We start from the raw sequence: 72,089 nt of genomic DNA, 5'->3' as shown, positions 1-72,089 counted from the left end.
GGCTCTGCTGCCAGACATACAATTAAGCCTAATAACAACACAACCATAGGCATGATGAATGGTGTGCCACTAGATGTCTCTGATGTCATTCTACAAGCTACTGAGTCAGCATACACTGGATCCAAAACTACTCGGCTCTCTAAAGATGGCCAAAAACTACGTACAATCAAAATAATATTTACAGACCAAGATAAGTTAGCTGCAGCCGTAAAAGATGGCATCACTATTGACTCCTGTAACATGATCTTCAGAGTCGAGCCTCCGTATACTACCAATACTGTTAACAATGTCTGAAAAAGCTATTGGAATGCCTATTGCGCATCTAAATATCAGAGGCCTGGTTAGAAAAGTTGATAAACTTAAACACCATGTAGTCAAACATAGTTTGAAAATTATACATATTTCCGAAACATTTTTTAAACCTAACTTGAGCTCAAACTTGCTATATATTCCAAACTTTAGTACTATTCATAGAGACAGAGCTGTAAAATATGGTGGCGGTGTTTTGACCTATATTCATTCAACTCTTAATCATACAGTCTTAACTAATCTTGACGATATTCTTCCTGAATCATTAACCATACAAATATCCCAACTTTCAGCCAAACCTTTTATCATCTCAGTTATCTACAGACCTAATTCCCCAGCCAGTTGGTTAGACCAATTCGCCTTATACTTTACAAAATGTAAAGAAATCTGTGACAAAATTATTGTTCTACGAGACTTCAACATTGATCTAAACACATCAAATAAAAAATGGACAAACATAATTAATCAAATTGGTCTTCTACAACTTATCCAATCCCCTACTAGAATTCAAGTCCACTCAAAGTCACTAATTGATCACAGTTATGTGACCAATCCAAGTAACATCCACCAACATGGTATCATCGATATTGGTTTAAGTGATCATAACATGGTGTACCCAGGACGCAAATTAGGGGTCGCGTCACAAACCACAAAACGCCGCACCAAAATCACATACTATGGCTGGAAAAACTTCTCAACCCAATCATTCCAAAGAGACATTAATATTGCTTCCTGGAGGGAAGTGTATGAAGCCAACTCTTCAGAGCTTATGCTAGATAAATCCAATACGAAATTACGGTCAATAGTTGACAGTCATCTTAAACTAAAGACAAGATACGTTAAATCAAAAGTACTGCCAGTTTGGTTGGATAATGAATTCCAACAAAGCATCCAACGTCGGGACTTTCTAAAAAAAGCTCAACGCTGGGCTAAATATAAACATCAGAGAAATTTCACCACCAACCTTAAACAGAAACAAAAAAAACAATATGCTGCCAATCTTGTATCTCAATCTGACACCAAACAAACCAAACATCTATGGAATGTTCTCCGCAACACTCAGCTATCCTCAAGTATTCCGAACATACCACAGCCTCTGACCAATCCTTGCACCTCGTCACTCACAAAAGTAGCGAACTCGTTTAATCATCACTTGGTTAATATAGCTCAATCAACAAAAATAGACTCCTCAAAAAACGTGACAATACCATTGACATCAGTTGTACCATCACCTCCCCTAATACACACAATACCTAACATTTACGCTTCAGAAGTAATTCTATTCTTCAAAGCAATTGGCCATAGAAAAGCCACCAGTTTTGACAAGTTGTCAGTTCGCATCCTCCAGTTAGCATTTCCCTGCATTTTTCACTTAATCACCGACATCCTCAACAAATGCATTACAGAAGGCATCTATCCTTCTCAATGGAAAGTAGCTATTGTAACACCACTGCACAAGGGTGGAGATCCTAATGCTTTGTCAAACTATCAACCTATTTCAGTGCTACCCGTCCTCTCTAAAATATATGAAAAGCACATTTTGTCTGCCCTTCAATCTCATCTGAGTGCTAACAAAATCATTAACGTAGCCCAATCAGGATTCAGAAGATTGCATTCCTGCACCACAGCTATGCACCATCTCTACTTCACTTGGCTTGATGAGGTCAAATGTGACAAACTTCTCTTACTTTTGTTTTTAGACTTCCGCAAAGCTTTTGACGTAGTCAATCATCAGATATCACTGAGCAAACTGGAACACGTAGGAATAGCTGGTAACTTTCTGAAAACCCTTCAATCTTTGTTATCTAATCGTCGCCAATGCGTGAAAATCAGAGACGTTCTATCAAACATGCTGCCAACCACATCTGGTGTCCCTCAGGGATCAATTTTAGCGCCTACCCTCTTTCAAATATACATCAATGACTTATTATCCTTGCCCCACTATTGCAAAGTCCACGCCTATGCAGATGACACCACTTTCTTTATTTCTTCCCACAACTCTTTCTGCAGCAACTAAACCAAGACATGCTACTCATTCAGCAATGGTGTGTCATGAACAAAATGGAACTAAATTTCTCCCAGTCTCACTACCTACTTATCAATGCCCCCAAAACCAACCTTATCAACATTAGTAGCGGTGGCCATCTCTTGGAGAAAAAAAGCCAATCTAAGTTGTTAGGCTTCGTAATCAACGATTCTCTCAAGTGGCAAAGCCACATATCACACATCTCCAGCAAGGTTTCTTCCAATCTTTAATTGTTTTATAATCTAAGGCACCTCTTAGACGTCACCACCTCAAAGCAGTATTACTTCAATTTCATCCACCCTTACTTCATATATGGAATCCACCTATATTACTCACAAAGCCCAACTCTCTACACTAACCAACTACATCTACTCCAAAAGGGAGCTCTCCGACTCATCTGTCTCAAACCCAACCGGCAAGTGAAATCTAAAACTCTATCAACACGTTTAATGATAAACAAGACAGCCATACTACCTCTGCCAGCCCTCTCAATCTACTTTACCTGCCTCTCTGGTTTTCTAATAAAGAACAACCTTTGCCCCACTTACCTTTCTGGTGCTTTTGAACACTTAATAAATCCACATACAACCAGAAATCGGCATAAGCTTCCCAGTTTCTCACATCACAACCAATTAAACCTAAACATTTTGAGAAATTTCAACTCTCTTCCCAGAAAACTACGAACCCTGACCCTTAACTCTTTTAAAACTAACCTTAAACTTCACCTTCTTTGTCAATTTGCATAACCCTAACTCTTTGTATGCCATCCAACAACAACCCCAATACCATGTCCTTTTGGACAAATCATATGATATTACTACAATACTTGCTAATACTGTAACTGATTGTAAATGCACATCAAATATTGTATTTGTTTTATGTTCGTTTTTTTGTTACTAGTCACGGAAACTGACCAATATATTTTTCACATTCAATTGCTAATTTTCTATCCTTCATATTATATTTTAGCTTCATATCTAGATTAGTGTGTGGTACGTCTTGAAAAACATGCTTTTTTGTCATGATTGTTAACAATCACAATCAATAATGTAATAAAAAAATAAAAAAGCACTATAGTAGAAGTAAGCTAAAGCCATGGTGGTATAAAGTTTGGAAAATATCAGGTTTTTCTGCTTATATTTATGATTTTGAAGTGAACCAAGGAGCAAATGGGGGACATCGAGAAGCAGCACTCGGCCTATGTACTGATGTGGTAACAAGGCTGTCCACAACTTGATTGAAAGTATCACGATGTTTTCTTGACCAATCTTTTCACCACAATAGATCTGCTAAAGTCTCTTAGAGATAAACAGCTTCTATCTATTGGCACCGTGGAAAAAACATGCTGCTTGGTGCTGGTAAAGTCCTGGCAGCTGATGAGGAGTAGAAGTGCTAGTTATGTAACCATCGACTGTGGTATAACTGTGACCAAATAAAATAACAACAGCTTTATCCATACAGCTAGCACGTTTGTAAGATTGGATCCAATTAGAATTGTTGCTCACTAGGATAAGAAACACAAATCGAAAGTAGATGTTTCAAAATGTAGAGGTAGGTTGAGTAGATATCGCAGACTTTTTAGTCTTTTGCTACTGCCATACCATACTATACTTGAAACAGAAAAAGTGGTGCAAGAAAATATTCTTTCGCTTTACACACCTTGCCAATAACGAACAATTGGATCATTCCAAAATGGCTAAATCTCACCACCAAAACTGACTTGCTAGCATTTAGAACGAGTATTCCCACAACACTGATAACTTGTCGATTGCAGATGAGTGCATAGCGAAACTGTGGACGGGCCATGCCTTTCTACTCCGGAGTTGAGAGGAGCTAAAGTACCCAGGATTAAGCCTGCTGTTTGTACAAACTCGACCTTGACCCTAAGCAACTTTAATGAAAAAGGGAATAAAACAACGCTTCACACCAGAAGCCTGCAGCTTACAATAAGGGAACAGGATACCCATGTCTTGTCTGCAAAGTTTACTTATGCCCAGAATGCTTCAAACAGGATCACATCTAAAGATGTTTAAAACAACTGAAAAAAGAACGACTCGTGGTTTTGTTTTATACCAATAAGCTCTGTTTTTCAAGCTTTATTTTACAATGATGATCGGCAATGCATGCTTCTTCAAGTTTTCTTTACCTGGTTTTATCTGTCAAATATATCAAAGTAAAAAATAATATATAGCAAACTTTTATTGCCAAACTTCAAACACAAGTAAACATATTTTTGCAAAAACATTTTTTTTGCTAAAAGTGGATTATTACACTTTATATGCACAGTAGTGACAATTTGTCTACATGTGTGTACACTGCAAACGTTTTGAATATTGCTTAGCATACAAAAATGTGTACGTCATCAAAAAGGTAGATTCAATGTCGACTAGAAAAATTTAAAAACACATTTTGGCACTTATTTACCAAACTTTCGTAAAACAATATTGAAAAGAATCAGAAAATTTAAAAATAATTTGTGCATGAAAGGGTTAAGGCATGAGGATCTGAGGTCGTCATTAGACCAGAAAGTGGCACTATTCCACAAGCCTGCAGAAGGTGAGTTTAAAAGCACTCCCTAAAAGCCTGACAAGGTTAGCTCGGCTGAAAATACATAAAACAAAGGGAAAACAAAATACACAAACAAAATGCCAAATTCAGTTACGTCATGTAATATTCCAATACTGACTCTGGGCGTAGTCTGAGCTCAGTTGCTGACACAGTGATGCAGGTAAATTTGTCTGGTTCGAGCCCACAACGGTTGCAGTGTCTCCAGTTGACACAAGTCCAAATAAGAGCAACACAAAAATCATAAGCATATAATTGACACTGTGTTAACTTTAGTTGTTGCATCTAAACTTAGTTAAATATCTTCAACCATTATGACTAAACAATATTATTAACCGATATAAGACTCTCATTTTGTGTGATAATAAAATTAATAGCACCGTAAAGAACAAAAAAAAATGTTCACAAGCAAGTTGAAGATCTACTAAATCTACTGATTAACACACACTTACTTACAAGAGTAGCAGTAAAAGTTGATGAAAAGTGCAATAGATGTAACATTAACTAGGCCGATAAAGCAACCTTTCTGTCACCTATCATCGTTTCTCTCACCGTATTTGAAAATGAAACAAGAAAAAAACTGTACCCGATCACTTCTACAACCATCAGTTGAACTGATTATCAGCTGTTGAAATGAGGCTAGTATCTCTGTCATAGTAGTTACTGTGTGAATCAACATTCATAGTTTAAACTAACATTAGTAAATGATCTCTTGACCCTAACATGAGGAGTAGTTCATTTCTGTACATCAGAAGAAAAATATTTTGATATTGAAAATTATGATAATTGATTACATGATGCCCAACTGTCTTCTCATGTAGCCAACATGTTCTCATTACCGGTATACCCAAAAGGCAATTTAGGCAACTACGAGTAGTGAACGCATAGACGAACGTAGTAAAGTAACTACATAATGCTATGAAAGTAAGTAAAGAAATGAATATCTGAATTTGAGGTAGTCATATCTGAGAGGAGACTAAAATAGTAACAGAACTAGTATGGTGCCAGGCACCAAAGTACAGAGCTCTAACAACCTTTATAATGCACTGTTTCCAAACTGCTAAAAAATTTGCTGAGCTGAGAACCTGAGGAAAACAGCAGACTCAGAACCGCTAAAGTATGAATATTTCTGGTTATCAAGGTTAAAAATAAAAACTTAAGGGGGAGTAAATTGTTACAAGCCAGTGCGAAGGAAGAAAGGCATGAACTCAGCTCTTCACACAGACTTACAATCCGCCATACAAAACTTGCCGAATACTAAGATGCCTCAGAGAAGTCATTACAAGAACTTCTAAATCAATTAAACACTCTTGCGGAAAGTTTTCCCTATCAACCGAGTGGTCAGAAAAAGGAACATCAGAGCAAGCTGAGGTTGCCTTAAAAGTGGCAGTTGCACCGGCTTACTATCAATCAGCTAAAATCGTGGAATTTAAAGGATGAACATTCGGAAAATGAACTAGCCAAATAAACTAGCATTTTTGAAGAAACAACTCCATGTGAGTCACACGATAATCGATTAGCTTGAGGAAGAGCAAGCCCAGCTGCCTGCCTTGAAAGTGGCAGACGCTTTAGCCGAGGCATACCACACAAAACTACTGCAGACTGTGCCAGTCAAGAAAAGAGCAGAACCACTATCACCGGGGTGAGCTCCACTGGTAAAGGCACCCAAACTACACACAGCCAGACTACCTAACCCTCTAGATAATCAGAAGAAACCAAAAGTAGGAACAGTCAAATGCTTGTCCTCCGAAACACTAGAAGGCATAACGTAGGCCCTGCAAGAGCAAAAAGGTCATTGCGGAATCTGTCAGTTTACTACTAGTCACAACTAACTAGTTGCAACGTTTTGCGACCTCTGTGTGTCTATGCTCCTGTAAAAATGCTTCAAGAGGCCAAGTACTGTGACATTAGGACGCCCACTCCCCATTCGCCAGAGTGGAGTCAGTTCTTGGCCGATAGAGAATGAGATCCCCAGACTAAAATGACTCCATGCTGCCCAAGAAGCAAACCCAATCAGCAAGTCGTACAGCCCACCCCAAAGTCAAACAACCTGCAGAAAGCAGATCGCCCTCTCAAAGTCCCACCAGCCGTGCCATCCCCAGAAACCAGCCAGTGTCCAGGATGCTAGTCGAATTGATGGAATGTAGGCCAGCAAAAAAAGGCAGGCCACCTGGTCGAAAAGAGAAGCAGACAAGCTAGGCAGCTGACCAAGGATGCCGAGTACTGGGAAAATTCTGGCAGAGTTACCCAGAAGATAAGGGCTCCTCAATGTATTGAGCGACCACTGCTGAGAGAAATGATCTGGAGGCCAAAATGTGGAGCCCGGCAACGTATGGCCTGGGCTCTCCCATCGGAGTTTAATTCGGAGAATAACCCTTCTAATGTGAGAGTACATGGTGGAAGCCAGCCAATCCTATAACCGCGCCACCAACTCATAAGAGGTACTTACGGACATTTCTTTAAGGCCAGCCAAGACAAGCAGAACAAAAGGGCTCATTTGTGCCTACTTCTGTTTACATGTGCCTACATATAGTAAGTAAAGCAAATATACATTTCTGATACTCTGATATTTACTGATCCTAAGTTTAGGCGTGATGCTAGTAAAGACATTCTTTACGAAACTTTAAAATTTTCAGAATCAATTACTTTGGTAGTTAACATGCCCATGTTAAAATGCTGTTTGACTTTTGACTGTTGACTTATGACTGTTATGAAATTTTTTGATGAATGTACGTTTTGGAATGCGTTACTTGTTTTGTTTGCCTTTGTGTTGTGCGCACCCGCCATATTTTACGAAAAAACTTGAAAAATTAATGAAGTTATAGTAGCTGGGATAGTAAACAAAATATGGTTTGCACAATTACGCTATGTACAAGCGATTACACCGGAGAAGTCACTATTGAAACAGACTACCAGGATTTAGCAGTAATTTTTAATAAAGGTATTCAAACATTTAGCTGATGCTCTGAAGAAGCTCGGGTGATTTAATTTTGTGGAGAAGAGCAGTTGATGACTGACATGTAGGACCAAAATTCCTTAAGAGTAAATTTCTAGGAAAACAACAAAATTTCGCTATCTTAGATATTCGGAAAAAATTTTCAAAACCTACATGTCATTATCGCCTGTGGAGGGCTATCAAAATAGAAATTTGTCAATACCTCTAATCACCTGTGGAGGTGAAAAAACCTATCAAAATGAAAAAGTTTTAACATCTGATAGCATCAATTAAACATGAAGAAAATGCTGATTTTTTTTCCTGTTAAAATCATATAGGTGAATTGTTCATGAATGAATAAATGAGCACAGAATGATCGTTGCTCCCACATAGGCATAATCTGAGATGCTAAATAAATTGCATGTTGCGAATCTTAAGGCGAAAGCAACTCTAAGAATAGCAGAACTCACATCTTGCTAGCTATCACTTTCAGATGATGCAGACAAGTTGATACAAGCTTATGTAATATAGATCAAAGATCAGAAAAAATGACTCTGTGACATGACAGGCCGTTATTACACATGACACTGACACGTATCACAATATTGCAATCATGAGCAATGCAGCATGAGAACTGTTACAGCTGTAGCTATGCCACCTCAAATTACCTTTTATCCCTTTTTAAGAAGTAATGTCATACCACTGTACATTGAATAGTATTCATCGGTGTGAATTCATTGTCTTTATATCAGTGGAATAGAGCAAAAATAAAGCATTTTCGTAACTACAATGTACCGATTATATTATATATTAATTAAAAATAATGTATCGATGAAAGCTTCGACAAAAGTTGAGATAAACTGTTTGAGCAAGCAGACAAACAGACAAACTTGATGCAACGGCGACAAACTACTCATTTGGCTTTATTTTGTTTTCAGGTACAAGGGCTTGAAATGACAAAAAACGGTTAATGCAATCACTGTTTCGAAGGAGATATATGTATGGTTTTAACAGACTCTAATATATTTCAAAAGGGCTTGCTGAGTTCACTAAGCTCTAGAAACTCCGAGAGTGGTCCGTGCTACCAACAGTCCGATAAAATAAATGGAACCACAGCCAAGACCACCAAGTGACTGCACTTTTAAAATATCGAAACAACATAACAAAATGAATGTCTACATCCTTATCGATAGATTAAACAGTGAGAGCTGGCCATGCCCAAAACCTAACATAATCGTTGATATGGATTATCTGTGAATTGTTATGTCAAAAATTTTCCCACGGAAGCCACAGATACCGCTAATAAGATGACCTCCTAAATGTCACAATTTGATTGCTCAAAAGCAATTAGCTGATTAGGATTAGCTGATTAGTAATATTACTATTATATTAGTATTACGCTGATTAAAATCTGGTTTACAGCGAAAAAATTGAGAAGAGGCACAGTTTCTAGTTCGCTGAATGATAAAAGCTGACATGAAAATCGCTAAGGGAACATATAGAGAAAATGTAAGCAATGTGCATATGACATACGTCGAAATAGGTCCGACAAGGTCTAAAAGCACGACTTAAGAAATCTACTCAGCTTGAGCAAGTACAATAGGCTAAAAAAGGCAAGTGAAGCAGTAAAAACAAGTAAAAAAAACCAAAAAAAGGTGGTGAAGACAAGAAAAACCAGCGAGAGGCTGTAACAAACTGGTTGTGAAATTTTCTACTCTCATTTGACTTTTGTTGGTGCAGTCCGGCCTTGGTGTCAACAACAGTCAACAGTGATGAATCAAGTCATTATATTCAAACTTTACACCAGAATGGCAATACTGGTGTAAATGGCAATACTGCAACCCTTTATGGCTTGCAGTATGATTTCACTGTCACAATATTACCATAGCTTTGCACAACATATTGTTTTTGAGACATGAAATTATTAGGATATAAACCAGAATTTTCTTTGTCCTCCAACAGTTTTCTACATGCTACTTACAGAAAACCATATAGAGAGTTCTTGACTACGCTGTCAGTTTCATTCTGACTACTTAACATGTGTATATCTATTTCATATATTATTCCGCTTACTGACATTGTTATATGGTCGGCAGCCATTTCTGATTTCTTTAAGTTAAAATTATTTTAAGTTAAAAAAGTTAATATTCTAAGTTAAAAAAGCAGCTTTTTCCAAAAACTATTTCAAAGGACTTTAACTTCAACCCTGAAGGTCAAACAAGGTATGAATTTACATTTTCTACATTTAATTGTAATTTTTACTTTATACTAGAAATTCCACTGTCATACAGCCCACGACCAAAGAGATGGCTAGAGATATTGGCAAAAAAATAAAGGGTACTGATGGTTGAGAAATGCAATATTAGCAGTCAAATGACCCTGCAGTGCAATAGGATAACTGCAATGGTAGCTGTAATGTACTGGGTGTGGGTGTTATTATATACAACAAACAGTAATAATGAATGGAAAAGATGTTTATATTTTCCCCCTGCAATAGGAGAAATGCAATATTGGCCAATATTATAAGTAAAATGCACTGATATTCTTAGAATAGTCAATGTTATTAATTTAGTAATAATAGAAAACCAATACACAATTTTGTTTACATTTCAAAACGTCATAAGTAGCAATATCGAGAAGTTGTGGTATTTATACAGATTTTTAGAAAATATATTTAAAAAGTGTTTGGTCATGACAAACAACAACAATGAAAGGAAAATATTACACGTTTATATCTCTCCCTTGCAATAGGAGAAATGCAATGTTGGCCAATATTATAAGTAAAATGCACTGATATTATTAAAATAACTAATGTTTTTAATATAGTAATACAGCAATAATAGAAAACCTATGAGCGTTCACGCGTCTCGAAGATTTCTGCAAACTGCAGCAAAATAAAAGCTGTTATAAAAGTGTTATAAAGCCGTAGGCCTAATTTACTGTAATGTATGTAATTCAACAACAATAAAGAAATACGTTTATTATAACTCTGAAATGCAAAATTAGAAGTAAAATGGCAAGCTACTGTGTACTATACACAGTTTGAAAGTTGGTTGCGTTGAATGTAGAATGGTTTTGATAAGAGATCTTTAACGGAAAGCCAGTAGGAGCATTCACGCGTCTAAAACTGTAGCAAAATAAAAAATGTTCTCATCATGAAGGGGCGTTGAAGTTCGGCCCTAGCTTGTACATAAGTTGTAAAGAATTTCGGCTAACGTTTCAAATAATGAAACCTTCGGTGATTGGACAAAAAACACAGGCTGATAAACTGTGTACCACAATTTCGTACCTGTAAATCAGTCTATGCCTCAAACGGTCTACGTTTATTACAGAAACCTTCGAATAAATTCGATTACAAGTAAAAAATGCCATAGACATGAAATGAGCACGGTTTTCTCGTGAAATACGCACTACTAAATAGTTCTACAATCGGTCGCACGGCTTTATTGGCGTTTCAATTGTCGGTCTTAACTTTTATTAAACCGAGCTTTTCAAGCTTTTTGTGGCAATTTTCGTTCAAATTAATCTGTCTATTTGTGTATAATCCGATCAGATGGGTAAGTTTTAAGATATTATCGTAGGTTTACAAAGACTTGGTAACATATTTAAATAGGTTTAAATGTGTTTCGTATCGTTATTATACTTTAACGACTTTAAATTCCGATGCTTAAAATTGTTGATGAAATTTCTTGATGAGGGTTCGTCTCGTTGTTGATGAATAATTTTCGTAAGTTGTGTGCACATGCATTTATCATAAAAACTCCCACACTTCCGCTCCGCTCGTGTGGTCGTGGGATGACTACCAATGCTTTATTACTATTGGCAACTAAAAAATGTTTGTTATTGCACTGCTTTTTATGCTATGACAAGTTATACGCATATCAATTTAGTATATTATGCTTTTAGTTAAGTTGCATCATACTATTCATATTCATTTGTAGTTTTCACAACTGCTATACAAATAAAGAAGGTTCGTTTGTAAACTAAGACCTAATTCGTCAGTCATTCAATCAGGGTTGAGAAGTTAGCATGGGCGTCAAAGAGAACCAGCCAAAGACTGAGAACTAAAAAGATAGGGAAGAGCTAGATGAAGACAGACCATCACCATTAGTCATTCCTGTTTTTTCTCAAAAAAAAAGCTACAGTTCGACAATCACAATGTTTCCATGACGCGCATTTGAAGCTGTGTGTAAGTAGAATTACTTTTATCATTCTACTTACATTTATCATCAGCGCTTGACTCCAAGCGCTGATTAAGCTCTTGGATTAAGCTCCAAGGTCAAGTATTACCTAATTAATGGCCTTATAAATAGCTACGCAGTCTTGTCATGTTTAGCTTAGCAGCATTCGTTCAGAACATTGGCGCAGTGAGACTGCTGAATTCGAAATGACTAAAGCGTGAAAATGTTTAGAATGGAATAGCCTGCGCGATATCTTAATGCACATGATTCGCATATGTCGTTTCCATCATTCACAAGCATGATGGAGTCGATAAAAATTTACGAATTGCAAAACTCGCTTATCTTGCGGATTAGGGCCATTTCCATGATGCGGTCAACTTGCAGATTGGCTCAAAATTGCGCATCATGTTTGTCATGGAAACATAGTAATAGTGTAATGTTAGATGACTTTCAACGAGAAAGGCAGCAGTTTAACCTTTAGACTGACTTTATTAGGTTGATAGAGGCTTGTCATTGATTTCTTCCAGGTTATCAGTATGAGGAACACTCGTCTGTATATAAACCACATGTAATACAAGAAATATATGTTTATATAGATATGGCTGCCATGCAGTGAAGGTTGGATCAATTTACCATATACCTACAGGCTCTGGGAGATACAAATTTGACAGAAAACCAATATCATGATCCAGACAATTAACATCAACCTCTTCCTTTCAACTGGATATGATTTTGTGTTTAAATATTTTGCTATTATAACACTCTACAACACTTGAACCATTAGAACACTCTAAAACAAAAACGACTTTTGCATTCAGCTGGTGACAAAGTAGCCACTTTGTCTTGTGCCCATAAGACAAAAGCAACAGGAGTATGCCATGCTACAAGCTGACTGTCGTAGATATAGAGCATCACTTTAATCTTCTGTACAAGTTTAATGTCCAAGTAGATAACCACATAACATTGTTGCTTACCATAGCCGAAACGCAGAGACATTCTTGTACTCCAGAGAATGAACGTAAAAGAAACAGAGAAGTGTCTACAAGGTTCAACCTGTTGAGGAAAGATGGAAATAGAAAAGTACCTGTATGCAAAAATGATTTTATTTCTGTACTAGGTATGTTCAAATCCTGAAATAATAACCCTTCTTTCTATAATCTACAATTTCCTTATCTTGCTTTTGTATGCATAGAGGTTGATTGTTGATTGTAACATTGTTGATGCATAGACTACATACAACGAAACCCAGCATGTAGCGATTGTATTGTACTTTTAGCTGTGAAGAAAGATAGAGTGACTAACCTTGCAAAGTATTACTCCGAACATGGACACAGCAGACCAAAGTTAAGAGGAGGTGCTTGTCAAGAGCATAAATATGCAGAGCAGAAGCAATGGTGTGTAGACTAGGGATGGACAAGACAATGATAAAAGATAACGATATTCGGTAGTTGTCTTCTCGATCATATAAGTCAAAGTGAAACTGCCCTATCGTGTTATCAGTCTTACCGGTAGTTTCTTTTTCTCATCTCATCGATAGTTCACACATCAATATATTGTTTGTCAATTCTTTTTTGCTGCAGATTGTTTTTTTTTTGCACTTCTTCCTTTTTATTCATGGATCACGATACCACGATTGTTATGGCTGTGATTTTGTTGCTGAATCAAAGGTATTTTCTTTATCCTAATAAATACTGTCTGAAGCCTAAGCACCCAACTGAATCTTTTGAAAACTATTTTTGCACACACACAACCTTATCATTTCAGTAGATCTTAGGCCATGACAATCCTTGTTCCCTTGATAATTATTGAGATTTTTTAAATTCTTTTCTGTCAACTCAATGTTTTATTTGACCGATACGTCGATAGTAATTTTATTTCGGTAGGTAGTTGATTACATCACCAATATCCGGGAGTTATCGGTAGATCGATATATCAAGAAGACAACTCCCAAAGATACGATATTAGCATATCAGTATTCACCATTTATCCTTAGTGTAGACTTCTTATCTAAGCTGACAGGTCACCCAGTATGGAAGAAAAGGTTAGTAAAATTAAAATAGGTTATAATTTTGCCTTCTATGTTTCAAAATTTTTTGCTTTGTAAAAAACCTCTGGTATAGAATTTACTGGAAGTGGATTATACATTTCGCTGTTCTACTTTTAGGTGCACCTGAACGAACGTACCTCGGTTCTTATTACAACATTCGCCAGCTCTACAGCATCTTTGTGGCAGAGAATCCTGACCGGAACAGCCTAGTAAAGTATACTTACTTTTGGGGAGTGTTTTCCTATAGCTTCAACCTTGCTTTTGGCTCTCCATCTACTGATGTATGTGCAACTTGCACTCAGCAAAAATTAAAAATCAAAAACTGCTTGTCATCAGAGGATAAAGCTGTTAATCTTGCTTCCTTGATTGTTCACAGGCGTAAGGCGAAAGTATTTTATGACAAGCTGAATGCCACCACTGATGATAGCATCACTATTGTCTTTGATGAAATGAAAAACCTTGTTTTACTAAAGACACCTGTTGGTCAAGCCTACTATAGCAGGCAGCTCTACCAGTATGTTTTTGCTGTTGTGCTACATCTGGGAAAACAAGCTCGACAGTCTCTGGAGAATGTGCAGCTTTTTACCTAAAGAGAAGATCAAGCTTCAAAAGATTCTAACATAATGTCCTCAGCTGTGAAGCACACCCTTACAGAACCATTCAAAAATCACTTGAACAGTCCAAACCAACTACGAACTTTTAGTGATTCATGCTTTGGTCAAAACAAAAACATGTGCATGATGTTTATGTTGCTGGCACTGGCCAAGTCCGGATCAACCTCTTCACCTCTCACAATAGACTACACCTTATCTGTGAGAGGCCACAACTATCTTCCAGCTGACCGTGTTTTTAGAAGGATTGAACAAAGAATAAAAGAAAAAATGATGCAATAAATGTTGCCATCTGAGTATGATAAAATCTTGGAAAACCATGGCACTGTTTTAAAGTTTCAAGACGATTGGATATCTTATGACTTCAAAAAGGAAGTCAAAAGCTTTGTAAAGTTCAATAGAAGCTTCAGAATATCAGATGCCAAAGTTATTCAGCTGAAAGACGGCAAGCTGGCTATGAAAGAAGCTTATAGTAGTATGATGGCAGAGGATACTGTTCTCAAGCAAAGAAAACAGTGGATTCACTTTTGGCCGTCAGTTCTAGCTACTAGATCCTGTGTTAAGGCAGCAAAAGCTGATGATGTATGAAAGCTGCTAATTGAAATGGGTGCTCCAGTAGATGTGTGTGAGTTTTATAGTAGAATCCTCTGCCAAACTGCAGGAGATGAGGACGCCGATAGTGATGACTGTTAGAGACTTTATGTTGAGCATTATGTCATAGACATCTAAACTTTCTCTTACTTTATTAATTTGCTATCAAAGTATAGTATCCTGTTCTATATACTCGTGTATGTTCTCTTGCATTTATTGTTTGGTGCTTTATTAGACTAATAAACTAAACATGTCGGTTTACCGCTTGTAACTATTCCACTTTAATTATTAGTTCACCTAAAGCTGTGGTTAAAGTCAGGCGATTATCTAGGATTTGTTGTTTAAATCAATGGTTGCCGATTCTTTCAAGCCGAAAGCAGTCATTTCGGAAGAAACCGTCTTTGGAAAAAATGCAGCAATCTGTTGGCTGTTTACCATACTTCTTGACAAAACTGTTGAACAAAAGGAAATTATAAGCTTGATTTGTCACTTGTCTTGAGAATTAACTAAAATATATGCCAATTATATTAAACACTATCGAGTATACAAGATTTTATTGTTTTTTAAAAATGTCAAAATCGGAAATAACTGGCTTTGGAAATAAACTCATCACATGTACACTGCAAGTCTTAAATTGTTTTCTCTTCTCACTTGAGAACCCACATGTATGTACTCCTGGAGATACAAATACTACATGGGATCAACTGTAAATGAATTTATTTGAACAGTTTATGTATTATTTATGTGAATAGATAATACATAAATGGTATTGCTCACATTGAAATAAAAATGACTGAAGTATGAAAATGTTTAAAATTGAATAGCCTGCGCAATATTTTAATACCATCCATGCAAGTGCGGTTTCCATCATTCGCAAGCATGATGGATTCGATAAAGAGATGTGAGCAGTAAAACTGGCTTAGCTTGCATATTTATGCCGCTTCCGTGAGGGAGATAACTTGCGGATTAGCTCAAACTTGAGCAACATGCGCGTCATGGAAACATAGTGATAGCATTCAGATCAGTACAGTAGAATAACCAGCTTCACGAAAAAACATGGTTTTGTGACAGGACAAAACATTATTACACATGACACTGACAAATATCATAATACGGCCACCATGAGCAATCCGGCATAAAAACTGTTACGACTGTAGCTACACTACCTCAAAGTACCTTATACCCATCTTTAAGATGTGATGTCATACCACTGCACATTGAATAGTATTCATTGGGGTCAATTCATTGTCTTTATGTCGGTGGAACAGAACCAAGGTGACTAGTAAACCAGCTATTTTTAATGTCATAAATAGAGCACATACAAGCAGTTTTGCAACTGTGCCATATATTGAAGTTGAAGGCTTAAGGATTGAGGATACAGAGTCGTTGAGAAATGAGTGAAGTGTCACGTATCAATGTTGCTGAGTTGGAGACAGTCATAAAAAGATAGATCTCTTTTCGTAGTGAGTTGGAGACAGTCATAAAAGGGTAGATCTCTTTTCGAAGTGAGTTGGAGAAAGTCATAAAAGGGTTGATCTTTTTCGTATGGGCAAAAGCCATGTGATGCCAAAAGCAAATTAATGCTATTAATCATACAAAGATCAATGGCATTTCCCATCGCTATGTGGTAGATGTCATTAATCATCTTGGAAGCATCAATTTCATTTTAAACATCCTTGAAAAGGATCTTAGGGAAATAGCTGACTGCCATGTTCTGCACTGCATTTTAAGACAGGAAAAACCAATGAACCTGGTTGGTTCGATACAATAGCCCCGAAAAAAAAACAGACAAAAAGCAGAGTGGTACAATATATAAAAAATCGAGATCGCAAGACCATCTTTCATAGTCCATCTTTCAAAAATTTTAGAAAATAGGAAAAAGCTCACTACAACAGACACATTTAGCAGGCCTTTATGTAAAGGACAATCGAAATCTTTTTGTTTTTGTGTCAAGCAACTGTGTGGTGGTAAGCTAATAGCCACTGGTGATAGCATCGTTCAGAGTGAACTGAAAGCTGATAATTTTAATTAATTTTTTCAAAGCTTTTTTTCTAAAGTCGATTCCAGCTTTCTAGAGTATGACTAAACTTTTTATCTAATCAGAGTTTCAGTGGAGGGGATCTGGAAAATAACAACTTTCCTTAAACCGGGCAAATCAGCTGGACCAGATAGTTTTAGGAAAGAAACTTTTATTTTGGAGCTGACTGGAGCAATTTTGAGCCATACTCATCAGCACTCTTTTAATACAGGCAAATTACCATCTAATAGGAAAATCGCAAATAAAGTGTCAATTTTTAAGGGAAATCGATCGACTAGTGGCACTTATAGGCATGTGTCTCTTAAAAGTATACCTACATGTAATAAACTCCTAAAACATGTTGTTTTGAGTAACATTAGTAAAAACCTTGAGAAATTATTCGTAACAAAACAGCATCATTCAGGAGGAACTTCTCCTGCAGCACTCAGCTAATAACAACAATTAATGAATATGGAAATGGTTGATGAAGGGCATTCTGTGCTGCTGTGTTGGGCTTCTCTAAGGCATTTGATAAGGTTGCTCATTCTTTTCGAATCCAGAAGTTATTCAAGACGGAAATTGATACATCTATAATCAAAAAAACTAAAAAAAATTTGACAAATAGGTATCAGAGAGTGGTGATTAATATTAGTGATTGGTATTATAAGCATATTTTTGGAAAAGAGAGCATTTACTGCCAATCTCGTCGGCTTTGAAGAATGCTGACATTTGAACATAGGTTTTTAAAAAAAAAGCAGTACACCTCCGAAACAACAAGCTGCAATTAATCACTAACCGGAGAAGTTTCGACTTATGAAAACCTAATTATCCAACACCTAAAGGATCATTCTCATGGCTAGGAAATTATAAACGCTGCAACTTCGTGAGAGCCAATACTACCATAACCTGCAATTCCACTATTTCATATGCGGTTACAAGACCCGTCCCTCCAAACACCTGAGCTACCAGGGCAAGGGTTAGGAGAGACCAAATCCAGTAAATAAAAGATAGTCAGCGAAATACACAACTGAGACGGTGCTCAGGGACTACCTCCACTAAACGTCCGAACCAAGACCAGACTGAAGCAAGAAATGACAATTTGATACCAGACACAGTCGCAAAAGTAACTATTTTTGCAATTTTAATATTCATAATTTTTCGCAGGATCTTTCACAACATGATGCAATTTTTCGCACGTCACAATTCTTTTAGCCAATGATGCCCTGACTTATTTTTACCTCCTACAAATAGTAGAAACGGAATAAGTATCGCAGCATTTTTCTAAGTTTAGCATTCAGTCACTGGATCTACACAGAGCAATACAAGTTGAGCTATTTTATAGTATAATTTAAGGCAGTCGCTGAGTCCTACAATTTGGGAGTTATAGACTTATTTTACCTATGTACTTAAATCTTGGATAATATTTAATCTATTAACTTTTTCTCCTGTTTTAATGATTTTTACTTGATTCATTTGTTCCAACTACTTGAATAATATTTTACATATTATGACATAGTATGATTACATATTTTGTGACTGGTTGTTCTTTGACAAATTCTGTCTTTATTAAAAATAGAGCATTGTGAACTTTGCTGAAAGGGTTTAATTGTTGAGCTAGTAGATTACCCCGCAAGTTGTGTTTTGGGGGCAAATTCACAAGGTCCATGAACCTTCATGCAATTATGTCGATGCATCAAATCATAACTGCATGTCTTGAGTTCGGGTTGTCGGTTGTTAAAATCCAGACATTATGCAATAGAACTAGGGTTTGCTTTTGAATGTTAGTGGAGTAAATGACAATCAGCGCACCCCTCAAAACAACTTCACCGATCTATCAGAGGCAAATTCTTCACAGTATTACTTCAGGCTTTCTGCCTGTTTGCTCGAGCATTCTTCATGGCTCTGTTTCGGACCTTTCACTGTTTCTCATCTACATCAATGACATCTTGACATTCTGAAGTTTTGTCCAGTTGGAATCACCGAATCAGCGATGGTGCTCTACTGATGGTGCTCCAGCAAGATTTCACTAAATTGAAAGGATGGGCTCTCACATGGATGATGTCCTTCAATGCTAAAAATGCCATGTCAAAATTAATGACTCATTGGTTGATCAAATCACAGGCCATTCTCTCCATACTGAACCTATTAAAATTGTCGAGAGCTTTTGTTACTTAGGAGTTTAAATTTCAAACAATTTAGCCCGGGACTTGCACGCCGAGAAAATAACATCTAGGGCTTGTCAGAGATAAAGATTATTAAAATAAGTGTTACCTTCAGTCCCAAAGAATGTGAGATGCATTGCCTATACCAGCGAGCTGCTAGTAGACCTAGACTAGTCACTTATAGAGACACAGAAGTTGGTTTCGGAGTAAGCCTGACTGCTGGGTACTTGTGGAGGACTGGCCTTACCCGTTGGACGTGTCAGGCAGGCCCAGATAGTTAGTGTGGTAAAGCTGACTCAGCTACCGGAGTCAGGCCTTTACACTATTAAGATAATTTCATTTAGAGTGCGTTGACAGTAATACATTTAATGCTTACTTACTGTTACATGACATTTATTTTTTATTCATCTATTTTTGGACAATATTATTATACAACTTGAAAATTTTTTAATGGTCCGCATATGGTGGCTGGGTCACAGGCATCACTGGTTGGCGGCATCGGTGGTATCGGGTTTGGGGCATTCTGATTGATGGGGAGGGGCTCGCAGGGCTAGACAGGCATGCTTCAGCAACTTTCTCCTTTTACAGGAACTACCTTCCTGGGTAAAACCCAAAACTTGAGTGTTGATGCAACAAATGGCTGACAGTAATTTACTAGACAGTTGAATACTTTCATATAACATTCATTCAATGAATGAATGTTATAGTGAAAGTACAAATAAACGTTTCCACAGCTCAAGTATAGTATCGGGTTTTTGCACTTGCATGGGTATGCAAAGATAGATGACATTAACGATAAGTGCCTGAACATGCTGTCCCAGTTTTGTCTGCGATGCTGGTGCTGTTGAGGGCCACAGGAGATGGTACTTAGCTCTATGCACATGTTGTTTAAATTATCTTGCCTGCAAATAAAAGCTTTTTATTGAGAATATGTTGTAATTTTAGAATATTCTCTCCAATAAAGCGGGATAACTAAATAGACAGTTCAGGATTGCTCATCCACATCTATCTCTCACATCTTTCAAAATTCTAGACATGACTGGATTTCATATGCAACATGTTAATGCACCCATCCGTGCGTATGATATCTATCTATATCTCTTACCTGCGTTATTTTAATTTTTACAGCTTTAAATGCAGCACCAAGTAATGACTACAAAATCTTTTCGTAACAAGGCTGCGAGCGGCAAGTCACATCAGTAAATGATCACTCGTAAATGCTTCTGCCTATTATATTACATAGGCTAATGCCCTATCAAAGTTTGAAAACGCAGCGTATTTCCTAAATACTAACATAATTCTAACAATTGAACGATGACAATTGTGGGTGGTTTTACGAACTGAGGGGATTTTCAACCATTCTGTCAAACGGACAAAATTAAATGTCTATCTAAATGGACAAAATATGCTCGGTGATACTCAGTCTAAGATCCATGAATTTACATGCCGCATTTAGCAAGCTTTCCGACATCTTGAGCGACTCATATGATCGCATACGTAGCTTAGTGCGACAAAGCGTTACTGCGACCTGCTGTAGTTCTTTTGAGGATAGGAAGCCGCGCGTCATGGTTGTCATTTCAGATCACTTCAGCTTGTTCGAAGTTTGACGTGGATTTCCACGAAGATTAACGAGAGTACGATGATGATAATGCAAACGTAAGGAACGATTAATTGTTTACTTTTTTAGGTCATGGCAACGCTGCAAACTTAGTTTGTCCTGTTAATTTGTTGTGTGGTATTGCAATCACGTTAACATTGCTTTCGAAACACTTAAAATAAAAAACCAACAGTCTATTCTGTATTATGCACCATATTTCACTATAATCATAAAACAGGCTATCGCCTAAATTGAATGATCAAATAATAAATTTTCCCACTAAAACCCTCCACTAAATTCCCACTAAATCTATAACTAATGCGACACAAGTGATTTAAAGCAAGTTTACGACGACTGCGTAAAGCTGAACATGGAACAGACGCCTGTGAACTAATAAAAGTAGTCTCAATGTGAGCATCTGCGTTGTGATATTTTAGGCAGCTCATCTATCAAACGTGTTACACTAAGACGTGTTTCTGAATTAAACAAAAACGCTACATGTTCGTTTGATCTAATATTGCATAGCATGGTGATAGTAGCTGATAGCCTTATGGGCGAATCTCAGTTTTACTTAAGTGGAATGAATTGTTGTAAACTGGTCAGTTCATTCTAGTGGTTTGTAACTGACCATGCCCATACTTGAACATTGCTAAGAGGATATCTTCGAACAGGTTATTCAGCAAAAATTGTTTTGCTTGATGTACTGTATTGCCATAATTACTGCATGTCGCTTTTCTTCACCTGTTGACTCTTGTCAGAGCTAGCAAATTCGGTTCAAGCCATTTGCTGACATTCAGATTGGTAGACCGATGCTGTAACACCTGCATCAATTGCTTCCTTTTAAGTAATTATGAACAATTGCACAGCTACCCTATTCTCTGTTTTGTCGACACATTTGAAAACTCCCCCGACTTGACACTTTACGTTATATTGAATTCGTTACGTAGTACGAAGTAAAAACTTCACAGATAACTTATTTACATCATCTAGAATTTACGTTATGAAAGGTGTACGTTATAAGAGCACCCACTGTATATCTATTTTTGTGTGCATTTATAGTTTTACTTGATAAATAAATAAATAAATGAACAGTAAGAAACCAATGACAATAATTTTGTCAGTCATTTAGTTTGTCATATACAGATACATTTTTAACAGTCAAGTGATTTTTATGTCTCTTGAGAGTTATTTGGAACACAGTTGCTGTTATAGGTGTGCCGTGCGGCAAAATAATTGCTGAGATATGCCTAGAATATTGTTAAATGTCAAGAATAGCAGTTCAGTAAGTCATTTATAATACAGTCAAACAAGCTTCTTCCGAGACTGAGCTTGTTTCCTAATTGGTCTCGTGTGGCTGCAATTTTCTGTTTATTTTGGAGCTTTTAAGAGCTTGTACTCACATTTCCACATATTTAGTACTGACAACACAACAGAGTAAGCCATGGTAAATCATTTGATACCAAATAACTAATGTGAATTTTGTTGCAAGTCAACCTTTAAAGATGGTATTACATCGGAAAAAGGGTTGTTAGTTGTTACAATTCAATACCTACACAAACAAAGTAGCAAATCCCCATTTAGTTGTTGTGATCTGCAATTAAAAAATGTAACATCAATGTGTACATTATTGAATGGAGTAATTACATTCCAGACAGCGGTAATCTGAGAGAGACTTGAGAGCAACGACTCCGGTACACTAAACTTTTGCGACTCTGTGTAATAGAAACTATACATGGTTCATGGTAATAATGTTTTATATTGAGCCTTTTATTGGCCTTTAATTTTACGTGATAACAGCCCGTGTCAAAACAACCACGTTGAATTGAATACCTCATCCAAATAAGAGATTTCAACATGCAGCTGTTTTTGTTTAACTGTTCGCTTTTAAAGAGCTTGTAATCACATTTCCACATATTTTGAACCTACAACACAACATAGTAAAGCATGGTGAATCCTTTTATACCAAATAACTGTAATGTGAATATTGTTGCATGTCAACCTTAAACTTCAATGAATTTAGCTTATTAAACACATCTAAAGCTAAGTTTTAATTTTAGTAAACTTATTTTCTTTGTATCTGTTTCCAGTTATGAGTCTTTGCCTCGAGTTCACTATAAATTTAGTCAATCTGTTAAAAACATTTCTCAAGTTCGAGGAGAAAAAATACCGATTGACGCTGTTCTCGAAAGCGGCCTCGATGGCTGTACACTATAGTGGCCATCGAAAACTGTCTCAAATATTACTCATATCTCAATGAAAAAACTGGCTAGAAAGTCAGCTTGTATCTCAAGTTTATCGTGTTGGGGTACTGGTATGTAGAGGTATGGGCTGTACAGCAATAATTACTAGAAGGTGACATGTTCTAGAAGGTTCTTTTGCCAACCAGCCTGTATGTTTGTAATCATTCTTTAATTTTTAATTCTTTAAATTTGATCGTATGTTTTAGACCTTCAACTTGGACATATGAACCAAGATGTGCTGGCAAGAAATAGCGGCACATGCTGCAGAGATGCAACTCATCTGCAGAAGAAAGCATATGAATTAATCACTATCGACGTCTGGCTTCACAAGCTAACACTTCTTGACGGAGTTTCGACCGAAGCGTCACCTTGGTGACTGCGTAACAGAATTGATCACGCCAGCCTTTCCATTACAGTTGTCATACTTTTCATCAATATCCTTAAGATAAAGCCCCTGTTAGAGATACGGAAGGAGCCCAGCAAATGCCACAACTTTTTCCTATGTATCTGGTCGATAGTTTTTTCATTTTGAGTAGAGATGAGGCAGTCAGTAGAGTTATGGAGCCTATAAGAGTTAATCTTTTAATTGTTTCTGATCAATAGAGTTGCATTATTTTGAGTAAAGATGAAACTCTATCTCGAGGTATCCGTCGTATCCAGTCAATGAGGTTTCTTCACTCTTAGTAGAGCCGATACTGTATCAGGAGGTGTTGAGCTCAACATTATCTTCTGTTTTTTTCCTGTATCCCGTCTTGCATAGTGGTGACTTGATATCTTTTTATTTCCACTATGCGACTATGGTTACACCTGTATTATCATAGTTGTCCTTCTTTACCATGAACTCATACTTCTTATCAGGGAATACCGTATGAAATTTCAGCTCTGTTGGTTCGTTTTCTCGATTCACTGCAGTCTGGGGTAGACCTGTTTCTTCATCTACCTCCTTCACCTACAGCAGTTTGGTTGCTATTCCTTTGAATTAGTAGCAGGCACGCTACTGTTGTGTGGCCTCATTTGAAGCTCCCATAATAGCTGTGTATGAGTCATATTTAAAGAGAGTTCATAGCTCTAAACAACCTCGATGTGTGAACCTTTGGTTTGGTACAGCCTTGGTCACTGATTCATCATTAGCCGATCTACGGAGTAAAATATGATGGAAAAATTAAATTAAGACTATTTTACTCGGCTAGTAATCACAGCAAAGCAAACTTTAAGACATTCACGGAGTATAACAGCAGTCTGGCAATGTGCTACTCAAAGCCGAGTTAGTAGCAGACGCGCTATTTCTGTGTGGCCTTGTTTGAAGCTACCATAACAGTTGTGGATGAGTCATTTCAGACTCAAGTTGAGCTTGAGACCTCCGACTCAGAAAATGAATCCAGAAATGTGCTACTCAGAGCCGAGGTAGTAGCAGACGCCAGACTTCTGCGTGGTCTCTTGTGCAGCTATCATCATAGTTGTGGGTGAATAATTTTATAAGGATACAAATACTTCATATCTCTAAGTACAATCATCGTGTGTACCTTTTGTTGTTTTCCTAATTGACTCACTAATTCACCGTTATCTATACAGTAAAATATTATAGAGAGCATAATTTATGGCTCACTTCGACTTGCGAAACTGAAAAAAAATCCAGAAATGTGCTACGCGGGGATATATGCGGCATATCATTAAAAACGAGGATAAGATATGACGCAGAAATAGAAAGCTACTAGACGGGACCATTTTAAGTAAACTTCAGACATTGAGAGAATGTGAAACTTATGGCAGATATTCGACTAAAACTATCTATATTTTTTCTATGGTGAATATTAAGTTCGGGTGCTTAATTTTTCCAATACTTTTTCCAATCTTTTTAAGACATGTTTATGTTCCAATCAAAATTAGCTGCTCGTTATTGCATGCATAAGATTTTAAATAGTTGGACTGTTTGTCTAAAACCAACCAGCTTTAATATTTTAATATTATTTTGTTGTAATCAACATTGCTCCTTGATAGATATATCGAGTCTGTTGTTCTCTGGTGACTCACTATTGTCAAATTTTACTACTGGTGTTTCAATTCTAGTGCATGTATGGAGCAAATATTATTAATGCTCATTTGTCCTTTTTTCAGTATTTTGGATGTGATTGTGGCTTTTCAAGGAATTTCTGATTCCCTGTGCACTACTGTTGTGTTGGCACTGTTTGAATTTTTTTTATAGTACTCCATCGTCAATAGGGGGTAATGAATGCTATGAAGCAGTGACAACCTGATTCATTTTTCATATGAACTGTATGTGCATACATGGACCAACACACCTGACACCATTTTAAAACATAATTATATAAATAAATTTATAAATTGTTGATGCTATACAAAACGTGTGTGCTTATTTGATTATGGCTGTTGGCCTAATGGCTAACATTATAAGCAAACAGTAATATATATATATATATGTTTAAAAAACTTCAGATTCTAATAAAGCTAGCACCTTATTGGTTGCCGTGCTGTTGCATTGGTTCTATAATGCTTTATTATGTCAACTACCGTAATTTACCAAAACAAGGTCCCATCAGGTTAATTTTACAATTGCCTATGAGCTATCATAGTGTTTTGGAGACACGGTGCTGTGCATTGCGAACTTGGAATCACTGAGCTGGTGTTTTTTCATGTAGAGCGCAGTGCTGAGTCGAAAAGGTTTTATTCCATTACTGATTAAATAATTATAAGCAATGATTGTCACTTAGCAATTACCTTCTCATTAATACTAATATCTTTTAAATTTGAACAGTTTATGTAGGCCTATTAATAAAGAGTAGAGAGAGGATAACCATTGGCTTGAAAGAATAGATGAACTTGCATAAAACGAACAAGGCATGCATAGTTGAGGCGTACTATATTGTTATTAGAGTGCTTACTAGGTCTAAGAAAAGTGGCTAAGACTAATGATTCCATTCAATAGCTTTTGTACTAAACCTCTCGCTTGGTTAACTATTCCAAAGCCATCCTCTTGCATTGGTATGGTAGGTGACACACTCGCAGCGGCATGTACATTTATGGTTAACCTATACAATAGCTGACACTATAAACAATATAATTCAATAATGGCTGACACAGGTATCTATTTGTCATATCTGGTTTATAAAAAACAAATGAAAATTATTGGTTGACATGTGACATCACAGTGAAGAAGACATTTAGATTGTCTTATAAATTCATCACACATTCACTTTATCTCTATTGTAAAAGTTACGTTTCCTTAGCAGTTATCTTCCCTTGCTCATGTGGATCTATCGAACAACTGTTTCACCTTAGCACTGGCTTGTATATTATAAGCAAACAGTAATATATATATATGTTTAAAAAACTTTTCAGATTCTAATGAAGCTAGCACCTTACTGGTTGCCGTGTTATTGCATTAGCGCAATAATGCTTTTATTACGTCAACTACCGTAATTTACCAAAACAAAATCCCACCAGGCTAATTTTACAATTGCTTATGAGCTATCATATGGAAGATAGTGCAGTGACAACACTTGTTCAGTCTATCTTCTTCTCCGGCTAGAGAAAGCCTGAGAAGAGGATAAAACTGCGATAAGACTACGAGCTTGAAACTGGACAAGTATAACTGGAGTGGCTCAGAACCTGGTCACTTGACGGGGGAATTTTCTGTTTTTGTCACATGTCTTGCACATGCCCAGTTGCATTTAATCATGTATCATGATTAATATTAGACACTAGCCACAATGCTATATTCTATCACAGCAATATTGCAATAACCTACTACTAATAACCCAATACTATTACGAAATATAAGATAAGATATTATGCAAAAATGTGCATAAATAGTTGCAGAATCTTGCATAAGATTATTGTACACAGAGAGGTATTTGGAAAATGTATAGAAAAATAGAGAAATGTATAAAAAAATATAAATCTCGAAAAAATTGGTAAGATTTGGCATGAGATATTAAATATTAGACAAAAACAGAAAATTCCTCCGTCACGTGACCAGGTTCTGAGCTACTCCAGTTATACTCGTCCCTTGAAATTGAGTGTATCTAGGAGCTGAGTACACACTATGTTTCAAGTTAATTACTCTATGAATACCAAATGTGAATGTCTTTGGTCATTTATACAGCTATAGCGATCAAGTTTTAGGAACAAAAAGCCCGCTTCACTCTAAAATTATACTTTGAACCTCCAGTTTTGCAGACAGGCGTACTATCCATTACACTACACCTTCAACTGACCATACTAAAGAATAATACTGTCGGCTAGTGCGCTTGAAGATCATGGTTATGTGAGAGATCTTGGCCCGTAGCGATTATAAGCACAAAGCTTTTTATTGTAGTCAAAATTTAGACTAGCTTAAGTTGCTAGTTTAGGTTATTCAAATTCGTTTTGTAATTATTTTATTACCCGTGCAATGTCAGGCATTCACTTAGTATACATTTAGATAATATCTAAATGTATCTTTATATATTATCTTAGTATCTTTATGTATACCTTTGACCTATATATTATATACATGTACATATGAAGTTATCACCTGAAGAGAGTAGATCTATATCTGCTTAAGACAAGTTGGTGGTGTTTGACTCGCAGCTAAGTTAAATTTGTATTATAAATTATGTATACCGGTATGTACATATATTATATACCGTAAAACCTTTATTGGTATGGCACCTCTAATAGAACACCACTATAGGAAAAAGGTTGAAAAACATAACACCATGGCATTCAAATAGAGGTTTTACGGTATCTATATATAATTTTTGCCTCCCAGTAAGTTTCCTAATGAAAACAAGAGGCTGATGAATTTTTCGAAAGTTAGACAACAGACTGGTTAAGATTTCTAGCGATAGAAAAATAAAAGTGAGCATAAAAAGTTAGCAGGAATACGAATATAGAAAGAAGATGAGTCGTATATATTCAGGACCGAGTCACAACAAGTAACACTGGCTAAGGAGAATGTTGATGGCAATAACTAGCTGTTACATTTGTATTGCATTAGCATTCGTATTGCATTAGCATTGCATTAGTATTTGTATTGCATTAGCATTTGTGTTGCATTAGTATTTGTATTGCATTAGTTTTTGATACTTTTACACTTCACATATGTGAGCTCTAGTCATTGCAATCAAAATGCAGTGCATCTAGCCTGGGCATTATGTACAAGTACTACTTGTACTTCTCTAGCTTGGGGGCGGGAGGGGGGAGAAAGAGAGCCTTGCCCAGGCTACAGAGCATCAGGCACAAAGGAATGGTTGAATATTTGTCAATTTACTTGCTTGGGTAAATAGGAGAACATCCTATGAGAACAGGTCAGTTTGTGGGCTGCTATCAATATTGACATCCAGTAACTCAGCTAAGTGATGCCAATGTTTGTCTAAGCTTCACTAGTAGTCAAACCTAGTTAGCCGCAGGTCGAAGTACTAAAACTGGTGTTGCTTTTAGTATGGCTAGGCTGTTGCAGGTTAATTCTTTTAGCAAATAATCACTCCTATTCACTCGTATTGATTACATTGTATCAGAGTAATACATGCATTGCCTAAATTGGCACCTGATGCAATCAATTACTGTCTCAGTGATTTTCAAACAGTGTGCCTTGACAGATCGGACGGGACATATCGTAGAATATTATCAGTTAATGTTTTTCAACACCATTAAGCATATTTGTACCTTTACAAAATTTAACCATAGCAGTCTTGCGACTTTTTCTGTTCGTGTCTAGCCTAGTTGCTAACGTGATGACAATGGAACTTATCTATGGAGGGCTGTTTTGGATTCACTCAGACGCTAGACTTTGTTAGACAGACGCTGTGACGAAGAAAGATGAAAATGCAAATGACAAACGGGCCATAGAAAAAATGATGGTTTAATATTAAAAGATATTCTTTTGAACTGAAATTATTGTCAGTAAAAGTAATATAATATATATGACACAGCCTGGCTTCTAAAGAAAAGGCCAAAAAAAAGAGAGAAGACGGTGAGCTCAAGCTAATACAGCATAAGCTATCTCTTGATTAGGTTCACTCTCACCAAAGACACAATGGCACTGACTACACAGTGCTTGCTGATAAGCTGTCTAATAGCGCCATGATATCAAACAAGCTTGTACACCCTCTCCAAACAAAGTTCGATTCAAAGCAGGCTGACAGACCTATTGTACTCTTACATACATGTACAATGAGAAACAGACAAATTTATTGAGAAAAATAATTCACCAAAATCATAGCTAAACCTAAAAAGTCCCATTTAGTGGCAGAAACATTAATACTGCCAGAATGTAAATTCACTGTAAAAATGATGCTCGGCCTTGACACGACGAAGGAAATAGCCAAAACACCTCTTTCAGTGGTGACATGTCTACAGGTATTGCAACCATTGTTTTAAAAAAGATGATTGATGGAAACATTGGCCTTGCAACTTAAGGCAACAGATATTGGTTGACATTGTCAGCTCTTGGTCAACATGCATCTTATGGTTGGAGAGGCCATTGGAGAAAACTTTCCACTTTACTAGTTACTCTCAGAAAAACAGAAGAGGATGCTGGTTGATATTGTGTGTAAAAAATGTGTCACAACTCAATAAATATTGAAAATCACAGCAAGTCTACAGAATCAAACGAAGCTGATTTTAAAAGGTAACCTAAAGCTGCTTACACTTATAGTCAAGACAAGATTTGCTCACCCACACAGCTAAACAACCAACAGCTTGTAAAGTCAACTGGAAATAAGAGTAGATAACTCCAACATGGTTGTTGACATGTTAGAGAAATGAATAAATTGCAATCTGTCATTTTGTATTTTTTAGTCCATGTAAACATGTATCCTACACTTTTTGGACGATTTCATCTTTATACAGATATGTTCAGTGGTTTCTGTCAGGGGACTAAAATATTTGGCTTCAAAAATCCGTCTGACTTTTCAGAACCAGATTCTTGAAATAAAACCTGGGCTTATTTGCCAGTATCACGACACATACTATCATATACTATTAATATATTATAATTATATATAATAATACATCTTATATATAATATTAATCTATTACAATGTATATAATATATACTATACATTATCAAATATTAATATAGTATATAAAATATTATATAATATAGTGTATATATATATTATATAATAATTAACATATTATTATACACAATATATTATCTACTATATATTAACATTATATATAATACTAAAATATTATACATATAATATATTATATACTATGATATTTATATTATAAGTATAATAATGTATATATTACATACTATTATATATATTAAACACAGCGGAAAAAGTTTAGTAGTACTTTGATATTCACTGGTGGTGTTGTTATAGACAAGGTACATAACCTCACTGACAACATCTCACCCTCAATAATGAAAACATTTACATGAAAATTGCTAACTCTTCGAATTTGGAATAGATGTATGATGATATATTATAAAATTGTCCATAGCCTTGCAATCGATCATTAAATTGAAAGGAATCGATTAGCCGCAGACTAGTTTATAGGCTACCTTGCAATCTAAAGTGACTAGTAGTATGTGAAAACAGATTAGACGCATAAATTGTCAAAACCATCATAGAATCACATGTGAGATCAAAACACATCAAAATCTGAAAAATAAAATTTGACAAACATTGGATACCCCTTTCCTGGGTTGTAAAGATAAGTGGCTACCTTGAAATAAACGGATTGTCTTCTCACAATTCAGACACTTCCACTACATGTACTTTTCTGTTGAAAGTTGTAATCCCATTGCTCTACTGAGCTGTCTGACAGCACTGGATTTATAAATTGAATAAACAGATGTAGAGATAGAAAGGAATGCGGATGTTGCATTTAGTGGAGGAAAGACATATTTGAACACTGAACGTTATGTGGAAAGCCTATACGTTAACTTGGAATTTTTTATTTGTGGTTTTACTGTTAGTCATGCACAGACCTATTTGATTAATTGGGAGCACAGCTTCCTTTGTCGAACAAGCCTATCACATGACAACTTTATGCTGTAAGCAGTTTTTATAAACTAGGGTATCTGGTAGTACCTCCTATAAAGTGCTATCGCCCGTTACAGCCAACAAGGTTGGTTAGCTGGATGCAGTGATAAACTGGTATAAAACCGAGAATATGACACTCCAGCTGAATGGCGAATGCATAACACGACGAACTCTGGCAACTGGGAGGACAAGACAAGCCAGAAATGATGGTGAAAGGAAGCATATATTTGGCTATTGACAGTTCATCCGATAATGATATCACCAACTACATCCAGGTTGGCTCCCAGACTGCTGACCCAAATACATGGAAAAGAAAATTATCTACCGATTTCTAGTGACAGTGTAAAGACTGGAATTCATAACAAAATTTTTTCGTATGGATGCACTGGTGGTTAAGCAGTAGTGCAGTAAGTCGAACTGCGCAGTGATGCGTCTGGACGACCAGAGCAATAATGCTCACCTCCCGAGTGCATTGTTGCTACGCTCACATACTAGGCAGGCTTGCAGCAGACAATAGAATGCGGTATATAAAAGTAACAAATGATGCCAAAAGTTTTGTCCAGCTGAGCTAGCCGTTGCAAGTCTATTGTAGATGTACACACGAATATGGAAAGTCTAGTAGCCGGATTCTTCCAAATACTTGCCGATCTTTTCAACTGCTGTTGTTGCACTTCTCGCGGCATCTGCTTTCTCTTCGGGGATGAAAGCTATAATAACGGCTACAAAACGATCAGCAATGATGACACAGCATTTTATCAAGAGACTAGTCTCCTCCAATGTCACAGAAACTAAGAAAACCAGCATACAATGAGGGTTTAAGATGATACTTCTAACAAAGTCATCACTTGAGTGCCAATAATCTACAAGTAACCTACACTTGATAAGATTTAACTCAACAATGACTTGATACAAGGCTCGCTCAACTCTTTCACTACCGCATTTAATTCTGACCGAATGATTATTCTGCTCGAACTAATTTTAATGGATTTTCAAAAAACCGATAATATTTAATCAATGTCTCGAGAATCGAAACATATGGTTTTACTTTAAAATGCATCATATTTAGAACAAAATAAGTATAAAATTGTTTAATGAATTCCACTTTCATAAAGTCTGACACTTTCTTTGCGTTGAACGCGGTGGCCATGTCTTTTTGCCATGACGGTAACAATCTGCTTGTTCCGTTTTGAAAAATAATTAGAAATGGAATTGTTCAGCCAAAAGATTTTCTATCCTCCGTGACATCATTTTATCGTTGTCGGCCATCTTTATAGACAATTTTATCGTTAAAAACACAAAGCTATTGCAATGAATTTTTGAAGACGATGCTTTTGTTTGCAACTTTTTCATCATAGTATCAAAACAACACCAAAAAGTACTATTAACTAAAAGAATAACGACTGTTTTCAACAAATATGGCGGCTTTTGTCAACGAGTGCATGTGCTAACGGTTTGATGATGTCAAAAAATGATGGATTGATTGCATGTGATTGGCAACAAAGTTGTTCCGTTGGAGACAAGATTTGATTGGTCTAGCACTCTAGCTAATGTGTGGGCTCCGTAATAAAAAGAAAAGTGAAACCCTATTGACGAGCCGATACATCGACTTACAGTTCATACTTTTATAACCGCGAAAGCCAATACAACGGCTTACAGTAGCGAAAATATTAAAAATGGCTCAGAGTTATGACAACATGCTAGCAATAACCAAAAATATGGTTCAAGATGAAAGTATTTTGTAAAACTAATGGATTACCAACGAATGTATAGATGTTACATATCTATGCTTGCCATAACACTGTTTTCATGTACTTACAGTACTGGGTGTTAGGCTAATATCTGCCATTTATGCACATATGCTACCGGGTGTTGGGTGCCATAGTTTGAACATTATAAAAAAGACCTTACGGTCACATGGTACAAGCGTGTTACATGAAATTGCTAAATAAAAAGAAAAATGTAAATAAAGTAAATACTAGGAATAGGCTAAAATATGTAAAATTCACTGTGATACACTCTACGGTAGCCTAGTATTTGTTTACACGCTCAAGCCGAAGCTAAACGAAAAGTAAACAAAAATTAAGATTCAATGTGGCTGTTAAAAGTTTATACTTATGATTAAAAGCCAAGGAAGTAGTGTGAATTGCCTAGACCCATGCGCAGTAGACTCAAAAGGACGGATGGGGTTTGTGATTTTTTTAATACTGAGGTTTTCACCACTTGTATTTAAAAGACCGACAGCAAGCGCGCAGAGCCCAATGAGAGATAACCACCATCAACAATGTTAGTCTCAACATCTTCAGTATGGCAGCGAATGACACACTCACCAGATGTAGTACTATAGAGAATAATGTTGCCAACGCTACGAGCCTTTCCGGTGATCACTTTTCCATCTCCATCGATATCCTTAAGGAACATGTATTTGACGCCACCGATGGTTATGCCCGATGTCTACAGAACATGACGAATCGGTACTTCAGGGCCAGTAGAGTGTAAAACTTGCCAACAAAGGGTCTAACACATGAATCTTCCTGCAGCATTTACTGACAATATTGAGCAAAATTTGCACACACTCTGTGCGGGTGAACCAAAGTCGTGTCTCAACATACAAAGCCGTCATATGGTACAAAAATCCTTCTAATCAATCTAAATAAAAACAAAGTACAACAAAAATTTAATTTCACGATACTTTCAGTATAAAATATCAGTGCATCGTTTCATTTCAAAACCTACAAATGGAGATGTAAATTTCGTTATACAGAAGGGTGGGGTGTATAGGTAGATGTGGTGATAAACATTGAAATTTTATCCTCAAATTATCAGAACCAACCTCTGCAATTAACCATGTCACACGGTTTTTTGTTTCTTCATGACACTATCACTTTATTTCTTCACATGAACTACGAGATGTTCTCAGACTTTTATAAAAACTAACAGAAAGATGTTTGATGAAAAGCATCACTCCTTTTTTAATACTGCCACAACTTTCATAAGCTGCCTTTATATAACCTTTTGACCTTCATAGAAACTTTTGACAAGGGTTGGTGGCCATTACATGACCACAAAAGCATACAGATGAAACAATTACACAACTGAGCGCATGATGCAAGATATGCCTGCTGTAAAAAAGAGCTGACAAGCACGGATAGGAAGCTCATTCAAGGATATTGAAGGACTAAAACTGATACAAAAATAAAAACCTTAAAAAATTATTTTACATCATTTTAAGCTGATTACAAGGACCAATTAACTACTAATAAATTAGAAAGCCCTTTTCAAGCAGTAACTTATCTTGTGATGGCAGTTGACCATATCCGATGACACCAATACATAACCAATTTATATTGTTTGGAAACAAAATTGTTTGTCCAATAAATGTCTAGACTACCTCATATTTCAAAGATTCGCTCATGAACAACCTAATAAGTTATTAATACTAATCGTTTGTGTTAGCAAAAAAACATATTCCTCGATTGACATCTCACGGATGAGATCATGAACAAAATTCCAAATCTAATAACTAACAAGTTAGCTATTGTACATGTCACCATTATAATTGTCTCATCTAATAGTTCTCATCTTGTCCTATATGAAAATCAGGCTTACATATAAAGGTATATCGAATATCTCGCAGCGCACTTTTTCCTGCTACATACAATAATCCTCGTGTATAAACCACCGCCATTCATTTAATACACTTATATCACATTTGCTACATGAGTTATCCGCCAGAGTCTATGTCTCCGATCACCTGCTCGTGTTGGTTGATGCGGTGGCAATCGACCAATGAATTTTCTCGCCTTTGCAGAGACAGTGTTACGCATTCAGCAAACCAGTTAACAAGTACCAAATCAATAAGCACATTTTGTAACCCGTGTCATAGAGAACGCCAATCTACGATGTCGCGTTTAAATTGAAAGTCGTGAAGAGATTTAGAAACAGCTTTGCTGCAGTTTTTGCCATCAACAAAAAGGAACCTGAAGAACGGAATCAAGTGTTGATGATGGTGGATGACGGCGACCACAACTAACGGCCTTATTACAAGAGTGCAAGTGCTGGGTATGTTCTAGCGTCTTGTCGTGGAATAAATTATATTTAGCATGTGAGCATTCCAAAAATTGTCTTACCCCGAATGTAGTGAGAAGTTTATAAGTAGAATTTTTAGACTAAGAGCATAAGCCAGGATTCCAACTTTAGAACAATTTCAGATCTACACGTGCGGCGTATACACAATGATTTATGGTACATCAATTCACTTTAGCCTCGAACTGGCAGTTAGAAAAAGTAAGTTATGGTACATCAGCAACGATAAAGCTGCCTCTTAAATTGCTACCTTACCTGAAAGGGTAGCACATTCCTTGAAGTCATAGTTGAACCAATAAACATGGCCTCGGGCGCAGTAACCTCCAAAACAGCATCCTTTGTCTAAAACAAAACGCGTACTGCCAAATGGATACACATGGAAGTTCCCAATAAGATCACAGAATAAAAATAAAATTTATCACTAACAAAAAGCATTACTGGAAATATCAACTGTGTGGAGAAGAGCCTACCTTGGGAGTCCATATGGCTCCATTCAGTCCTATCAAAGTAGCTTTTGTGATTGCATCATTTCCACAAAGGTTATCGACGTATGCTTCCCAAGACATGATGTACTAGCTAGCAAAAATAATTCAATGCTCATCATAAAACAAAAATCATGGGCAACTCAAATAGAATTTTAGCGATTCCAACGAGAAGAGCGGGATGACTTTCACCGCAATCACTATTATATTTATCAAAATCGTTCTAATAGATCACCACTGACAAAATTTTGAGAATCAAGTTCTGAGCTATCTACTATTTAGTACTGTTATACCACTGTCCACATGTGCGATTATCATCTGAAGCTTTAAAATCCGCATTTGGTTATTAGTATGCTAATCCACAATTCAAATATCAATCCATTAATATTAAGTAATGCCTCTTGCCAAGAACACCCATTGCCAAATTTGAACCCCTAATATAAAGAAAAACATTTTCGCATTGCACTCCCAAACATCTCAAGTCATAACGCATGTCCTATACTCTCCACTAGTAAATGTACAAATAAAAACTAGCCATTTAGCAATTAGGCTGACAAAATCTAAAACCTCAGCCGAGCTGATTGAAACACTGCAAGGGCCAAATATGGTTAAAATTTATTTTAGATAAGCGGATAATGCACAATGGTAGCGTTATCAGACAATGAGGGGAGTTGGCTGCATCACACCAAAATGAGGTTCAGCACATAAATGAGAGGCAGTCTACTATTAATGCGATGTAATTGATTGAACGAACACCTAGTGGCACCTGCTGCTGTCATTCAAGCCAAGCATTAACCTTCAGCATTTGACATTCACGCGATGCTTGGCATTCCACACAACATTAGTACATATTGGCAGTTTATTGTTCTGATGTCATGGCTTGGCTAATCAACACGGACTACGATAAACAGCTACTAGCTAAACCGGATCAATCTCACACATTTGGCCAATGATTCACAACTTAGCCTCACATTTGTATTTCAGCCTACAACAAGTGAGCACGAAATGAGTTCCAAACTAACTAAATCTATTTTACGATTTTCGAGGATGGGCACCAAGCTTCAAACTCAAACATCATTTGAACACAACTGCTTCAAGAGCTGCTGGCAATATGAATAACTATATTAATATAGAGTAAAGCTAGGACAAGTTTTTCAGAATGTCCAGCATGATGAAAGCATGCGATTGTACCACACATCCTGCAGATGGCAAACATATTTTAGTAAGAGTACAAAGATTTTCATTACGTCAAACCGCCAATAATACATTCCAATCTGCAGAGATCTATTAAATCTGCCAACGAGTCATTCGAGGACAAAGCTGTGTACTTACATTTGTAGTCTTTAGCAGGTCAAGAAACAACGAAAACACAGTTGCAGTACAAAACTGGCCTTTTAGAAATGGGTTGAAGCTTTCCGGTCAATCTGTAAAATAAAAATAAAAACAATGATACACAACATGAAAGTTTGTACATGTACCATGGTCTTATCATAACGGCGCTATCCTATCGAACAACTAATAACTGTCATAGTAATGTTGATATTTACATTACAATTTGTTGATATTTACACAATTTGTTGATATTTGCAACATATAAGTTGTCTTTTTAAGTTGATCAACATTCAGCACTGAAAGAAAACACACAACAGATGGCATGAACCTGGGGTAAAATTAACTAGGGTTGGCGTGGCATGTTTAACATTCATCCGACAACAACAAAGCTAGCAGAAGAAAACGGTCAATAGGCTGAAATTTACAAGAGAAAAACAACGCATTCACACCCAACCTTTGTATAGATCTAAATCTAAACAGACAAATATTACCACCACAAAAGTCTACTTCACTTTCAACAAAACGCAAACTACGTATAACATTATATATCTAGAACAGAGACGGGTTATGAAGAAAAAATCGACAACTCATGGACTATCAAAAAGCTACGAACGTTGTTTGATAAATACAAATAGAGCTAATAAAACAATCGCAAAATAAAAAGCTTATGCTCTTAAATAGCTAACAAGTAACACGATAAAACAGCAACCGTGACCCATATCAGCGAAGCAGAAGTCACAGAACTAGTACCTTCTCTATCACCGGTGAGCGGACTGCGGAAGAGGAATGGCCGAGTCGTGACGTTTGCCACGTGCTTTCGCTACACTAAAAAGTTCAGACATTGATGACACAAAGTTTCTGCTTACAATTTTTAAATGAACACGTTTATTTTTGTTTTAATTCATAATTTTTATAAGTAATTCATTCATTTTTTCTAATATTTTTTAATAGTTGCTAGTAAGAATTTTAAAAGCAAAGGAATGTTCATCCGCGCTTATTTCCGTATCCGTATTGCTGACATTCGACAGTAATAAAAATTATAATCAAGTCGATATGACTTGATTGCGGGTTGCCATCAGTCAGACGCGTAAGTTAGAATAGACAACTCTTTCATTATTGTGCCGAGGTGTAGACCTCTAGTAGCTAGTACATGTATTAGTGGCCGCTAGAGAGTGATATAGCTATAGCAGATACATACTGAGCAAAATATTCGTTGAATAGGAAGGTTTTCATCTTAGATTTTTCATATCGTAGCCATAAATAGGAGCACTTCTAAATAAATGTAACACTATAAATGTAACACACTCAGTAACACTATTCTTAACCGAGCAAATATTATTCTTGTTGGGGATATGAATATAAATTGGAATACAGATAATGTTTTTAAAGATACACTTTTTGACATAGCAGCATTTTCAAACTTAATTCAAACAGTTCAAGGCTGTACGTATGTGTCACCCATACTTGGCAAAGAGTCTTTACTAGACTTATGTTTCATGTCTAGAACACTAAATCTCTGCTCTAGTAAAGTTTTAGTGACAGATTTATCTGATCACTATGCGACATCAATATCTGTCTACAATCATAAACAGAAGTCTCCGCGAAAACTAATTGAATGTAGAAATTTTAAAAAACTTGCTGAACATCTACCAAATACAAAAGACAATACATTTTTAAACGAATTAGCTCAGACCAATGATGTCGATAGTCAAGCAACGTTAATTGAAGAGTGGGTTAATTCTCTTGTAGTTGAATTATCTCCAATTAAACAGTTACGAGTTCGTGGAGACTCTCCACCTTGGTTAAATTCTGATCTAAAAAAGCTAGTTGCTATGAAAAACAGGTTTTACAAGAAAGTGGTCAGCTCCGAAAGACCTAGGCAGTGTCTAAACAGTGGATGGGCACAATATAAAAAATTCCGAAATTTTGTTCAGCAAAACATCAAACAAGCAAAACGTGATTACTATAACAAACGTTTGAGCACTAATGCCAAGACATTTTACAGTGAAATAAACCCACTACTGGGAAAATCTAAAAAATGTGCTTCCAAAATTTTCCTAGACAATGACGGAATTACTGAAAAAGATCCAAAAAAGGTAGTTATGATTTTAAACAAATTTTTTTCAGATATATATAGCCCAGCAACTAATATTGCACTAACATCGTTACAAACATCTGAGCATAATTTTAAATTCAAATCTGTAACTGAAAGAGAAATCCAATCTACCTTCAAAACCCTTAAACCAGGAAAACGAGGCGGAGTCTTATCTATTCCTTCTGAAATATACATAAAACTAGCTCATAGCCTAATCCCAGCTTTAACACTTCTGATTAACAATTGCTTTAAGACCAATAAATTTCCTAACATTTACAAAAAAGCTATTGTCACGCCTCGATTTAAAAAAGGAAACCCTTTGAGCTGTAATAACTACAGACCCATATCTTCACTTCCCATTTTGTCTAAGATTGTTGAAAAGATTATATCTTTACAGATTAAATCATTTTTAGATACAAACCAAAAACTTTCAAGTAGACAATTCGGTTTTCGAAAGTGGACCTCAACATCACAAATGCTTCATTATATATTTGACATTATTGCTAGTCACCTTGATAAAAAAGATTCACAATATGTAGCCTTGGTGTCTCTTGACATAAAGAAAGCATTTGACACGGTTGACCACTCCCTTCTAGTTGACAAACTTAGTTATTTCTTTTCATTTAGTTCATCAGCTACTAAATTAATTCAGTCTTATTTGACCAACCGCAGCCAGGCAATGAAAATTGGTAATACTCTGTCAGAATTTTTAGCTATTCGTAAAGGTGTCCCTCAAGGATCTATTTTAGGGCCTTTACTTTTTAACATGATGGTTAATGACATGCTAGATAAAAATCCAAACGCTTACTCCTATGCAGATGATACAGTAATTATTTCTTCAGCAAGTACTCAGATAGATTCTCAGATGCTATCAATAGAACAATTTAATAGAATGCAAAACTGGTACCTATCTAATGGGTTATCTCTATGTGTTGAAAAAACACGATTTATTATTTTCTCGAATCGAGCAGTTGATTATAATAGAACTTTGAAGCTATGCAACACTGAAATCCAAATTGAACACAATATAAAATTACTTGGGGTCACAATTGATGCAAATTTTGGTTTCAATACGCATATAAAACTAACAGTGACCAAGGCAAAACAATGTTTATATGCTCTTCGTAAGATTCGACATCTTTTGTCTGTTGAAGATGCTAAATTAATATATACTTCAATAGTCCGAAGTCGTCTTGAATATTGTGCTACTTTGTTTATGTTTCTTGGTAAATGTCATTCAGACCAAATTGAGGCTTGCCAAAATAAAGCGGTGCGAGTAATATGCAAAGCACCTAAATCCTTCTCAGTAACTGATGGTCGTCGATTATTGGGCCTACATACTCTCGCCAGTCGGCGTTCTTTCTTTTACAGGCAGTTGATAGGCAAAGTGGAGGTAGCTACAGTGGCCAGTGCTCTATACAAATATATTCAACAGGATAGTGAGAGACACCAAATAAGCCTAAGATCACAATGCTCATTAATAACACCATCTATTAATAAGAACTATGGCAGACAATCTTTTAAATATAACGCTATCAAGATTATGAAAGAAGAGGTATTAGATCCTGTGAATGAGCTGTCATTTGATATTGATTAACTGGCCATACTGTGACTACTGACCATTCTATATTTTGTTTACTAACACTGGTATACTAACAACATTGAATTAAAATTATTAAAAACCATCGGTTGTCACTTTACAACCATAGCTGACATAAGAATAGTAGAGTATTGTGTCACCCGCGTTAAATTTTTTTAAAAAATGACCATACTAATAATTACTAACTTGGAATCTAAATACTCAATCAACTCAGCTTGCATATATATATATACACTATATATATATATACTCAGCTCAATCAACGATCTTATTATCCTCTTATAGAAATCATATTATTGTAGCCACTATCAATTTTATTCTCAATTATCATATTATACCACATTATATTAGCTTTAATTTTTAATTATGAGGTCAACAGAACAGTATTTTCTCATGAAAACCTCAATAAATAATATTCACAAACAAACAAACAAATGTGAAGCTAAATTATGTAATTTAACAAAAATGAGTACGTAGCCTACGTATGTATTATGAAACAGCACAATAAGATAAGATTTTCCCACTAAGAACGTGCGTTGAAAAAGCGTGAAAACACAATTCAAACGTTATACTATTTTAATTTATTTTGTAATCTCCTGGTTTTTAACTCTTCTGAAGGTTGTTGTATAGAAGTATTAGCAAACGAAGATAGCATTATGGAGAATCGCCTAAACACCAGATATATACTCAATATTACAATGAACATAAGGTTAAAATAGCCAATAATAAAGGTGGCTGTTTATTTATAATAATATAGCCTAATACATCAGAGGACTATCGATAGAGACAGTCATCATATACTCGACTACAAGCAGCTTAGAGACCTCCCATGGAAGTGGCCCACGAGGAAAGAAACATCAATTGGCATGCCAGAAAACCAATAAAAGATATCCCTGTATAAAATATAAGATATCCTGTAATAAAAAATGTTCCTGTACCAGGCACAACCAAGACAATTAGAGTTAGTCATCATTTCCAATCATTAAACTCCCATGTTGTACTTACGACAAGTTCACTCAATTGCTAACCCTCTGCAACATAAATAACAGAACCTGAGCGCCTAAACACCTCCTCACAGGCTAATAGAGACAGCTATCAAAGAGAACAACTCCAATGACTCAGCGTGGTCATTCTGTTTACTTCTCCTTCCTGAAGGACTCGCTGAGGCACCCTCCGCCTGCAGAGGCTCTCTCCGCTTGCTGAGGCGCGTGCCTCTTAAGCCTCCCTCTCTATTCCCTCTGCCTCTGAAATCTCTATCGTTTTCCTGCATATGGAACATCCTTCTCCATCATCAGCTGATCCTCTTTTACTTCCTTATCTCAACTACCCAGCCTCTATATATAAGAACTGCCATGACTCTCATTTGACTGTCAAAACTCGCAACCGTATGAACCGAGCAAGCAAACACAGACGACTGTTCGAGTAGGGGTGTGACTTAACTATTGGCTATTTTAATATTTTTTCATTAATATTACTGTTTAGAATTTTGTTAGTTGTGTATCTTAACACCCAAACACCTCACAGGCAAATAGAGACAGCTATAAAAGAGAACAGTTTCAAAAACTCAGCGCAGTCGCTCTATTTATTTCTCCTTCCTGAATGACCTGCTGATGCTCCCTCCACCTGCTGAGGCGCGTTTTTCTGAAACCTCCCTCTCTATTCCCGCTGCTTCCCCCTCCTTCTCCATCATCAGCTCATCCTCTTCTACTTCCCTATCTCAACTACCGAGCCTCCATATATAAAAACTGCCATGACTCTCATTTCACTGTCAAAACTCGCAGTCGTATAGACCGAGCAAGCAAACATAGATGACTGTTTGAGTAATGGTGTAACTTTATTATTGTCAATTTTAACCTTTTGTCATTAATATTATTGTTTAGAATTTTGTTTGTTGTTTATTTTAATTGTTGGACTTATAAAATAAATAAGTACATTTTAATGGTAAATATCAGTATTGCGTACAATAGCTTAACACCTCACTTGTATCTGAACCAGTAATAATCAAATTAGTTCCCACAAGCAAAGCAAAAGTACACAAATTGACCATACATGTAGTCAACATAGAAGGAAATGACGAAGCAAATTCAACACTGATGTTGTGTGTGGACTCTGATTAGTTATGCATAACAAAATTTCTCCACATCCACCCATGACAAGGTCTTTATAGGTTTTTTATAGGTCTAGGCCAAAAGGATTGGCAGAATTGACAAGTTTTAATCAAAGGTGTATATATGCCTTTTTTGTGTCTCTTATCATGAGTTAATTTATGCCTGTAACAAATGATAATTCATGTTCAGCACAACACTTGATATAAATTATAGGTGGTGTTTGACAATTTTTTTCGTTCTAATAGTGATGGAAAACCTGCGTCCTATCTCATTTATATAAAGCTAACACGGTCCTACAATCTGAGTATAAAAAGCAAGGCCTGATTTTGACAGTTTTCTAGTTATTTGACATGCTTTTTTAGGGTAAAATCCTATGGTTGAGAAGCAAATACAACATCTTACAATAGAAACATGTGCTACTTTCCTTGTTTGCATATCTGCATCTTTTGAAACTGCGAAGCATAGCTAACTGTCTGGCAACTAGAAATAGTAACATCAATATACTCATTTCATACCCTCTTGCAAAATATTTCCCAAATAAGAGTGAGTGGAAACTTTTTTTTAAACTTGATCTTTTAATAAGAATTGAGGATCTGCCAGATTTTTACCACCAACTTTAATAAAAAAAACACTCAAAAAACATTAAAGTTCATTTGCCATATTAGCTCAATTACTAAGCTCTTTAAAATCTTGTTGCAAAATATGTATGTACATAAATGTATATACTGTATATATATATAAACATTTTTTATACAGTCATACTTCGACTTACTAGGTTAATGCGTTCCGAGACTGAGCTCGTATGTCAATTTACTCGCATGTTGGTGCAATTTATTTATACATAGAACCATTAAATATATATTGATTGGTTTCCATACCCTAAAAAAATGCAAATAAAACACTCAAAACAAGATATTGTAACAGAAAGAACATGTTGGTTATTGTCCTAACTTACCACATGCTTTCAAAAAGCAACAGATAAAAAATAATGCAAGGAAATGTGATAAATTAAAATGTAAAATTAAATACATACAATAGCAGCTAACGCTAGCATTTGCCAGAGAGGGAGATATAAGTTATCCTTCATTACAACAGCTGACTTTGATAAATTTGGATTTTATCAGTCTTAAAAGACAAACTTGGAAGCAAATGTAAAAGCAAACTTTCATTTTTAACTTAACGTAATTAAAATTTCTTCGGCGTTCATAGTTTGAAGTTTCTCGCTGGTTAGCTAATTTTTCCTTTGTTTCGCTTTCATGACTAGCCGGCCGTTTTAAAATGAACCTATCTAAAGACGTTTGCCTTTGTCGCCTTTTCAAAATGTTGTGATTAGGACGAACACTGGTGTCATCACAAAGGTTTAATGCACGACCACTAGCCAACTTGTCCGAATGTCTATTTTTATAGTTTTGATAGATAGCACCGACCTTTTCAAATAGCGCCGTTTCAATTACGCTGTCACCGGCCAATTGTTTATCTTTTATCCAATGCCTGAGCGGTCTCTCCATCAGCGGTCGTGAAGATTGCTGCGCCGTTTAGAAACTATAGTTAGTCCTTTTGCGAGCTAAATGCCCTAAATATAATCCATCTGTTTGATAATTGTGGATATATTTCTGTCATATTGCTGAGCTAGCTCAATCACGCATACACATTTCGCATATTTTTCAATAATTTTGCGTTTAATATCAATTGTTATCATTTGCTTTTTCTTTACATTATTTTTCATTTTACTGGCAAACTTTCGGTCTACGCACAGTACTTTTAATTCAAATAATTCTGCACTGAAAGCGTGCACAAAAACGCAGTACAAAAGTATAACCTGAGCAGTTGAAAAATACAGATTGATGCTGATGTCATAAAACACCTCCGGCATACTTGGCAACTGACTCACATGCTCGTATCTCAAACATGGCTCGTATGTTAGTGCTAAAACTTGCTTAAAAGCTGACTCGTATCCCAAGTTTCGCGTACGTTGAAGCACTCGTAAGTTGAAGTATTACTTTATATATTTGATATATATATATACGTATATATTTGATATATATATATGAGGAGTTCATTTCCAAAACCAGTTACTTCCGATTTTAGCATTTTTCACAAACAAGAAAAGTTTGTATACTCAATATTGTTCAATATAATTGCCATAGTTTTTAGCTAATTCTCAAGACAAATGACAAAGCAAGCTTATACTTTCTTTTTGTTCAACAATTTTGTCAAGAAGCATGGTAAACAGCCAACAGATTTCTGCATTTTTTTTCAAAAGCAGTTATTTCCAGAAATAACTGCTTTTGACATGAAAGAATCAGCAACCAGTGATTTAAACAATAAGTCTTAGATAATAGTCTGACTTTAACCACAGCTTTAGGTGAACTAATAATTAATTCGGACTAGTTACAAGCGGTGAACCAACATGTTATATACAATAATAACTCAAAAATAAAAACATACTGTATATCGTTTTACTGTAAAATGCATCTTATTTAGAAAGAAATTCTCTACAAGATATGTATAAAAATATTTAGTAAATCTCACACTCGCAACATTTTTTTGCGTTGAACAAACGGGGTGTGTTTCTTATATCTATGAAAATAACGAACTGGTTTTGCCGTTTTAAAAAATAATTAAAAATGAAAGTGTTAAGCCAAAACTTTTTTATTGGTTGCACGTGATTGGCAGTAAGGTTGTTGAAAACATCATTTGATTAGACTAGCTAATGCTTGGGTCTTGTAATAAAAAGAAAAGTGACACCCTATTGATAAGGCGATCCATCGACTTATGGTCTGTACTTATTTTACTGTGCAAACCGATACATTGGCTTGCGAAAGAGTTAATAGCAAAAGTAGTAGTAGATTACTACCACTAGCACTAGTTAACTTTTGTACTAAACACAAACAAACATGCATTGTGTTTGATGTGATTGTTTCATTTTTTCTTTGACTTTTGCAATTTAGTTAAATTTCGGTTTCAAGCCAATTTAACAGTAAAAGGTTTAAATTAATTGCCTTCTACATTCTCTTTGTGCTTTTTACTTTTACCAGGTCGCGTTATTTGCACAGGTTCTTCCAAAAAGTCATTTAATGTTGCTACAGTAGAATTACTTGTTGAAGATGCATCCATCATGAAAGCACAGGAAGTGGAGAGATAGCTTACAAAACTAAGTCAACGAATCAAAAAGCTGACCTAGTTTTACAACAACCAATTGAAAAGCAAGCACAAAAATAACTGCTTTTGGAATGAAACCCAATAGGAAATAACTGGTTTTGGAACAAAACAAAGATTTTAGTGGGTGCAATGTATGAGAAATAACTGGTTTAGGAACAAAAAATCCATTGAACAATGTACTCATATTATTAGAGTATAATTTAAGATTAAAAAATCAAAAAGTGCCAAAAATGGAAATAACTGGTTTTGGAAATGAACTCCTCATATACTCTGCTCAATAGGTTTCAGCTATTGAAGCCTCATCAGTGCAGCTCAGAGCTTAGGCAAGGGACACAAATCCCATTACCAATGAGAGTTGACTTCCTGCCATGAAACAACTAGGTTGCCTCACAGACTTTAAGAAAGTCAATGTGCTGACACCAGAGTGCTCAAATCACAAAAGTGATGAGCATTGCACAAAGGCTGAGAGTTGACTTCCTGCCATAAAACAACTTTATTTACATATATACTTCATATACATATTTTATATATATACTTTATATACTTTATTTATATATATATATACGTTATCTACAGTCAAACCCGAATACCCCGTCCTCGGATAGCTCAAACACATAGTTAACTCGAACGGATTTGTTTGGTCCGTTCCCTTGCAATGATAAGTTGCTTTAGATAACTCGACCTCAACATCATTAACTCGAACAGTTTGTTGCGCAACGGTTACCGAGACGGTTGTTATCACTTTATAATATCACCTTATTCCAAGCCATAGAGATAATCATCAACTTTTAGTAGTTCTCAGGCGTCGCTATTACCATCATCGGCAAAATATTTTTGTTAACGACTTTTTTAAAGGTTTGCAAAAAATCAATTTTACCCAACATTCGCTTTGCGATGGCCCTTCAAATGCATGGAAAAGCGAGGTAACCTCGGATAAACTTTAAGTGAAATGGGCAAAATTGATCTTGGTTAAAACGCTCAGGAGGAAAAGATGTCATTTTCTGAGCATTTTAATAGCCATCAAGTTTTGCCAATTTTAATCTGAAAACGTTCTGGCAGTCACATAATCTAAAACAATAAACAAATCTCAAGGGATAAAATATGTCTACTTTCTAATAAAAATTGTTAAAACTTCACATGAGAGGCCCTTTAACTTGCAACATGCAACCTACGATTTTGATTTATATATAGTTTGTATATGTACAAGTATCTACTGATAAATATGTGCACTTGTGACAGTGCTCTGATAACTTGAACACTTTCACTCGGTCCCGTGAAATTTGGGTTATCCGAGTTTCACTGTATATGTGTATGCTTTATATATATATATATATATATATATATATATATATATATATATATATATATATATATATCTATATGCATACTTTGTATATATACTTTATATGCATCTATATATATTTATAAACCGTAAAACCTCTGATTGAGCGCCATTGCGCTCTATTTTTCAACCCTCTCTCTATAATGGTGATCAATTGGAGGCGGCGTTCAAATAGAGGCTGGCTGTTTATTTTTCAATTGGCTTGTCAGAGTTTTGGGAAGATGAATTTAACCCTATTACGGGCGAAACGAATGTCGCCTATATTTTGCCCTCTTGTTCCGGCGGAGCGATATTAAATCTTTTGGATGCAATAAATCTGCTAACTTACCTCCAACTTGTCAAAGATCTCTTAATAAATGTGCATCGAGAATCATAATATAATCAAAAAATATCTCTACCAGTTGATATCTATTGCTTGCAATTGACCTGCGATTATATTATAGCATGTGTCCTTCTTTGCAATTTGTTGGCATTTTCAATCTTTATTTTATTCTAAATTTAAATACTTTTTTATTTTATATTTATATTTAACATTGTTTAATATAAGTTCACTGCGCTCACTGATATGTTTGCTACAGTTTTGCCAAAACTACCTTTTTATGCGCAATAAAAGTGGAGTTAGGAGCATCGGTCCATTGTAAACCGCGTTAAGATAGCCGCAAGGATGCTATTAAGTAACATGCTATAAATCTGCATATTTATAAGTGATACAACAATAATCTATCAAATGATGCAAATTTATACTCATGAAAAAGTGACACAAATCAACCATACTTATATTACATGCAGAAACAAAAATTAACGTTTTTAAAACAAAAGTATTTCCATCGTTTGCTCGGATAGCTTCGCTCTGATTGTTGCTTTCGATGAAACGAACATCTTTTAAATTTCCACTACCTTCTACAATATCTTCTGGCCTCATAACTCATGACTAGCTGCACCAATTCAGCGCGTAAAAGTTTACTTGCTAAACGTAGCCTTGGTTCAAAACTTGCAAACCGGTTTTCATATGCATGTCCTTGGAATTATTAGGACCACATTAAATAAGGAACTATTATTAGCTTGAGACAGTTAGTAGCTATTTCTATGGCATTGCTTTCAAAGTTCTTGCTACCATCGTAAAGTTAAACCGTTTTTTATACATGTAAATGTACTTCGAAGTATCAAGACCGTGTTGAACAGAGAACTACTACTAGCCTGAGACCGTTATTTATTATTTTTATAATGTTGCTTTCGAAGTTTAAACGAAAAAAACGAAAAGCGTCGGAATTGGAAAACGAGAGAATTAATTGTTATTGATATAAACGATTTATTATTAATACAATTTTGTGGACACTTTTCTGTTGATCAGTTGGTATTATGGACTTGTTAAGATCAAATAATGTAAAAGTGGTGGTCAAATGGAGGTGGCGTTCAATTAGAGGTTTTACTGTATATATACACCACTTTATATATATCTATACATATAAAGTACTTTATATGTATACTTTATATGTATATATCTACTTTATATATATTTATACTTTATATACCGGTATATCTATATATCAGGCCTGTGTTCACTGGTTGCAAGTTGGGGCGGCTAATGTTAGGCAACTAGTTATGAACACCTGGGGGTGTGGAGGAGGGCGGTGTAAGCCCCCAACAGGTTTCTCTCATGTAGGGCTTCAGCCGGGCCTCTCATGTGAAGTTTCAAAAAAATTTTATCGGAAAGTATCAACATTTTTCTATTTTTTGAGATTCGTTTTGTTTTAGGCGGCTCAGCTGGCCAGCCGCCCCAGGGAATACAGGCCTGCTATATATATACTTTATATATATATATCTATATATATTGATACATATATATATATATATATTATATATATACCTTATATATATATATATGTTTTGGTTTATTGCACTGATATATATACATATATATATATATTATATATATATATATATATCAGTACAATAAACCAAAGCATAATTCGCAAACAAATGACACTGCACAGAAACTCATGATGGTAACTCATTTGTGCATAAAAATAACTGCAGTGGCCCAAGAGCAAATCCCTGAGGAATATTACAGATCACAATGACGATTCATCCCTATTTACTGCAACATACTATTTCCTTTCATGTAAAAAGATTAATATAAAAAGATGAAAATTCATAAATAATAACAAGATAAATTAATGAAAAGATCAAAAAATATCATTATTATGAAATCTAATGTCTTTCAGTTTAGCTATCAGTTTATGGTGGTTCACCTTATCAAAAGCCTTAGAAAAATATAGCAAAAGGATGATAACAGTATTTCCCTTATATCTTAATGACAATACGTGACCAGCTGAGTCTCGTAAAAGCAACCTGTTCTGAATTTCTGAAACCACGTTGACTGTCAAAAAAATTCCTGTTTCAGCGAAGTATTCCCATGTGATGTAAAGATGTGTTCAAGGAGTCTGCAAATGAGACAAGTCAGTGAAGTTGGCCGATATTTATTAGGCTGATGCCGATCTCCTTTTTTATAAAGTGACTTTACTCATGCCGTTTGTCAGATTGATTCAAGAACACTGTTTGAAACAATAGGAAAATATTGTGATAAAATTGAGAAAAATTTTAAAAATAATAAAGAAATAAAAAAAAAACTGCTAAAAAAACGAAATATAACTGATGCAAATGTTTTTAACATAATTCTTGTAATTATGCAGATGATTTTGAAGAATCAATAGTATTTAAGAGTTTTAACAACCCGGCATTCAACTTGTAGATGCTTGTTAGCCACAGACTTCTTGTTCACAAATATTTGTGTACTTGTTGTCTTCTGCTGTAAACAATGACTCAAAAAAGCATTAAGATATTCCGCTTAATCTGGTAATCTATGCATGACTTTTCTGCCATCATTCAGCTCTGGTATTAGATCAGGCTCATTGTTTCAAAACTCTTAAATATTTGTAAAAAAAAATTTAGATTTCCTATAGAAAGTGGTTTAAAAAAAGTTTTTTAAATAAATTTTTTTTATTGATGAATTATATGTTTCTGTTCACACAGCAACCCGGCAACATTGTAATTCGATGGAAAGGCTTTTATTTTCTTTTCCAGTGTACATTGTTTCAGTGATTGTTTCTTGAGTCTTCTATTGGCCCATTTAGGACTAGGACCCACCGCAAAAGGTTTTACAGGTACACACGGATTTTTTAAAAATCGAATATTGATTTAGTAATTATGTCATAGATCTTATTTATGGAACCATTTTGATCACTAGCTTTTTCCAGAGCCTCTTCCCCAATTGAAAAACTTTCTAAGCTAATTCAGTGTCTACCTTGTCACATTGATAGACTACTGATTTGTTTCTCTGCTCCGATGTTAATACATTTAATTTAAAAAGGCGGTGATAAGAGAGTGATCACTGAGTACAGGTGAAGTCACCTAATTTGTGTTGTATTATAGACATGTTACTAAAAACAAGGTATAAGGTCTTTCTTTTGTCATGTATGGTCTGAAAACACTATGGTCATCTGAGAGCATGCAACAAAAACATGTTTTTGATGCACTTTATTATTTACTGCAAAATAAGAAAACTAAAAGTTTAAATATAAAACATTTTGATAAATAACAGAAAAGCTAAAATTTAGCATCATCATAAGATAGAAGTAGTAGCCATAGCTGCACTTGGACGGCTGGTATTGATAAAGTTGATTTGCATTTGTTATCATGTGCATACTTTGTTTACGTGTGGGTGTGTGTAGTGTGTACCTCAAAAATCTAATGTGGTGTCTGATTTCCTTGCTGCAAGCAAAAGCTGTTTGTGTTTTAAGAGCATTGTTGCACAAATAATGGCTCTGTGATCTTGGCTGGACTTGTCTGAATTAGCAGTAATGGAACCTCGATGACCAGAAACAAACCCAGATGCAGGAATTAATTTAAAGTCGAATTGTCACTAAATTACTATTATGTAGTAATAATTACCTGTAGTAGCATGTCCTGTATGGCAGATATATTATGGACCAGCACTAGCAGGTATGGGATGAAACCTAGAGATAGGGGCTGGCCAGCCGGAGCATGCTTAGTAACAAAGATAATCTGTGTCAACTTAGCAGGCCGATAAAACATGGTCCTCTCACGGAGGATGACATTTTTATCTTAAGATCCCATTTAGTGTGAGTTTAGGCTTTGCATCACATGATGTAAACAAACCAGTATGGCATTACACTAACATTACATTTCCCTTCTTTTAAGATAATAACTGAAACAATAATAATGGGTATGAATAGATATTGGGTGAACATAAACTTGGCAAAGTAGTTTTTTAGTTGCATTTACACTATGTACATAATGGCAATGGGAAACATTCTACGCTCGTTCTACACTTCCATGCTGTAGTCCTTGTACGTAGCAGGGAGAACATCACGGGTTGACCGTGGCTGATAATCGCATATTGCTGGGAGAACCGAGCTGATTGCAACTAATGATCTCATATTGGTGTGGGAAGATCTTGTCTTTGAACTGTCCTCTCAGTTGCCTGGGGAGTCTCACCTTGATTAAGCATAAAGTGAATACGCTCATTTCTAGCTGACTATAGACTGTCTATTGTCAACAAGCTATGGCATGGGACTCTTGTGCTTCGATACCACGGTCGCTGGAGACCATTTACTCTCACCGTCATTCCTAGTCATAAGGTGATAGAGCAGACAATTGGAGACCATGTCATACTATGCCTCCCGAGTCTTCTGATTTTTTGACAGATGGCGGGTAGGCTTGATCACTGTCGGTCTCAGCATCTCTCTCGTCACTGACTAGATTCCTGCGTGTAGTTCTGTTGAGCAGCATTTCAGCTGGCTTACAAAGACAGCTAGTTGGGTGAGTTTCTCCGTACAACATCAAGGATCAATGGATGTGTGATCTGTCACCATGTGACAGATCACACCTTTTGAGAAACATCTTCATCGTCTAAACATATCGTTCAGCCATCCCATTAAATTTAGGATGGCGTGGACTTGAAATTACTACAGAGAAACTCCATTCTGTGGCAAAATCTTGCATTGCTGTGCTTGTGAATGGCATGTTGTCAGTCATATTGGTAACAGGAACTCCGTGCACAGCAGAGATGAACTTTAATACCATGATGACATCATCAGAAAGTTTTGTGACTCAATATTCTTAACTCGAAGAAGTGAGAATAGCAGTCCTTCACTACTAGGTAACTGTTTATTTTGTATTCCAGAATATCTATAGCCAACATATTCCAGGGCAAGAGGGGCACAGAGTGAGTCATAAGTGGTTTCTTTGGTTGCCTTTTGTGCAAACTTTACGGAGCTATGATGCCTGATTCTTCAAAACTTCAGCCATAACATTCTCGCTCTTACCTACAGAAAGCTCAAACTGACTATATATATATTTCACAATTCCTCTTCACAAGCTTAATTTAGTAATATAGTAAAGTATCATCTATTGATAGCAGCATTCCCAGGTGGTTCTGGCTTGTCAGTGTAGGGTTTTGGCCTTGGACACTAAATTATAAGCCAGCAAATAATTTTCCAATTAGCTCTATTTTTTCCAGTTTTCTGACACATTGTCCTTTTAAAAAAGTTCTCTTGGAGATTTCAAACCCGCCATATCAATTTCAGGGGACAAAAAAACGGCAACAAATCTATGGTAACGAAACCAATAAACAAACAAAAACTACAAAAGTAGGATGAAGGGCCAACAATATCAGCTCCAGCAAAAAAACAGAAAAACCGATGACCCAAAATGCTCGAACAGACATGGAGCTGCCACCATGAAATATTATGTTCCTTCCATTCCCAAGTCAAAGCCTGTAAAAGACGGTTATGAGTTATCGTCATATGCTCTACGTCTTCCAAACACCTCATACACACTTCGTACACACTTTGTACACACTTCATACACTCCTCATATCAAACCATTTTACATTCACAAATCTCAGACACACACAAATGCTTAGTACCTTGAGCCTCCCCAGATACCTGGTCCTGACTACCCTTTTGTGATATTCATAGAAAAGATATTAGTAAAAATGCTCAGCACAGATTTTTATAAGCTTTAGAAATATTAGATTCCACAGCCAGCTGTGTAACGTTTCAGATGACTTGACGAGATTGTGTATAGAGCTTTTCATAACAGTGTGCTTGTCATGGGTAAGGTGAAACAGCATTGCAAAACTGTCATTAATCCACACTTCATGCTTGTCAAACGCACCCTTTTCTATATCCACTAATCGATCTCAAACATTTGTGAGTTTTTGCTATGTACGCTGAGGCCATTGTATGCCATTTTCACTCATTATTTAGAGAAACCTATCTGCTATGCCCATCTTGGATGATTCCACAATGGTCTGGTTGCACCTTGACCTTGATAAAAACTTCAGCTGATGTGCGCCATCAGCTTAACTGTCTTCCACTTTTCTTTCCCATAGGAGAAAGCTGGCCTACAAATTCAGTAACAAAAGTTTATCAATTTTTGCTTTGTACCTTCATACCAACCTATTTCTTATGCTTGTAATAAATTGTTAATACTTTTAATATACTACTTTTACTCTTTTGTTTTGAAGCATTATGCGGGCTGCGTTAACGATTTGTGGCAGTTCGATTTTTATTTTAAATTTAATGCCTTTATGAGCGTTTTAAAGATTTCATTTTCAAACATGATTGCTGCTATCGAAGCTAACAAAATCCTCAGCGGCTGCATGCAATAGTTCTATAGTGATGTCCTTTACTTAGCTCACTCTGCGTTGCTCAACCCCGACATCATACGAGAGCTTCTGCTACATGATTGTCATAAAACAAGGTGTTTTATTGAAGCTACCTACGTATATTCATACATGACCTTTGACCTTCAATTCAATATCACGCTTTAATAAATTCTACACTTGCAGCAGCTCGGTGCTGACCACATCTTGCTCAATCATGGCTTTGAAGGAAGATTCGCAAAGTGAATCTTCCTTTTTAGAGGCTGAAGGAAGCTGATGGGAAGCATGGAATAATCCAGAATAGCATGCTGAGGAAGATGAGCAGTGATAACGCAGTCTTTATCTGATTAGAAGTCTCCGTTTCCATCTCCATAGTAATGATGACTCGCTCTACTTCCTGCAAGCAGGCATCTCGGAGTCAGTCACACTTTCCAATAACAGCGCAAGGAGAGGGCTACATTTTTATTGCATTTTACTTTGATATGATACTGTAGCTCCATAGAGGAGTAACAAGGTGACTTTGTCATGTCATAACAATAAACTTTCAATACAATTGTTTGTTTCCATTCATAAAAGCTGTACTTGGGTACAGCCTATGTGCAAGCTACTGCTAATTAATACATGCAAGTACTAATAACCTACCACTGATATTAAATCAGATGACTTCATACGGCAGCAAAGCTGCCAAAGCTCATATCCAGTTCAGTATATGTGAAACCTTATTTTAGAAGTTGTTAGGGCCAGACTACGCTAATGCATTTTTTGGCATCGCTCATTGCCACTCCATGTAATAACTTACTTGTTCAGCAGTTGTATTTAAAGCTGATAGAGATTGCAGAGCCAGTTTGCTTTCTCATAGAGCCAAGGTGGAGGTCTGAAACCTGCTACCATGTAGTGACACTGGATTCTTGACAAAGTAACTGTGATATACTGTGACACTAGAACCTTGACATAGTAACTGCGTTATACAGTGGTACTGGATTCTTGACATTGTAACAGTGGTATACAGTAACACTGGATTCTTGACATAGTAACTATCATATACAGTGAAACTAGATTCTTGACATAGTAATGTGGTGTACAGTGACACTGGATTCTTGACATAGTAACTGTGGTGTACAGTGACACTGGATTCTTGACATAGTAACTGTGGTGTACAGTGACACTAAATTCTTGACATAGTAACTGTGATATACAGTGACAATAGAATCTTGACATAGTAGTAACTGCAGCATTTCGTGACACTAAGATTTCATCTATTGATCTACATGTACACAAGACAAGGTGTAATGGCATCCCAGCATATGTATAACAGAGGATAAGGAAATACAGAGCAATGTCAGTGACTAGTGTACTACTAAAGAGCACCAAGTGTGTTTGCTCGACTTACAACTTCACAACAACACCGATAACTGTCATCACAAATGAAATGTGTACAAAAATACATTAAAAATTGCTGTCCGTCGTAATCGAGCAATAGTCCAGATTATTCCCCCAGCCACCATTGAAGCGTCATATTTGATAGCCTTTGTTTGGTGCCGGTGAGTCGGGTGGTCACAAAGCCTTGCCATTCTTGATGGATGAATGATATGAGCTTGAGGTTTTGGGAACTTATGTAGCGATGCATTTGGTAATGGCTAATGGTAAGTTTTGGGAACTTAGGCTAGTAAAGATGGTTACCAGGCCTTCTTGTGCTCGTCCATGCTCACACCTCCTACAAAAGAGCCAATACATGATGAAATTCTGATAAAATAAACATGATAATAAGCAAAAGGAAGTGCATGGGAAACATTGCATTATGGAGTCAAACTAAGCTTTGAGAGAAGAAAACTCTCAATTGTCAGAGATGAAAAATCTAATAATTAAATGTAAGATCAATTAGACTATGTGAACCACTGCAATGCAGCAGAACTTACAGGCTTTACTGGCGCAGGATAAAACAAATATGATTGCAGCCATGAACAAATATATGGGAAGAAAACTCCAAGTCTATTAGAAGTTTGACTTCCCGAGTACAGATAATTTCATCACATATATAAGAATACCCAGAAGGTTATAGGCAAGTATGCAATTTGTAAGTAATACCTATGAACTCTAGTTTATTAGGAATTTTATACAAAATACTGAACGCTACTAAACACATATAGCATTATAACCATGGCACAATTAACATGACTCAGGGTTATTCAAGAACAGTTGAGTGGCCTCTCAAAAGAATGTCTGATTGAATAGTGAAACAACAACAGGCTTGGCTTCATCATCATCTACTATATTAGCTAACATCTTCTGACATCCGAGTAAAGGGGTGGTCACACGAGCGCCGAACCGAACTAAATGACGCAAAACGACGTCGTTTTCAGCTCTAAAAAGTTCGGCTGAGGACATTTCTGGCCGAAACGAACTATTTCGGTACTGCTCGAAATTTCGTGCCGAACCCTTGCTCTTATTGGCTGGTTAAAATTCTAGAATTCTAGCGAGCACGCGTCACATTTCTTCTTACGTGCGTGTGAGTAAAGTTAAAAAAGAAATGGGACGATACTTTTATTTCATTAAATAAACAACATGAAGCAATTTACGACAAGGTTCACCCGGACTTGTGATTGGGTTGCATAAATGTAAGATGTTGCACTTAAGTTTTGCATAAATGTAAGGGAATGGTTGTGATTTTCTTTCGTGTAGAATATAAGTAATGTGTCATATTCATCCTGATGAACTATCGTTGACTGATTTATTTATGTAAAACCACAGTACTATGATAAAGACTGTTTTTGTTTGTTATGTACTCAGCATAGAAAAACATTCATATGATAATAAAAAATATAATTATGTTGATGGGAAGGGTTAGCAAAATATTTGTATCGAGTGATTTATTTTGAGCAGCCGAACGATCTTCTGATAAATCTGCTGTTTAATTATAATTTATAATTGTTCCTCAAAGTTTTTTTGTTTACAATAGAAATATTTAACTCAAATACATAACAACTACTAATGAAACCGTGTCCTGTCTCTATACGTATGGTATCTAGGAAGCGAAGTTACTTCGGTGGCCGTGTGACATGTGCCACGAACCGAACCATCCTCCGAACCGATCCTACGTCGGTTCGATGCTCGTGAGACCACGCCTTAATAGTAATGGGAAGTTGAACAATCATATGAGCAAAGCTATACTGGGAATCGTCTGCTCTAAATGTTATAATATTATAACAGGTTAGCAAATCCAATTCAGACAAACATTATTATCAAGTTGGTCAAAAATTAAGCTTTTCGGAAAACATGAAAGGTTGTGTGAGCCTGCATCAGAGAGTGAGACTAATGAAAATGATAAACAGAGTCCCATGCTAGATTGCTCGTATTGACAGACAACCTAGACAGGTGGTTAAAACAACCTAAACAGGTGGTTAAGACAATCTAGACAGGTGATTAAGACAACCTAGACAGGTGGTTGAGACAACCTAGTCAGGTGGTTGAAACAATCTAGACAGGTGATTAAGACAACCTAGACAGGTGGTTGAAACAATCTAGACAGGTGATTAAGACAACCTAGACAGGTGGTTAATAAATTAGAGGATTATGAGAACCAGCCCTAAATTTCATAATATTCTGAGGGTACCTGCTACAGAGAGGGTTCAACATCAAAAATAAGCCGTTATGAAGTCCTACTCACCAGGACCGAGTGCCACAAGAAGGAGCAGCCCTCCAACTATACTCAGAGTCTGAAAGAAGTCGTATTTGAGAAAGTCGTACATGGGACGGTTCGAGTCGACCATCCAGAAAGCGTTGAAATAAAAGTTGATAGAAGTCAGCCAAACGACGAGCAGCATCGAGCAGAGTTTAGTTTTAAAGCCTGAAAGAGTGAAAGAATATGTTGTAACACCCCATCTTCTGCTAACACTCACAGGCTATGAGTCTAAAGGATATGAGTGACAATAAATGTCATCTGTAAGAAAGCTATACTAAACACTTGCACCAGATGTCAAGAGAACTCTCCCATTGTTACAAGGCACTGCTCCAATATGCAGATTTCTTGTCGAGGTCCTGATCAGGAAAACCTCTCAAGGTATGAGCCTAGATATGTTTTCAATGTGTCATGTGACAGACATAGAGCTATTCACATTCCAAATGTTAGATTTTACAGGTTGATATTCCATAGCTTGCCGTCTCTCACAACAACGTAGCATATCTATTTTTACACGATTCTCTTGGCTGTCAGCAATTGATTTGATCATGATGAATACAGCATTGGCTGTGTTCATGTAAACAACTAAGACACTTGAATCATAATAGGATTCAAGTGTGCTAGCCATATTATGTTACTTACGGAAAATGGTAATTATAACCAGAGCTAAGGGTTGGCAAATAAGCTCTCTGTAGAACTAGTCACTTTCCCTATGCAAATAGTGTCAATATCTAGCAGAGAAATTTAATGAGGATGTACAGGTTGGGTGGCTCACCTATAGCGACGAGGACCATGAAGGTAATGCCGATAAGGTTCTTGATTATGTTGTATATATCTGGGTCAAAGTGAAGAATGGATACAAAGAGGAACACAAGGAGTATCCTTCCTCCAAGCTACAAGAGGTCAAAGTTGCTGAAGGTAACAAATTAAGGATAAATGATGTCATCATAATGATGTACACTAGTTCTGTTGAGGGATAAGCACATGACACTGACAGGTCAAGGTGAAGGTCAAGTAAATTTGCCTACGAGTAAATATCGTACAGCACGCAAGAATTTGATGTATTTTCCTTAGCCATGTATCCTAAGTTTACTAGAAATTTTCCATACTCTAACTCAGTGTAAAAGGAAAAGGGCTCCTAAGGCTACTAAAGCGGAGATCCCCTCCTTCATCTACCACCAAAGACACGCAAACAGTTCAGAGACTAGTTGAAGGTCATTTTCTATCAATTACAGTAACTAACTAAACTAGACAATGTTGTTGGCAATATCAGGGAGGTGGTTGAGTGTATTTTTATTACTGCCATGACATCTGCTTGTGGTCACTCATTCTTGAGTTGACTGCAAGCAGAAGAAGGCACGAAGTGACAGGTTAGTAAACACAAACAGACGTGTTGGCTAGAGCTCATTAACTAGTGTTCATTAACAAAGGCAGCAAGGAGGCAGCAAGGGAGGCGAACTCAGCACTCTACAGCAACAGCTTAAACCATAACTGCCACGAACAGCTTTCATCGTTTTTGTCTAGGTAAATCAGACATGCTGATTCCAATTTTGTACTCAAAATAAAGATTGGTCCACTAACTTTCTAATTCATGAAGAGTTTTTACAGCATTTCAATATTGGTCTAGCAAAAGACAAAATCGACACAAGCTTCGCCTATAAATATGTGATGTGTACCGGCTTTTTAGGAAACGGAAGTTGGGGATTTTAGCCCGATCTAGAATTATAGATATGGGTGTCTTGAAATTCATTATTATCTAAATTCAGCCTTCAAAGTAATCTCTGTCTTTTATGAATGGTAAATAAGCTATTTAACATTGCTCGTAGCTTGTTACAGGATATTTAATAGGCTGAACATCGAGAAAAATGAGCTCAAAAAAGCGTGATTTTATCACAGCGTTGTTATCGCGCTTTTTTTAGCTCATTTTTCTTGGCGTTCAGCCTATTAAACATCCTGTATCAAGCTACGATCAATGTTAAACAGCTCCTCTACCTTTTATAAAAGACTGAGATTATTTTGAAGGCTGAATTTAGGTAATAATGAGTTTTAAGACACCCATCTCTATCATTTTAAATTGTCCTAAGCACCCCTAACTTCCGCCCCTAAAAAGCTAGGTTAAGTCACATATTTATGGGTGGGGCTTGTGTCATTTGCTACACTGATATTGAATCGCTGTAAAATAAGCCTTCATGACTTTGAAAGTTAGTGGACCGATCTTTATTTTTAGTACAAAATCGGAATCAGCGGTTCTGATTTACCCAGAAGAAACGATGAAAGCTGTTCATGGCAGTTATGCTTCAAGGAGGAAATTCAATTCAGTTAATCCTCCCGTTGACTCTAGCTAATGCAGATTATTATATTGTCATTGTCAGAATCAAGATGGAATAACTATAGCTTAGGCTCAATGACTACACAACCCCTTCTCACACACCATTCAAATATTTTATGGAATGAAATATTTTTTGTAAAAACGTAATTGAGAAAACTACTGGATCTGGTCAAATGCAACAAACCAGCCCACCAGGAGATACATAAGAGATCAATTTAACTAGAAATCAATCTCAAATTTCTTCTTTAACCAACTTTGAAAAGTCAAGACACGTGTATTATGGTGAGGTAGATATAACTCAAACCCCAAAGCCAGAAGGAGCCAACCTTACCATTCGAACAGTAAAGGAAGCCCATCAAAGTCCTACTCAACTCCACCTCCACCAGATAAACTTTACCTATTTATGTTTCCCTCCGTTACAGCTAGACAGTTGCCGACTATCAACGGCTCGTTTACTGTAAGTCATTTTCTACTGAGACAGTGCGACTGTCTGTCGAATACTTATTAACATCAGACTGAAAATATCATATTTCCAATGTGTTATTTTATTCCACAGAAAATAGACTATATTTTACGTTGTTTACAATATCATACACTAATTCTTGTTAAAAATACTGCATGAATGACTTGAAATCTCAATATTTCTATCGATACAACTCATTGCACTGATAAATCAAATATATAATTTATAGAATACATATCCAATACTTGACACATTTTGCTATCAAACTAAATGATGAAAATTTCAATAATATTGCAAGCAGATTTGAGCATTTTCTGAATAACACAAAGTTAGTTTAGAATCTCTTAAACATCGGAACACAGCGTGTTTTATTCTTACAGAGCAATGAGTTTGGAGAAAGACATCTATATATTGATACGATACTGTGTGTGTGTTTATTCATTCGTCGTGTGTCACACTCTTCAGTCAGTTACATTTTGAGATAAAATAATGTTATAGGCGAGATTTGAACTCACACCATTTAATTTGGCAGACCAACGCTATATCACCAGCTCCATTTAAGCACCTTGTGATGTTTGAGAATAAGTGAGAGCACACTTAAGCCTGGTTCTCATATACGTCGCAAGTACTGGCGACAGATCCGCAGGCTATCAGCGGTAAAGTGTGAACCTACGCGCCGAGTACCACGGGTTCATGTGCTATTATATTATAATATATATCATAATATTATTATATTATAATATAGTAGTAGCTCTAGCTGATGTTTTTTTACAGTCCTGTGAACCACTTTGGTAAACAACTTGGTCACATGTTATAAACGAATAGGCGTAAAAATAATCAGTAGATATTCTGAAATATTAACAAATCTTAGCAAGGAGATGGTGGATGCACCAATTGCAGCTAAAAGACCAGTAAAAAAGTAGACGACTCCAACCCTACCTGTAAATACTCTTTGAGTTTGTTCTCGCCTGAAGAGGGCAGTCCGGCAAAAGAAGACCTTGCCTCCACACGTGATTCGGCCAGCAGCAGCACAACTCCGCCCACAAGAGACATGTTCCTGGAGAAAGCAGGTGGAGATAAGACTGGGTGATAAAAGACGAGTCGATCAGTTAGTCGTTAATTCGATCGTCATTAACTAAACCTTACAAAGATGGAAGCTCTGAAGTAGCCATGAAGAGTAAATACAATCGAATCTGTACACATAGATTTAAGTGGATCTGCTTCAGTTGAAACCTTTGTACACTGAAGCCGATTTTCCCATACAGCTACATCATAATTTTTACTATAATAATAATTTCAAAGTTGTGGATTCATCTGAACTTGCTAACTCTCTGTGCCAACAGAAGCAGTATTAGATATAACTCATAGAGTTAATCAAATACTGCACAACATATCAAAAAGCTGTAACCTTTACTATAATAAGAGCCGTGGCCGTTTGTTCGAAGCCAAGCTAAGAGGATTAGGAAAAAATTTCTTCGCACAGGAATCGAACACAGATACTCCGATTTCCAGATGGCGTACTAACACCTAAACCATTCAGTCTCCTTGCCATTTCCAAAATTAATTGCATATATACTGATTACTCATTACGACTTCGAACAATCCACAGGACTGCCAAGCGTACTAGTCGGGTAGTCTAATGGGTAGTTGATTGGCCCAGGTTGTATAGTGTCGGTCTACCTACTGAAGGTCGCCTGTTCGAATCCCGTTGAAAGCAATCTTTTTTCCAAATTTCCAAGCAAGGCTTTGGACAGACAGATGGCTCTTATATTAGTAAAGTTTATAGCAGAGATTTTCAAGCTTCGGATTTTAAGATCTCAACATGAGAGCAAAATTAGATCATTTTGCTCCACGATGAAATTAAAACAATTTTTTTCAAGTAAATTTCCACACTAAATCGCAATTTTTATTACTGTGGCTGATAATAATAATATTAATTATTATTAATATTATTATTATCGATACAGAAACTAATCTATGAACAAACATACAGAAACAGCATCAGCAGTTAGAAAAGAGAGGAGTTACCTGGTGAGAAAACGAAAGTCCCATAGCACACTGTAAGCGACTGTCTACAAGCAGACAAGAACAGACAGTTAATGGTTAAGGTTGTTATCATGTTGTCAGTCAATCTGCTGCTAATTGACACAATAGGTTAATATAATAATTGTGTGGTTACTCAAACATTTTGCTTGTAAGAGCTTCAAGTGTCTAAATATGACCAAAGTAAAGATGAACAACTAAGAATTTCAAAAGGCAGAGGGCGAATCAAACAAAATCCATAGAATATGTTTAGAATCCTAATATGGGTTTTATAGACCAACTAGGTGAATGCCCGGCCGTGCACTGGTATTGAAAGCAGCTTATAAACATTGGCAGGTAATATAGTTGCCAATGGCTAACTTGAGTAAGCTAGTATAGTGCTAAACTTACTAATAAAAGCCGCAAGAGCAAGCTTTAGTGATGCTGCACATAACACAGCATCGCTAAGCATATTTTAACCCAGATAATGACTCATATTGCCTGACGAATTCATTGCATCTCGTGTAGCTTAATGGGTTAGCTTTTATCCTGTGAACGGGAGGTTTCGAGATCAAATCTTGTGCAATACAGATTTTCATTGCTAGATTTTTGTCGCTATAGCTGGACAGACACCAGACAACAAACTTTGAGATTTATATATGATCAATCTTGCCGTCTCTCTTTCCTCTTTAGGCATGAGATCCTAGCAGTAAGTCGGATGATGCCGAAAATTTCTATCATTATCAATCAGATAGCCTGTTGGTGGGCGCTTAAGAGGCTGGCTCTCAGGAACCAGACGCAGTTTTGAAACCAAATATTTTGCCCACTCAGCTAAAGACTCATGCAGCTGTAAAACTTTGCAAATGTCTGCAGGTTAAAGTAAGTTTTGAAAGTGAATCCCAAAATATGAACAAATAATTGTAAACACAAAATCAAATACAGTGGAACAGAAAGTTGTTCAGAAACCCAGTTGTTTGAGATCAGAAATAATTATTCCCATCGGAATTAATGTATGTGAATTTTAATCCGATCCAAGCTGAGAAAACAACTTCTGTAAAGTATTTTTTTAACATTTTACACCATAAACTGTAATGTATATTATATACTATAAATAAAAACGAGCAGATATACAGTAGATCGTGTTTAATTTAAAAAAAAAATTTTCTATCTATGATGATGAAAAAAAGTAAACATTTCGTATGTTTCACTCTTAAAACATCGAAAACATTCTAGGTTAAGATACAATACCAAAAATTGCAGAGATTGATAATGAAACAGCAAAAATGCAACAGATCAGTTACATCAAAGAATCATGTGAAAAAAAATAGAAACAGCAATGGCACTTTTGCTTCACACTTTTCAAGGAGAATCTTCCTCAAAAACAATTTAGGGTAACTCGACTAGAGGAGTTGTCTCCCTAGCAAATCTCTTCGGTAGAGGGACGTCGTCCGAAATGGTTTTTTCCTTTTTGTAAAGAATTTATAAAGCGTGACTTGATTTTCCCTTTGTTAATGAATGTTTCCATGCTGTTTCCGGGGCTGTTCCGAATGTTTACTTCCAATGTGCATGCTCCAGTTTGGTCGAGATTTTTTGGTTTTTTTTAAATTTTTTTGGAGACAGTTTTGGTCGAATTTCTGTTTGAGATCCGAGACGAACAAATCTATATGTTTTTGGTAGAAAACCGAAGCGTTCAAGAACCGAGGTTCCACTGTATACATTGTTTGTTTACCTTGCTCAGCATGAGTAATTAAATAGACGATGACAAGCACAACAGGTGTCCAAGTCATGACAAGCACAACAGGTGTCCAAGAACTTACTTGTAGAAGAATAATTCCAAGTAATATGCCGCATGCGATCTCTACATATTTTCTAGCCATGACCAGCACGGAGCCTCCTAATTGCCCTGTTAGATTGACTATCACAAAAAGTGTAGCTAAAAACCTACAAGTACAAGACAATTGATGTTTACTCTATGAAATCTCTCTATGACTTGAGAATGAGTCCCACTTAGAATAGACCTCTATGTAGGCCTATAGGCTAACATAATAATTTTAGCGCCCCTTTATCTAGCGTTTAAAAACAGTGCAGCTAACAATCTATAGCATGGGCAGATGATATTATACAATGACTCAAATATAAGCCTTTTCATCAAGCAGCACGTTTATACATCAGACTAGAACAATACATATAGCTGCAAATACCGTGAATGAATAACTAACCTCTAACTAACAGACTACGTTTGCAACAGCAGTGAGTCAAAATCAACAAAACAGCTATGTAAACTCAAACAAATAGAGATATTTAGACATCAACTAGAATGATGTTCACTAACAGTTTCATGGACAAAGGAAAAACAGTCGAATTGTAGGCCTATATATGAGAGAAGATAGTAGATGTCTGTCATTAAAATGTTTGCAGTGATTTATGGCTTGAATAATGAACGAATGAATGAACTAACCATCCACAGTTCCACTGATTATCCATGTAGTCTCTTTGGTCTCCCCACTGGCTCATCATCCTGAATCCATCTTCAATAAAAGTGCCAACTAGGCACAAATGGGCAATATGTGGAAGTAAGTGCTTTGTCTGTCGCAGAACCTAGGAAACAGATATTCAACTCACGATATTAAGTAGATAAATTCTTTCACTCTGTAATGTGGATGCAATTGGAAGTTTGCAATGTGATAAACTTTTCAGGCAAGGCTAGCATTTGAATAATCCAGTTCTTGGTGAGTTTCACATAAGCAGTTTTCGACTTGCCAATATGTACGATGACAAAAAATACTTCAGTCCAGCCATTCATATCACTCATTTAGAGAATTTGTCCAGTATGTAGATGATAATCAATTCTAGAATACAGACATAAATCTATATACGTGCACTAGCAAATAGAATTAACATTGAATGTTTTTTAAATAGTGCAGAGACTATAGCTGTTGTATCTTTGTAAATATTCACTATAGCCTTAGTTCTTACGTATTGTAGCTAGTCGCTGTTTGCCGACAACATCATTTATTCACATAGCTTTGGATATTAGCCTAGACATTTATTAGTTATCAACGTAGCCTTTGATCGTCATTTTACTCTACATATTATTAGAAGCATCATCGGACATTTAATTAATAAATAAGAAACGCAGAATAACAGCACCGCAGAGTCGGACATCTTGTAGAAATGGACCTGTAATGTAGAACCACGTTTTTAAAGCTAACTGTCCTTTTTTGGCTGGCCAGCCCATATTTGTCCCTAATCGATAGTACTACACAATAATACGCCCGGATCATCTGGTGCTAAAACACATGCTAACAGGTAATAGTCTACATTGAGTTCAAAGCTACCAATTCAACAATTGGATTTAAATAGTAGAATCTAATAAGTACTTGGCAATACAACATGGTGGCAGCGAGGTGTGCCTACGCCTAGAAAGAAAGACTCTCGTTATAATAATATTAACTACAGACGTATTGGTTGAGTTATTTGTCAACTAGAGCTGCTGCTCCTCGCATATTTGTTTGTTTTGCTTGGCTGTTGTTTGTGAAAACCACCACGACTGAGACAATGGAAGGTTTGAAACCGCCTGGTGAGTTGTCGTTCGAGGGCAATGTGTCGGAAAACTGGAGAAGATGGAGAAGAAGTTTTGAGAACTATTTACGTGCTGTGGACATTGTGCGTGAGCCTGTTGAGGATGGCGAAGCGCCGCCAGCAGGCAATGCAGCTATTATGAGAAGGCAACTGGCAATATTTCTTCATACAGCAGGGGAGGAAGCTTATGAAATTTACAGTCGATTTGATTTTGAAAATGAAGATGATCGTGATGATCTAGACATAGTAATTGACCATTTTGAAACATACTGTAATCCTCGTCGCAACATACTGTATGAATGGTATGTGTTTTGGTCCATGATTCAGAAAGAGGGTGAGCCAATAGATAGCTTTGTTAAGAGGCTCAAAACACAGGCAACCAAATGTGAATTTGGAAATTTAAGGGACAGAATGCTTTTGTGTAGAATTGTATTTGGAATTTCATCAGATAAACTTAAAGAACGTATGCTCCGTGACAATCAGATGACACTAGAACGGGCTATGAATGACATTAGAGCTGCAGAAGCTACACTAACACAACTGAATGAGATAGCAGGGGGAAGCAAAGCTATTAATGTTGCATCCATGAAGGAACAATCAGCTTTTAAACCGAAAGACACTCAGCAGGATTCAAAGAAGTCTGTGGCTGCTGTCAGTAATCAACCCAGCCACACGGATAAAAAGGTGAAAGATTGTAGGTTCTGTGGCTATGATCATGCAAGAGGCAAATGCCCAGCCTACGGACAGACCTGCAAGAAGTGTGGCAAGAAGAACCATTTTGCTCGCCGATGTATGTCTACAGATCTTAGAGCTGTCGAGGCTCAGTCACAGGAAGACAGCACTCAGTCCTGTATGCACTCACTGTTTCTGGGGAATGTTGGTTCATCAACTGGTGATGATGAGACTTCCTGGAATGTTGAGCTAAATCTTAGGCATGAAAGTAGGTCAAAGAAAGTCACTTTCAAAGTAGATACTGGGGCTGAGGCCAATATCGTCAACCTAAGTGTCGTCAAATCCTTAAAAGCCAAAATATCTGCTCCTAAAGCACGCCTAACGGGTTACGGCAATGCCAAAATTGAAAACCTCGGACGAGTAATGCTTAGTCTGAAGCACAACTCCAATGAACACCTTCTCCAATTTGAAGTAGTGAATGATCATCTCCCAGCCTTACTTGGACTTAAGTCTTGTGTTGCGCTAGGTATTGTCAGTAGAATTGACAACCTAGCTGCTACGTCCATCCTGGATGAGTTTCCGTCGGTCTTCGAGGGTATAGGATGTTTCAAAGATGAGCACGTCATTCAGACGGACCCTACGGTGAAACCAATTGTTCATGCAGCAAGGCGCATTCCCCTCAGTGTAATGGACAAAGTAAAAGCAGAATTAGCCAGTATGGAACAGGCAGATATTATAGCCAAGGTTGACAAACCGACTGAATGGGTAAACAGCATGGTCGTAGTTGAGAAGAAAAATGGAGACATTCGTATTTGCTTGGATCCCAGAGATTTGAATAGGGCCATCAAAAGAGAACATCACCACATACCTACACTAGAAGATATAGCCCACAAGTTCAGTGGCAAGAAACACTTTAGCATAGTTGACATGAAACATGGCTACTGGCATGTCCCTCTGGAGGCCAACAGTAGCTATCTCACAACTTTCAATACACCTTTTGGTCGTTACAGATTTCTCAGACTCCCATTCGGCCTCCACTCATCTGCAGAAGTATTCGAGAAACGTGTAGAGCAAATATTCGGTGATTTGGATGTCTGCATATACTTTGATGATCTGATCGTGGCTGGCAAGGATCAAGCAGAACATGACGAAAACCTCAGAAGAGTGTTAGCTCGAGCTCGTGATTCCAATGTAAAGTTCAATAAAGACAAAATTCAGCTAAACAAGTCTGAGGTATCCTATCTGGGGCATACCGTGACGAAGGAAGGGATGAGGCCCGATCCCAAAAAGGTAGCAGCCATTCAGGAAATGCCTGAACCAACAGATGTCGCTGGTGTGCAAAGGTTGCTTGGTACTCTGAACTTCTTAAGGGGCTACATACCCAACATGTCTTCTCTTACCCAGCCTCTTAGAGTACTGTTGAATAAGGAATCAGCATGGTGCTGGGGTCCAGAGCAGAGAGCTGCTATATCTGCAATCAAGAAGCTTTTAACCAGTGAGCCTATACTTCGCTATTTTGATGCCGACAAATCAGTGGAACTTCAGGTAGATGCTTCTCAACACGGTTTAGGTGCTGTCCTTCTACAAGAGAAGATGCCTGTAGCATACGCCTCTAGGTCTCTGACCCCTGCTGAAGTCAATTATGCACAGATTGACAAGGAACTTTTGGCTATAGTATTTGGATGTGAACACTTCAATCACTACATATATGGAAGACCTGTCATCATTCAGACTGATCACAACCCTCTCACTGCTATCCTTAATAAACCACTGTACAAAGCCTCTCCCAGGCTTCAGAGACTAATGTTGAGACTTCAGCGCTATGACATAGCCGAGGTAAAATATGTTCCTGGAAAGCACTTATATCTTGCTGACACCCTGTCCCGTGCTTTCCTTAGAGACAATGATAGCGAATGTGCTGAGCTCGAGGGAGAAACAGTTGCCATGGTACACAGTCTTGAGATTACAAAGGATGAACAGTTGACGCTCAGCAAAGCATATCAGGATGACCAAACCATGCACCTGTTGAGACAGGCTATCTCTTGTGGCTGGAATTGGTCGTCGAGAAAGAAAGCCCCACCAGACTTGCAGCCTTACTGGGCTGTCAAAGATGAACTCCATGAGCATGACGGTTTTATATATGTTGGCGAAAGACTGGTAGTACCCCTTTCCCAACGTAAGCATGTACTTAAGCAGCTACACCGTGGCCACCTAGGGATGACGAAGTGTACTCAGAGGGCCAAGGCATGTGTTTTTTGGCCAGGACTCACTAATGATATATTCCAGACAGTAGCTAGCTGCTCAACATGTGCCAGATTTAGCAATCAGCAGACCAAAGAACCCCTTCAGCAACACGAAGTGCCCACACTTCCCTGGCTCCGTGTGGCTATGGATATCCTGGAATTCAAATCTCGTAGTTATTTAGTAGTTGTTGACTGCTACTCACACTTTCCCGAATTGAGACTCGTCAGCAGTAAGACGGCCTCTGAAGTGATCTCCGCACTCAAGTCAATGTTTGCAGTGCATGGTGTTCCCAAGACAATACTAGCTGACAACATGCCATTCAACAGCTATTTGATGCAGTCTTTTGCCAAAGACTGGGGTTTTGACATGGTAACGTCAAGCCCGCACTATCCAAAGAGCAACGGCCAGGCTGAGAGATACGTACAGACAATGAAGAAATTTCTACGTAAGTGTGAAGACTCAAAGGAAGACATCTATGCTTCACTGCTAGCCTACCGGGAGACTCCTTTCTCTGGCAGCTGTTACAGTCCTGCAGAGATGCTGTTCAACAGGTGTATCCGAAGCTGCCTCCCTCGTACAAGTGCTACTCTACAGGTTCAGCCACCCAGTGCTCCCGAGACATCCACAGTGTATCAACAGAAGCAGAAGCAATACTATGACCGGTCGGCCAGAGCCCTAAAACCTTTGACTGAGGGAGAGAGAGTGCTAGTGAGAACAGGACATGACCAGACCTGGGAACCTGGCACTATTGTTTCCAAGCATGACCTACCTCGCTCATACTGGGTGGACAATGGCAACAGTGTTGTACGTCGGAACCGTGTTCATTTGAAACCAAATCACACACCAAGAGAACCTCGGGATCTTCATGATGAGACCACCACGGAGAACAGCCCAGATAGTCCCAACACAGCAATTGATACGGCGTCAGAGCCAGTCACACCGACTACGCCAACCCCCAGAGCTGCTAGAACTCCTACATCCTTCAGTCCCCGTACTCAGCGAGCACCCCGCTCAACTCGAGGTATTCTGCCTGGCAGATACCGAGACTATGACATGGCTTAACGCATTTGCGTTTATTCTCTGCCGACTCTAATGCTTTTAGAAGAGGAGGGATGTTGTATCTTTGTAAATATTCACTATAGCCTTAGTTCTTACGTATTGTAGCTAGTCGCTGTTTGCCGACAACATCATTTATTCACATAGCTTTGGATATTAGCCTAGACATTTATTAGTTATCAACGTAGCCTTTGATCGTCATTTTACTCTACATATTATTAGAAGCATCATCGGACATTTAATTAATAAATAAGAAACGCAGAATAACAGCACCGCAGAGTCGGACATCTTGTAGAAATGGACCTGTAATGTAGAACCACGTTTTTAAAGCTAACTGTCCTTTTTTGGCTGGCCAGCCCATATTTGTCCCTAATCGATAGTACTACACAATAATACGCCCGGATCATCTGGTGCTAAAACACATGCTAACAGGTAATAGTCTACATTGAGTTCAAAGCTACCAATTCAACAATTGGATTTAAATAGTAGAATCTAATAAGTACTTGGCAATACAACAATAGCTACAAACTTACACTCTATCAGGCAGCTAGTGTGAAACACAGATACAACCAGACCTGCCAACCCAAGAATGGAGCAATGCGTGAGATTTGGTTTTGGGGCAATTGATGTATCAATGGTAGTATATATAAAATTGTGGAACTTGGGGCAAAAATCTCACGCATTTTCATTTTTTCTTTAGGGTGATCACGTGAGTCTCACGCCCAACGCATGAGAGTTAGCAGGTATGGATACAACGCGAACAACAGTAGTACACGATCTCATAATATTTAAAAAAAATGAAAACAATGAATTTGTCGAGGAATCCTTTTCCGTACCTGATCTGCTAGGTCTTCGCCTTTGCTCACCAAACTTGATCTGTCCATAATGAAAGGTAATTAAACGGTCTATGTGCAACAATGATTAAGCAATCACCCTCAACGTGGAGGGGCTAGCAAATTACCAGTTTAAAATTAGGCTCCGTGGAAAACATAAAAACGGAAATGGTTGGTGAGGACGTTGCAGAGCTCGAAACGCTGATAAGTTCAATGAGTCGATGAGCTGATATCGTATGTTAGAGAGCGCGAAAGCGTATGCTTGCGCCGTTATCCGCTCAAAGGTCATTTGTGTAAAAGCTCAAGCTAAGGATCTATTATCGTTCCAACGTGTCCCCGTGTGTTTTTACGTTATGTAAGTTTTGTGCTCTCTTGCCGCTGATCGGGCTAACAACTTCAATAAATACAAGACTGAACATTCTGCCTCAAATTACAGTGACATGGTCTGGTGGTTGACATCAATGATATAAAACTCCCCCACAGAATTGGTTACAGCCATCATGTGAGTGGGGTTTAATGATCGAGCTCTGTTAGAATGAACCCGAATGTCGCACCGGAACAAAGAAATAAGCTGAATAAAGCCCTTGTAAATTTACAAATATTTTGAACAATGGTGGTTATTTTACTGATCTGTTGGTTTCATTTTGTTGTCAAATAAATATAGTTGCCCAATATTGTCACAGTTATGATCAGTCAGTTGCCATTCACAAGCATTCTTGATATTAATGGTCGCCATTGTGAAATGGCCCAATTTTGGTGCTAGATTTAGATTTTGATTATGAAAACTACACTGCACAGCTTTGCCTGCTGTCCCATCTTATTGGCCTGGTCAAACAATGTAACAACGATGAAAGACTGTCATTTTATGGTAAGGGTGGCAAAATATTACTCAAAAACGTGGGAAAAAAGCCGTTGTTCGGGTGGTTTCGTGTAAATTATATATAACTGTAAGCATATATTAAGACCCCTACCAATTTAAAAATTAGTAAAAATAGGTAATTTTAAATGTTTTATTTTCCGTGGATCCATTTTTCTG

General features: G+C 36.8%; 2 protein-coding genes and 2 long non-coding RNA genes across 4 annotated transcripts; 2 read left to right on the top strand and 2 right to left on the bottom strand.

Annotated features, from left to right (window-relative positions):
• The first annotated feature begins 20,990 nt into the window (after positions 1-20,990).
• On the top strand, positions 20,991-25,629 carry LOC137398576 (uncharacterized). The gene is made up of 2 exons (XR_010978969.1): positions 20,991-21,100; positions 23,488-25,629. It is a non-coding gene; the product is annotated as an uncharacterized lncRNA (long non-coding RNA).
• A 5,856-nt stretch (positions 25,630-31,485) lies between these two features.
• LOC137398478 (profilin-like) lies at positions 31,486-37,987 on the bottom strand. Its single transcript, XM_068084596.1, has 6 exons — positions 37,929-37,987; positions 37,179-37,270; positions 35,835-35,940; positions 35,620-35,706; positions 33,609-33,732; positions 31,486-32,000 (listed from the first exon to the last, which is right to left on the bottom strand). The coding sequence occupies exons 3-6, from the start codon at positions 35,928-35,930 to the stop codon at positions 31,897-31,899; spliced, it is 411 nt and encodes a 136-aa protein (XP_067940697.1). The 5' UTR covers positions 35,931-35,940; positions 37,179-37,270; positions 37,929-37,987; the 3' UTR covers positions 31,486-31,896.
• A 228-nt stretch (positions 37,988-38,215) lies between these two features.
• On the top strand, positions 38,216-54,729 carry LOC137398713 (uncharacterized). The gene is made up of 2 exons (XR_010978999.1): positions 38,216-38,265; positions 54,363-54,729. It is a non-coding gene; the product is annotated as an uncharacterized lncRNA (long non-coding RNA).
• A 681-nt stretch (positions 54,730-55,410) lies between these two features.
• Positions 55,411-71,251, bottom strand: LOC137398472 (surfeit locus protein 4-like). The gene is made up of 8 exons (XM_068084592.1): positions 71,057-71,251; positions 65,125-65,264; positions 64,484-64,607; positions 62,673-62,716; positions 61,584-61,701; positions 58,628-58,745; positions 57,841-58,020; positions 55,411-55,890 (listed from the first exon to the last, which is right to left on the bottom strand). Exons 1-8 carry the CDS (start codon positions 71,102-71,104, stop codon positions 55,853-55,855), a joined length of 810 nt encoding a protein of 269 aa, XP_067940693.1. The 5' UTR covers positions 71,105-71,251; the 3' UTR covers positions 55,411-55,852.
• Between the last annotated feature and the right edge of the window lie 838 nt (positions 71,252-72,089).

This window comes from Watersipora subatra, chromosome 6 (genome assembly GCF_963576615.1).
Source record: "Watersipora subatra chromosome 6, tzWatSuba1.1, whole genome shotgun sequence".
Classification (NCBI taxonomy): Eukaryota; Metazoa; Bryozoa; class Gymnolaemata; order Cheilostomatida; family Watersiporidae; genus Watersipora; species Watersipora subatra.
The sequence above is the reverse complement of the archived record's forward strand: the minus strand, read 5'-3'. Positions and strand labels throughout refer to the sequence as shown.

Bases quoted from the DNA above. Each gene is read 5' to 3' on its own strand.
- LOC137398478 (XM_068084596.1), bottom strand. From the start codon at position 35,930: ATGTCTTGGGAAGCATACGTCGATAACCTTTGTGGAAATGATGCAATC. The intron at 35,707-35,834 runs GTAGGCTCTTCT...GTTTTGTTTTAG, and splicing joins GAGCCATATGGACTCCCAAG to ACAAAGGATGCTGTTTTGGA. The intron at 33,733-35,619 runs GTAAGGTAGCAA...CATGTTCTGTAG, and splicing joins GGAATGTGCTACCCTTTCAG to ACATCGGGCATAACCATCGG.
- LOC137398472 (XM_068084592.1), bottom strand. From the start codon at position 71,104: ATGGACAGATCAAGTTTGGTGAGCAAAGGCGAAGACCTAGCAGATCAG. The intron at 62,717-64,483 runs GTAAGTTCTTGG...GTCTGCTTGTAG, and splicing joins TTGGAATTATTCTTCTACAA to ACAGTCGCTTACAGTGTGCT. The intron at 58,021-58,627 runs GTGAGCCACCCA...TCACTCTTTCAG, and splicing joins CATGGTCCTCGTCGCTATAG to GCTTTAAAACTAAACTCTGC.